We start from the raw sequence: 72,089 nt of genomic DNA, 5'->3' as shown, positions 1-72,089 counted from the left end.
CTGAGGGAAAATGTGGAGTAGTATAGAATATACTGTATTTGGTCCTTTTACTTCAATTTTCTAGGTAACACATGAACTTATGAAATAAAATCCATTCCTAAAAATCAATTCCACTAATTCCTCCGTTGACTTTCCAAGCTCTCTAGATCCCTATATTCAAATCCCCAAGTCAGAGAGTTTAAAAATCTTACACAGAGACTAAGAAAAAAGTCTATTTTCTAGGTTTTGTTAAGACATAGTTAGGTGAGGTTAAAGTCTTCTAATTAGCCATCCCACAGCTGTGTCTTCTCATTTGCAAACAAGTAGCACTCAGCTAAAAGGAGGAATTCTCCTCCTGTGAATTCTCAGAAATTATTTAGAAATTACTTAGAATCTAATTTTTATACCCAGGAAGCCTAGTAAGAGGAAGTCAGACTCATTACTGCTTATCAGAAATTACTTTTCGTCTGAAGTCCTTTTTTACCCTGAAATAGCAATTTTGATAAGAAGTGAAGATTTGCCTCAAAGAGAGGGGAAAAATCATTGCAAGAAGTGATCAATGAAGTCCAGTTAACCAAGCTTATTTAGAGTTGCTGAGAAATCTTGCCAGTGACCAAATCTTACAAAATAATAAGTACCCTAATCTAAATGTGCTTTGAAAGCACTGGAGGAAAATCATATATCTGTTGTGATTAAAACTACATCATGATGACGGGCTTCCCTGGTGGCACAGTGGTTGAGAGTCCGCCTGCCGATGCAGGGGACACGGGTTCGTGCCTCGGTCCGGGAAGATCCCACATGCCGCGGAGCGGCTGGGCCCGTGAGTCATGGCCAGTGAGCCTGCGCGTCCGGAGCCTGTGCTCCGCAACGGGAGAGGCCGCAACAGTGAGAGGCCCGCGTACCGCAAAAACAAACAAACAAACAAAAAAAACTACATCATGATGGTGTATGCTTGAAGACAGAGTATAAGAAGGAACAAAGACAACTGAAAATAGGTGATTTGTTAGTGTTACGTGATCCTTTTATGTAGATAATTTTGTGAGATGCGGATGGGGAGCACTGAAATGTATTGTAAAAATCCCATAATTTTTATTTAAGCTGAAATAGGGTCATCAAACTATGTAAACAACAAATCTCAGTTTTGGTAAATGTTATATTTTTAGTAAATGTTCAAATAAGTATCTAAAATGTTTGTTACCAATGAGTATCTTAATATACAACAGTAGATATAATAACTTAGAAATGAATTCAACTAAATTTGCCTTGATCTTATGAAATTACTATTAGTATTTGCCCTAAGAAGGCATATTGAATCCTTTCTATGGTCCACAAGGCCCCACCTGGTCTAACTCCTGCCTACTTCCTCTTCCTGCTTCTTCCCAGCACTCCCCCTCTCTCACCCTGCTTCAGCCCTGCTGATCTTCTTGCTTATCCTTGAACAAGCTCACTTCCACCCTAGGGCCTTCGTACTTGCTCTTTTCCCTACTTGGACCACTCTTCCCTTCATTCAGTTATTAATTTGAATGTGACCTTCTCAGAGAGGCCTTTGGTGACCACACCATCTAAAGTAACTGCACTCCCACTTCCACCACCCCCAACAGTCACTCACCATCTCATCACATCACCGTTATTTCCACATAGCAGATACCTCACAATCTGAATTACCTTTAGTCACTGTACCACTTGTTTATTGTCTGTCTACCCCCCAACACACATCCCCCCACACACACACACTTGAATGTAAACTCCATGAACATGCAGACCTTTTACCTTCCCCGCCACTACCATTATAACTGCAGTGCCTGAAACATTACTTAGTATAAAGAAGGCCTTCTGTAATATTTGTCAGAGAAATACTTAAGTTGAATCTGGTAGAACAAGGATCTGAGGTTTGTCTGTCAGACTTGATAATTGTATGAAAATATAATAGATGGCATGGGACCAGAATCTTTCCATCATTAAAATTAGTACTACCACTCCTAATATCTCCAAGTAAATTCTTATTGATAAAGTGAGGTGTACAGGATGTTAGGAAGAGGCTCCTTCTTGGAAATTTTATTGCTTTCTCTACTTAGATGAGTCATTCTATTTGGAATGGAAAATCTGGTCCTTCTATGTTAATTTAAGAAAGATGAACTAAGGTCAATACAAACACACAAATAGTTCCAAAGGGATAAAATCCATAAGATTAGAACTTCCACTTGCAGGACACATTTGTATAATAGGTAAAGGAAATGTATGTGTCTATTTGCATACTCATATTTATACTGTGTTAGAAGAAAAAGGCTACAGATGTGCACTGGTTCAAGTGAGTTCACAGCAGATTTGATCCTGCCGCATGAGAAACACATTCCTCGTGCATTACCAGAGTATATTGAATATTCATAAAGGTACCATTTGGTGATTCTAGATATTGATTGTGGCCTTCTATATCCATCTAGCATAATTCATTTTGAATCTTGGTACTGCCATGGAGTTTTTCCAGACCACTCCAGTATGATATGTTCTCTCTATTTCTCTGACATCCTGTAGCAATTATTGATAATTAAATGTGTCCCATCTTGTGCTATTTTTGTTGTCTTGAACTCTTATTTGAGGTTCTTTTGGTTTTGATTGTTTGGGACTGTTAAAATAATAAGACATTGTTTCTCATCTCCCCAACTAGAATTTTAGGGCAGAGATGACACTTTAAACCTTTTTTATTCCCCACATTCCCTAGCTCTGTGCCTTATGTAGCAATAAAGTGCTACTGTATGTTGCCTGACCAATAGCTCTAGAGGGTGAAAGCCACACCCCAAACGCCCCATCTCAGCCTTGTTCTTCTCAGGTGGGAAGCATATAGGTGTTTTTGCAAAAACTGAACCTGTTTCCTGCAGTACCTGTGAGTATTGATCTTAGTGACGCTGTTACTACCCTGGACATAAACATATTTCTTGCTTCTCTGCCATAGAGATTAAATCATTGGCAGTAATGAACTAGAGTTAAGACTACCAAGTTGTTTAGGTTCACAGAGAAAATGAAAAACACATTAGTTGTGGTGGCTTGTTGTTACTGTTTTTTCCTGTTTCTGTGAGCCATAGCAAATTGTGATTGTTCGTTTACAATTAATAGATAAAAGGCCTTTTTTGGTTATTAAGGTTAGGCAGGGTTATAAGTAATTTTATCTCCCATGAAGATGACTTAATTCACCATTGGTGGAGGGGGTGAAGGGCTGAAGTAAAGCTAAAACTTGTTTTTCAAGAACCCAGCATTTATGATCTGTATTTTGCTGGTCTGTCTTGTAATTCACTAAATCCCTTAGCAAAACAGATGGCACTGAAAGAGGCACATGGACAGAAAGAAAATGCCTGACCATAAAGAGATGTAGATATAAAACCAGTTCAATAATGACCTTGGATGTGGGAAGGATTATTTTTTTAAGAGAAGGATCTTCAGTAAGTAAATAAGAACACCTCAGATTCCAGAAAGGATAGTAACAATCCACTATAGAAATAACAGAAACAACCAGGATGTAAATCTAATTAATTTTTCATTTAAGCACAAGACTTTCAATTGCAAGCTGGCTTACACAGTGTACTGTGAATGGGGCTTGTAATTTTCCCCTTGAAATACTGCTCAGGCTGTTCTTCAGAGACCCCACAATGTTCTACCTGGTCCTTCACAATTATGCAATTATGTGTGTCCTTTTCCTTACAATTCAAAACCTTCTCCTTCATACAGTTTTTCCTGATAATCTCTGCCCATAACAAGTTCTCTCGTCTCAACTGCTGCAGCCTTTACTGCATATACATTTTGTTTAAATTGTAACATATACAGCAGTTTTTAGTGATTTCCAGATAGAGAGTGGTTTTGACTAAAGTAGATGGTAAGTAAGTATCTTGAAAGGCCCAAGAACCGTATGGCCACAGCATATGTTGATGGCATAAGGGAGGCATCCCAGTGGGGCCCAAAGAGACAGATTTTAAAGTCAGACAAACTTAGATCCGAAACATCTCGCTTCCTCTTGCTAGTTAATTGTGTGACTATGTATTCAGTCCTGTAGCAGTTGTTAACAAATTCTCACAGACTGGGTGGCTTAAAACAGAAATGTATTCTCTCACACACAGTTGTGGAAGCTGGAAGTCTGAAATCAAGGTGTCAGCAAAGCCTGACTCCTCTGGAGGTTTTAGGGACAATCTGTTCCTTGCCTCTTCCGGCTTCTGGTGGCTCCAGGCTTGTGACTGCATCACTCCAGTCTTCACCTCTGTGGTCACATTGCCTCCTTCTCTCCTGTGTGTCTTCTTCTCTGTGTGTCCGTTCCAAAACTCCCTCCGCCTCTCTCTTATAAGGGTACATGCAATTGCATTTAAGAGCCACCTAGGTAATTCACAATAAACTCGTCCTCTCAAGATCCTAAACTTAATCACATCTGTTGCTATATAAGGTAATATTCAGAGACTCCAGGGGTTAGGACGCGGACGTATCTTTTTAAGGGCCACCATTCAACCTATATAGTGACCCTAATAAGAGATTTCATTTTGGAGGGTTAGAATTCTTTATCAGTAAGATGAGGACAATGGGCTTTCATTGTCATTGGTGTTAAATATACTTTCCGTGTAAAACATGTTTTCCAGAGTCATATAAATAATAACTACTAAAAAGTATTAATGCAGGTAGACCACTCACTGCCCTTCTAATAAATTCAGCCCCTGTAGCATGGTGTCCCTAGAGGTGTCTCACATGTACTCATTAAGGTATGCGTTCAGTATTGTATGACATTAGACATTCCACCTCCCACCCCATCCTGCTTCAGGTGCCTTTGGTGATATACCTGTGTTCTCTGCTTCATATCAAACCACTGCTACCAATGCCCAGGTTCATGCCAAGGGCCAAGCTTCCTGATACCCCCAGATCTGCCTGCAGTATATTGTACGGCTAGGTCTGCTTTTCACTTTTCTGAGATTATTGGTTTGAGGGGCTACTGGTATGCTGCCGTGGTAGACTCTCAAGATGCCAAAGTTATATTGTATACTTTGCAGTCTTCCATATGTACAAACCACCTGCACCCTTGCCAAAATGGAAACTCTCTCTTCTGTCTCTCCCACATTTAATTTAAATACCTCTTTAATAGACAAGTGCCATATACATGGGTCCATGCACAATTAGGTCAGAACACAAAGTGACAGTCCCATGGATTGCCTTATCTCACTGATAAATGAGGTCTTGTCATGGACCAAGTGGTTTTGTCAGAATTTGCACTCACTTAAGTTCCTAAGTCCCTTGTGCAAATAGAAAACTAATTCCACAAGATATGTATGAATCCCAGTGATGAATAGAACTGAGACTCGAGCTAGAATTCTCCGTTCCTCTCTCCCATACTTCTTTTTCGTCCCTACCCCCCAACCCTCACTACTCACAAATACACAAGCAAATGCTCCTGCACAGCACATAGAATATGGTATGTGCTCAATAAACACAAGAACTTCTTCAGTTCTATATCCCCAGTGCTTTGCACATGTTAAATGATCAATAAATATGCTTTGACTAATGATATATGGATCTTTATTGTATAAAAAAATGGAAATATCCCTCATAAAGCTGTAATCACTTAAACTGGGCCTTTAACTTTAGCCTCTACCACTGTTAATTATCTGGTTATTAATAATAAGCCCCTAAATATAGATCTCTGTACATTCATGTGTGTGTAAATAATTGTCCACATGCCATTTAAAATTCTTACTTCTTAGACATTTGCTTTGCACCATTGCTAGTGGTGCTAAACTCTTTTATGAAAAGAGAAAGGAAAGGGTCTTGCCAATTTTATAGTAATATTTACTTAGTGGTTTTCTCCAGGGAGACACATACTTTTCTGACATGCTTTCTTTTGACATACTTTTCAGATACCAAAATGTTCATAATTTTAATTTTCATGGAGAAAATGTAAAGATGAGAATTTTGATCCTTGTTTTATAAATGAAAACCTGAAGACCTAGAAAATCGTGATTTGCTCACATCAGTGAGAAAGCCCTGTGTCCTCCTGATGCAAAGTTGAGATCCTTTTAGAAGTGGTGTGCCAAGTTTCCAAGCATTTATTGTAATTTATGTTTCATGGACCAGTAATCATCCCTTACCCCTGAAATCATTGTGGATTGACAGTACTCCAGGTCTGCTGGGGCCAAGGGAATTAAAGTAATTATGATGTAAACATGCTGGTATTTATGCTAATGCTTGCTAGAAAATACAACCTTGAGAAGGTGAGTTGACTCAAGGCCTTATGACCAGTGTGTTCTCATTAAACGTTTGAAGCTGGCAATGCAAGAAGGCCAGCAAATTTGAAGGAAAAAATAACTTGAAAAAGTTAGCTAAATGGTAGATTTAGAAGTAAAGGAAGGGGTGGAGGAATGTAGAAGGCTATTTAATTAGGGATAAACTTGTAAGAGTCAATCTAGATTTGTAGGAAATGGGTGGGATTGTTGCTGTACGTTATCACATTCCTTTTACATATCATGGCATTTTGCTTGGTCTGAGGGTATTGTCTCTATGCTCTCTCTAACAGGGTGCTAAGGGAAAATTGATATAGTTCTTTACCATCATGGGTTTCTGTAGGACCTAACCCAGCAGAATTGATGCCATTTAGTAGATGTGCCTGCTAGAGCAGGAAGTAGAAAGAAGACAAATTTGAACTCCATCCTCTATTAGCGATGTGATCTGCAAAAAGTTTCTCTGTTTCTGTGTGCCTTCGTTTTCTCTCATCTGTCGTATGGGAAATAATAAATCAACAGGGTTGTTTTGAGGTTCAGATGAGGCAGTTTACATAACAGTGCTTGGTGAAGCATAGACCTGTATACATGTTATGTAAATAACAGGCTTGTGCCACTGTTTGTCACTTGCTGCATTATATCTCACTGCCTTCTTGTTGGAAATAGAATACGATCAAGGCAATCAGCAATTTCAACATCCTTTAATTTAAATAATATGTGATACTATATACAGTTATATATGTATACCGACACACGTACGTATTTGTATGTGTGTGTGTATATATATATACATATATATATTCATATCTGTGTTTCTTCGTTGTTGAAAATCAGGTGCGGCTGACAGTGATTTCTGTCATTGGAGTTCTCTCATGATATCAGATTTGGCTTGAATTAACAGCATTAGTAGAAATTGAGACTGCTTCATCCATTGTGACTGAACAGGGAATAAAATGGTCTAGAGACAAATGGCTTAAACCCTGAGCACTAGCTCAGCTAGGAGGTAGGCAATGAGAAGCAAGAATCATCTGACTCATACCCTTAGTTTAAGGGAATGAATGCTGGGATCTGAGAAGGAGGACAAGTCAGCAAGGCCCACAGTCAGCTAAGGTGATAATCCTGAAAGAGGTAACACTAGATATGAAGTGAGCTACATTATGGAAAGCAATTTCAGAGCAAAGAGAGAGGTATCAAGAGCATCTGTTTCAAGACCTTCCATAAGACCATCTGCTGATCACAGCCCCTTAGTTTATATTATCACTGTTGATAGGCTGTCCAGATATTAAAGTAATACTCTTCTTTGGTTATCTTCTACAGCAATCAAGAAAGCACAGATCAATTGCCAATATCCGATATCCATGTTTGAATGGCACAGATGAAATTGTCCCCAACTGGTAATACTCAAACCAGAAGTAGTCCTGCCTCTGGGCTATATTCACTTACCTTCACAACACACTGGGAAACCATTCAGGATGATTCCTAAGACAAAGTCCTTCTACTCCACCCTGTCCAGGATCCCTTGGAATTTTCTCTATGGAAAACTTTCCCTAGATTTCTCTTACCATTGACCCTTGAACTCCTGAAGTCTCTGGGTACAGAAAATCTGTCACTGCCAGATTCCTTAGCATAATTTCTTACTTAGTTTAGGTAAATAGCCTATCTTTTCTGAAGCCAGTGGTATACCAAGTGGGGGACAATGGGAGCGATCTGCCTGGTGAGGAGAGGTATTTTATCACTGATGTGGTTGAGGATTATCAGTGGACGGTGATGATAAAAGCCAGATATGCTTTTAGGTGGATGTATTACTGCTTTTAAATTCTTTATAGCAGTGCACCCCTTATTGCCTGAACTTTGGAATGCCATCATCTAAACCCAGGAACTTTTGGAACTATTGCTCTAAGGTTGTTTTTGTTTGTTTGTTTGTTTTTGTGGGGGAGGGGAGTGGGACATCAAAATGGTGTTCAGTGTTTTTTCCTTTCTGAAGAATTTTCTTAAGACACTTAAGCCTGTTCAATTATACATTCAAGAAGGGTTCACAGAGTATTGTTAGATCAAGTACCCGTACTAGATATTAGAAATACAATACTAATAGACAAGCCCTGTTCCGTGTCCATCAGCAGCTCAGATATCTAAACATATTCCAGATTCTCCAAAAGCTATTGGTCTATTTGTTCATTTATTTTAAAAACATTTATCAAGTATCTACTGTATGCCTTGTACTGTGCTAGATATTGGAGATAAGGTTAACAAAGAAATACTTGACTCTGTCTTAATGTAGCTTCCGATCTCCCATGTATGCTTACCTCTCTTATTTATGTAAACAGTACACAAATGTAGTCGCCTGCTTATTACCTTCATGATTTTTCCCATATTGGTATATCAGAAGTACTATTATTTTCTTAAGTTTTTTTTTTAAAATTGACTCACTCTTAAACTTATAACCACCTTAAAGGGAAACACTTTATCTCTACCACACGTAGGTAAATGAAAACTCCTATGGCTTGTGAAAAATATAAATACAATACAAACAAGCATGATTAATAAATACTAGCTGAATCTTGTGGTCTGCCAAGACCTATGTTAGTTCAAAGAGAGATTAGCAAAGTGAGAGACATACTTTAATCAAAATAAGACTGTTTCCTTGAACTCAGCAGAATTAATTGAAAAGGCATTAACCTTGTCATATGTGCCTTGGTGTTATTTCATCCGTGTCCTTATTCTACTTAACACAGTCTTATTACCTATAGTAACCACATTGCATGCTTTCTAAGGCCCTGTACAAGGCTGTTGGTTCACATATTAGTTCTGTATGGAGAAATCTTTTTGGTTGAAGGCCTTGAATTGCTTAGATAAACTGGGATTATAAACCTAACTCCAATTTATTTTCTCTTCGTTTAGTAAACTTCAGGCAATGCATTTTCACTGCATTTTTAGCTATTTTAATGTCTGTTTTTCTTTTCTTTTTTTTCCTATTTCCTATAGAATGCAGAGCCTTGGATCTCTGGGCCACACATTGACAGCCTGGAATCCTGAGGAAGACCAAGACTCCTAACGGTAAGACATGGGTCTTTTGCAATTATGTCTCTTCCACATGTGTATACTGCTATTTGATTTAAGTTTGAACTTGGAAGATTTATTCTTCTTAAGGAAATATCTATCATCTAATATGGATTTGTGCTTCAGTACTAGCACTGGACTAGTGCTAAGTTGTCAGGTTGGGTTAGCTCTTCAGATTGGATTCTTGATTTAGTATAGATCAAAATTCAAGTTTTACCATGATTTTTTAAACCTGCATTGCCAACTTAGAAAGACACAAAAGGAGGAGAATAAAGATAAATAATAGAGGCACTGCTTCAGAGCACACCATTTGACTAATAATCTAGGTCAGTTTGCTGCATGCCATATACCAAACATGCCTTACAGGGGTGTTTCCAAATTTAAATCAATGTCAGGTATTTTCTTTTCACAACCAAATGTATATACTGTAACAGCCATGTCAGGCAGGCGGTTGATGGAGCAGGGCAAGTTGTGTGGTGTATACAGAGGGAAATACTCCTGATTATGACCAAGTGACACAAGAAGAAGCAATCAGGTACCAAAGAAAGACTGTTAATTGACTGGGAAATGTCACCATTTTGCCTCCTGAATATTTGAGGGAGCAGGATTAGGGCAGTAAGCCGTTCTATTCAAACAGTGACAGTGTTATAGGGTGACTAAGTGAGTATCATGGTAACTGTGAACATCTGTACAGACCCTGGGAGACACTGATAGACTGTTAATAGTGCTGGTGTTGAAACCATTGTTGACTCTTGGTACAGTTTTAAGTCTGTTAATCCCTATAAATGGGTCTCCAAGATTCTAGTATTTTTAAAGTTCCCACTCCCATGAAAAAAAGATGGGACTCAGAATATTCAGGATTCCCTTTTCTTCTAAGTAACTTTTTCTTATTTCTTGAATCAGTGCTGATATACTCCTTGCTTAAACTACAACCCATTCAGTCATGCTCTAGTTATTTCCACCCTTCACGTCCTACGCAATCTGTAATAAAGACTGCTGCTCTTGTGGACAGGACCTTTCCTAATTTTTATGTCTGCTTTGTCCATGAGGCCCTTTTCCAATGGAAAGGTTAATTCTCAGAAAAAGTCTGGCTCACCATGAGATGGCAGTAGAGAGCAGCCTGACACACAGGCCCAGATTACTTGGTTTGGGGGCCAGGTTGGGGGCTGGGCCTAGTGGGAGGAACTAGACTACCAAAGTAAGCGGCTTTTGACTTTGTTCTTTGTTTCTATCTGGGAGTGCCTCTCTGAAGTAGGTGCTCGGCACGGCTGTTAAGTAAAGTCCTGATAGTAAAATCTGAGGTTGAGAAATCAGGAGAAAGGGAGATAGTTCCTGAAATATACCAACCTCAGATGATCAGAGTTCTGCTGCACTGCCCACACACGCACACACACACACACACACCACACACACACACACACACACACACACACACGCGCACGCAAAGAAAGAGAAGGGGAGAGAAGAGTAGAGACAAGAAAAGAGAAGAGGATAAACATGTTTTATCATTGGAAAGCAAGGCTAACTGAGATCAGCAAGAAGCCAGAAGGCAATTATGACTGACGGGAGCCACTTATGACAGCTCAGCTCTGAGGCCACATGTCTTGGCATTGCCTCTTCCTTCTTTAAAGAGGCCAAAGTGCCACTATACTAGACACTAGGGTGGGTTCTAACATCCTGTGCATTCTCTTACCCCCTATTGTACAGAGAAGCCAGAAAATGTTAAAGATGGATGGCATTTTCAAAAACTGCAGCCCAGGAGGTGTCATGTCTTGACCAAGGTCACTTAGTTAACTAGTGGCAGTATTAGGTTTAGAAATTCATTTGTCCTAATTGTCAATAGCCTATCCTTTCCAAATCAGAAGAGCTGGGAAATCTGATATTTTCTCCCAAACTTAAAACACATTAAATGAGTCTGAAATTCGGTCATTTTCATTTTCCTTAATTACAGTTTTTGTCTATGGGACAAAATTTGGGCCACAAGGGAGTATGCGGTATCATCTGATTGTCTAGTAAGTTAACATGCTAATTGATTAATGTGCCATAGGATCTCTCAGAAATCTTATCCTTAGAAGTTACCTCAGTAATCATATATTGCTCTTCTAGCTGTTATTTTTTTCTAAGCAGAAAGCCTGAAATAGAAGGACAGATGGTGTATTTTTCTGTGGTCCAACTTTTCTTATCTTCAAAGAAAATCTTTTATAAAAACCCAATATGCAAAGCAGGTAAAGTAAGTTTGGAAGAGGTAATGAGAATGCTTGAATAGAGTGTTACCTGCTTCCCAATCATGCAATCCCACTCCATCCAAAATGGCTCCAGGACGGTATTGGAGGAATGTGAATGCCTAGATGTAGTAGAAGAAAAGGAGCTTTGTGGCCAAAGACACCTGCAGTCAAATCTTGCCTGCATCTTTTATAATCTGTGTGACACTGATCTTGTTACTTGATTTCTCCCTGAGCTTCATCTTCCTCATCTGAAAAATATGAGTAACATCAATATAATAAAGTTGTATTGAAGATTAAATGAGACATATATATACAGAGGAGTGCTGGGCGAAGAATGGATTTTAAATTGTTGATGCTGGAAAATGTTGATTTGATGATTGGAACTGGTTTCTGCAGTCTAAGTTAGAAGGTCATTCACTTTTAGGGTTGAATGTGCTTTTGTTCTGTCAAGAGCTACTTGCCTGGTGGCTAATACTTATGTAGACATAGGGGGCTGAGAAAACCATTTTTCTGGAGGATGAGCTTAAGAGTACATTTTTGCCTTTTCTAGAACCTACATTAGAAACTAAGTAAATGGAGTTAGACAGTGCCCTGTTCCCATAAGAATCATGGGAACTTCCTAGGAAGTACAGATTCAGACAGTACCTCTTCTTTAGGGTCAGCTTGAGAAAAAAATATTTTGCTAATACTGTTGGTGGCCTGGAAAATGGTTAGAAGAGGAGCCAGACAGTCAGTCCTCCATAGAAAGGTATGGTGGTCTCACACCGGCCACACAGCCCTGCAGTACCTGCTACTCACTAGGCCTTTCTCCTTGGCTGCCTCAAAGGTAGCTTTGGTGCCAATCTAAAACCGGCCCTGGAGAAGATTTGTGATTTGTAGAGCCCAGTGGATCCCTGATAATACCAGGCCAAGTTAGAGAATCAGCACCACTTGAGAGAGGTCTACGGCTGGGCTGGGGAAGTTCCTGGGCCAGGAAACACTAAGGCTAACCTTGGAGGAGATCTGCACCACAGGTTCAGTTCAGTAGTCATGCTTGAGTCTGTTGGCACATAGGAATGCAATCTGCAAGAACGGGTATCTCTAGCTGCTTTCTCACCAAGCCCCCAGGAAGTCTACCTCTGAAACAGAGATCTGGTACCAACATTTATGTCTCTTCATAAAGTATCAAAAATTTCTCATGCGTTAGAGAATTGGAGTTAATGCGCAAAAAGAAAGCCTCTCATAAAATAAAACTAATGAAATGTGGCTTTGAACAGATTTCAGAAATACATCTTCCAGCCTGCCTGGGGTCCCTTGGAAGGAAAAGGTTTCCTCTGCTTATCAGCAAACTATAGAAAACCATGACTGCACTGCTAGAAACTCGCCACTGTCTTTCTTTTTCTTTGACCCAGAAATTCTTTCCTTCCCTTGGTCTCTTAAAACCCCTATTAGTGACCATTTTGTGACAGTGGCTTTGTAATCTCCCAGTTCTGGCTCTTGAGTAGAAAAAAAGGGTTTATTGGCGAGCTCACAGGGTCTGGAAAGGCCGTTCCTTTCCCAGTTGGCTAGGAGAGCCGGAAGCCTGAGAAGGCTGTCTACAGGCTGTCTGGCGAGGGTAAAGGAAGAGGGGAGGAGGAGGCTTAATTCCTAGCTGGCTGGATATTGGAAGGTGGCCTCCTTTCCCTTTGGCACATGAAGGGGAATAGAAGGCCAAGAATCCTGGCTTAGTTCCTGTCAGTTTGTTGCCTTGTTTGTGGGCTTGTGGAGTGAACTGAGTCCGGAAGAAGCCTGAGGGCTGCCTGAGACAGGCTTACAACTGAGCCTAGAGGAAGGCAGACCCTCCCTGTCGCCACCGGGGTCAGAATCTCTTAGCCGGAAGCCTCCTTTCAGTTTAGAGAAGTAGATTGAGGAGTAAATGGCCTAATTAGTTGTGGAATGTTTGCTCAATACATTGGGGATCTTTTCTATTTTCCCATGAAATTACCATAAACATAAATTACAAACACTTTTATTTCTAAGCACCCCTAACTTAATTGCATGTATCAAAGGGTACCTGGCATTAAGTCTTAAACTTTTGAGTATATTTTTGCAGCAACTGTTACATGACTCCAAAGAGTCATCTTAAAATATGATTCTTCTCAAAGGGACTGTGTGACCTCAATGAGATGCTCATTTATGCAACATTACTCTAGTAGGTACTGGCTTTACTAAAACCACTCAGTATCTATGCCAAAGTGCTACAAGCAAGAGGCACTAAGTCTTAATCATTTTTGTTTCCCTAGTCTTAATATTTACAGCCTTATTGAAATATAACTGATAGGCAAAAAACTGCATATTTTTAATGTATACAGTTTGATAATTTGGGACATGAATTCAAGCACCTGTGATACTATCACCACAACCAAAGTAATACAAATATCTGTCACGTCCAAAAGTTATCTTGTGTCACTTTGATTTTATTTTCTGTTTTTGTTTCGTGGTAAGAACACTTAACAAGAAATCTACCCTCTTACATTTTTAAGTGTGCAATACTGTGCTGTTAGCAGTAGCCACTATGTGGTACAGCAGCTCTGTAGAACTTATTCACCTTGTATAACTATACATTTATACCCATTGAACAATTGCCTATTTCCTCCCCCCACCCCCTGGCAGCCACCATTCTATTTTCTTCTTCTATAAATTTGACTATGATAACTACCTCATGTAAGTGGAATCATGCAGTATCTGTCATTCTGTTACTGGCTTATTCCACTTAGCATAATCTCTTCCAGATCCATCCACAGTATTACAAATGGTAAGATTTCTTTCTTTTTAAGGGCTGAATAATATTCCAGTGTGTGAATATACCACATTCTCTATACCCATTCATCTGTTGATGAACATTTAGGTTGCTCCCATATCTTGGCTATTGTAAATAATGCTTCAGTGAACAAGGGAGTGAAATAATCTTTTTGCGATCTTGAGTTCAATTCTTTTGGTTGTATACCTAGATGTGGGATTGCTGGGTCATATCATAGTTCTATTTTTAATTTTTTGAGGAAGCTCCATAATGTTTTTCACAGCAGCTGCTCCATTTTACATTCCCACCAAAAGTGAACAAGGGTTCCAATTTCTCCAAAACCTCACCAACACCTGTTATTTATTTGTTTCTTTGTTTATTTATTTTTGATGACAACCATTCTAACAGGTGTGAAGTGATATCTCATTGTGTTTTTGATGTGCATTTCCCTGATGATTAGTAATCTTGAGCACCTTTCCATATATCGGTTGGCCATTTGTATGTCTTCTTTGGAGAAATGGCTATGCAAATCCTTTGCCCATTTTTGCTTATTTGTTTGTTTTGTTTTTTTGTTTGCTATTGAGTTGTAGGAGTTCCTTATGTATTTTGGAAATTAATCCTTTGTCAGATATATGGCTTGCAATTATTTTTTTCCTGTTCTATAGGGTGACTTTTCACTCTGTTGATTGTTACATTTGCTACATAGAAGTTTCTCAGTTTGATGTAGGTTATGTTTGTTTATTTTTGCTTTTGTTGCCTATGCTTCTGGTCATATCCAAAAAATCAATGCCAAGACCAGTGCCATGAAGCTTTTTTCCTATGTTCGTTCTAAGAGTTTTATAGTTTCGGGTCATACATTTAAGTCTTTAATCCATTTTGAGTTTATTTTTAAGTATGGTGTAATATAAGGGTCCAATTTCATTCTTTTGTATGCAGATATCCAGTTTTTCCAACACAATTTATTGATGAGACTTTTCTTTCCCCATTGTGTTTTCTTGTTTCCCTTGTCAAAAATCAGTTGACCACATATTTGTGGTTTCTTTCTGAACTCTGTTCTGTTCCATTGAATTTTTATATCTGTATTTATACAAGTACCATACTGTTTTAATTACTAAAGCTTTGTAATATATTTTGAAATCAGACGTGATACCTCCAGCTTTATTCTTTCTATTAAAATTGCTTTGGCTATTCTGGGTCTTTTGTGATTCTATATGAATTTTAGGATTGTTTTTCTTATTTATGTAAAAAGTGCCATTGGGATTTTGATAGGAATAGCATTTAATCTGTAGATTGCTTTGGGGAGTGTGGACATTTTAACAATACTTTAATAGAGTATTGAGGGAAAGACAGTAATGCTCAGCAAATATTCCCTTTGTTCCCCTATATTTCTTGATCCTTTTGCAGTTAGTCAGGGTGCTGTGACCATGAGTGGAAGTGATGAGGGTGTCACTTCCAGACTGAGGAAATGAAAGTACATATACAGTTTTTCATGATTTTATGGTATGATTTTATGGCAACCAAGGAGACATGTGTTCTAGATGATATAGCTACAGGATGATGGAGTGTCCATCAACTAGGATCCCTGAGTGACTATGTGGATAGAGTCTCTACTGACCCTACATTGGACATAAAATATGAGAAAGAAATAGGATCTGGTCATTTTAAGTCACTGAGATTTGGGGATCAGTTTGTGACTTGCATAATGGAGCTTGTCCTGACTAATACAAGTACCAAGCCAGTAGTGAGCACTTCCCTCAAGTTGTTCACAGTGATGCTGCTAAATGGTGGGGCTCTAGTGGTCTAGTGAAAGTTTGTGCAGAGCATGGTAGAACAAAGAGAATTGTTGGGGGGAAGACCTGTACCACAGAAGAGGTGACATTTATCCTAGGTCGTGAAGGGAGACCTGGGCATGTTCCAAGCAGAGGAGATAGGTAGGGCATTCTAAGCAGAGGCAGATAGAAAAAGGTTCTACGTTTGAGATCTTGACACTTTATTCATTCATTCATTTAGCTCTACTCTCAAGACGGGTGATTAGTTTAAACATAGATTTCACAGAGGAATTGGCAGAGAAATAAACTATAAAAGTTATTAAAATCAGGTTGGGAGAGGCTTTATCTCATTCCATTTACGGAGAATTCTAAATGATGTTTACAACCTTTATATATAAGCTTTTATTTGATGAAAGGAGATGGGCTTAGTTAGTATACTCATTTTATGTATGTGAGGAATCTGAGAATTTGATACACATTATTTTCTTTTTTTAAATTTTTTATTTTATTTTATTTTTGGGGGGCTCCATTGGGTCTTTGTTGCTGCGCATGGGCTTTCTCTAGTTGCGAGCAGGGGCTACCCTTCGTTACCATGTGTGGGCTTCTCGTTGCAGTGGCTTCTCTTGTTGCGGAGGGCGGCTCTAGGCACGCAGGCTTCAGTAGTTGTGGCGCACAGGCTTAGCTGCTCCGCGGCATGTGGGATCTTACCAGACCAGGTCTCGAACCTGTGTTCCCTGCATTGGCAGGCAGAGTCTTAACCACTTTGCCACCAGGGAAGTCCAATACACATTATTTTCAAGTTCAATTAAACGTAAATCAGTGGTGGAGCTTAGAAACAGTTTGAGTTAGGTACTATTTATTCCACCTATCTATTACCCTATCTACAACCTTTTCCATGCTCCTGTCTCCCCCAAAAACTAAACAAACAAAACAAAACAAAATAAAAAATCCCCCAAACCTGAAGTCATTTTAGAAACAAACTCTTGGAACAGGGATGGAGGAAGTGTGGACATAGACTAGAGCTGACGTGCTCAAGCAAACTGTCTGACCTAATTCAGTCAGTTGTTTAATTTTTTGCCCATGAACTCATCCCATTTACCCCATCCTAAGATAACTCCTGCTCCATTTCTCAGATTTTTTTCCTAACTCCAGTCGATTTATTTTCTTAGCACACTCTCACTTCCCTCCTTTACCAAGAGGCCTTGGCAGATGATTTCTTTAGGTACAAATCTATCTTTCATCCAAAAAGATGTTGGCACTCAAAGAAGGAGGAGACAGTACTACTAAGCAGTCTTGTAGAAAGATCATATTGTATGATTAAACGCTCAGGGTGTGGGAACAATGTAGATGAATCAGAAAACGGACGTTTTATAAAGTGGAATATATTTTATTTTCCCTAATTCATTTAACCAAAATTTACTGACTAGATTCACAAACTATATATGCCCCAAATTTCAGGAAAATATATCATTTTTTGGAATTAATTATAGTGTTTGGGTTTTTATTTCTGCAAAAAGATGCATGTTTTCAAATACTACATGAACTCCTGCAGGAAGCAGCATGTAAATTATGTTATCAGTCCTAATAACCTGGGTAGAGTATCCAATAAGGAACACCTGGGCGCTAATGACGCCACCTTTTTGAGTTCACCTGGATGGATAACACATTTAAATTGCTTTTCCATAGCTACAGAGAGACCACAGGCTCAGCCCTGGCCAGCCTCCTCTCAAGTGTTGCCATTAGTCTACAGCAGAGAAGGATCACGAATGACCTAGCATAACCCATTTTCACCACGAGAAAAACACTCAAATCACAAATTACAGTAATTAGGGATTAACATCATCATTTTATATTTGGAGAAGAGCATATTGCTATCATTATGAAAAAATTTAGTCTATTTAATGCTTTAATAAGCAAGCGAATTATGCTGGAAGTATGTAAACAGTCACAGAAGTCTGTATTTTTACTAATGATTTTTGTGTGTGTATGGAATGATGCAGCGAGGAGCATCTAACTAACTGTTCTCTATACATTTCATTTTTCTCAAGCTTGCAGTTGGCTTCATTGGTAAAGCTGACCAAAAGATAAAACTAGAGAAACTGTTTTTGTGCTAAATACTGTGATGTAATCTAGTAAACTGTGGGAGAGAGAATATTGTCTTAGTCTCCTCTTAGTTCAGCTCTTTCGATGTAAATGCCCAATCAGGTGCTCATAAAACTGAAATTATGACCTTCATTTTCTGTAGCTTGAAGTTAGAGCAAAAGTGTTCCATCAATAAAATCTTCAGTGGTTTTTCGATCCTCATTATATCACCCAGCAGTTCTCTCCTTGAGTTGAGATAATAGCAGCAATTAGGCAGCTTTTATTTCTCAACCCCTTTTAACTTTTGCTGTCTTATAAATGAGCACACTGCATATATATGTACCCGCTATAGAAAGAAAGCTGGCCAGTGTCAGAAGCGGGGTAAAAACAATTAGCCCATTCATGAATTATTCTTTATTTTTCACTTTAGCCCCAAAGGTTAAATGTGAATGTGCTTAGTTGCCTCGCTTTCTATTTTGACCACATGTGAAAGCTCTGATGCAGTTCTGCAGGGAGTAAGAAAAGTGAGATTTGTGAAAACTCAAACACACTTGCATTTATTAATGGTCAGTAATGGCATGTAATTAAAGTAATTACAGGAAGGCAAACAGACAATTAACTTGTTGGAAGTGTCAAGGAAGGGCAATAACAGAGTTTAAAGTTCTTGTCTGTCTGGTTCATCTTTAAGTCCCACAAATATCATAAAGAAAGAGTGATGCTAACCAGGAGGATTGGACTAATACCAGACCTCTGTGAAGCCACCATGGAGTCTGTAACGGAAAAGCCAAGGGCCAAGGGCAATATACTGGGGTAGTGTGGGATGGAAGGAAGGGAAGTAGAACCAAAACAGACTTTGTGAATGAGGGTGGCTTTATCAGAGCTTTGGCAAAGATTAACTACAGCAGATGGCAAACAAAGAATGATGAACTTTCTTCTCCATCAGTCTTTGTGCTTCAAAATCTGAAACACATCCTTCAGCCCTGATTGGTCTTGGTCAAAAGTCACCTCATGCATATATTAATTTTATATTGCCAAGTGGGTTATAAGCTCTTGGGGGACCAAACTTATTATAGGAATCTTCCTCGTGTTCTGCCATGCTCAGTACAGAGCTGAGTGTCATTTGATGAGTCGGAGTGTCCTGAATTGCCCATCCATCGTCTCCATCCCCAGCCTTTTTCTGTATGCCAAGTTAAGTGAGGGGCAGGCATGATGCTAAGAACCCTATCTCAGTTATTGAGACTGGCCTCTTATGAATCCTATATGTAGCCACTGACACAAGAACTCCGCTAACAATACTAATAAATGCGTACGTATCAGGTATCTTTTATGTACTGCACGCTTTATTCTTGTCTCATCAGAACAACTCTGTGAGGTTGTCTCACAGGAGGTGGGGGGAGTCTGATTTCTATTATGTCTGTGTAAAATAAGTTGAAATTGTAGAGTAGCAACTTGGAAACCGACCTTGGGATGAGTAAATCAGAAGCTCTTTTATTATTAACTGAATAATTGCTCTGTAGTAGATCTAGGGGCCATTTGCAGTCAGAGGAGTGCAGGGATAAGAAGACGACTCCTGCCTCCCTCAATTAACACACCCATCTAGAGACCAATGCAGTACTGCAACATTTCTTAAATTCATTATATTCTTATCATTGTTACTGCACTGACCATGTTCTTTGTTATTTCTCACCTAGGGGAAAGCAGTGCTTTCAAAGTCTATTCCTTAATTCCATCTCTTCCTATCTCCAATGTATTTGATGTACTTCTCCTGTGTAATGGGTTTCTCCTATCTAATGGGTAACTCTGATCATGTTGTTCTCCCACTCAGACACCTTCAGTGGTCCTCCGAGGTCTACATGACAAAATCCAATCACCTTATCCTGACAGTCACAATTACCCACAAGCTGGGCCCAACTTGCCTTTTGTAACTGGTCCCCTATTACTCTCCTTCAGACATCCTAAATTTCAATTTAAATAGCACTCTTCACGTGTCCTATACATTCCTTGAGCTTTCTTACCTCCATTCCCTGGCTTATGCTACCCCAAATATTTTTTCACCCTGCAATTCTGTCTTTATTTCAAGACCTACCTCATATGTCACACTAATGACACACCGTTACCTAATCCCCCACCCCCTTCTACCTCCCAAGGTTCTTATTTGTAGCATTTTAGCTTGTATTTATTTATTTCTAGATACAGCCATCTCCATAATAACACTAACATTCTCGTGGAGGACAAAGTAGACCTTTGTCCTACTTCTGATTCTGTCTTCATAATGAAAACCTAATAACCTAAATAAACACACTTCCCCCAACCCTGCTACCTTCCTCTACCTAGAGAATTTCTGCTTAATTAGGAAGACCCAGTTTGAATACACCTCTTGAAGAAAGTCCTTCTTAAACCTTCAAGGCTTGTTCAAGTGCTCTTTTGTGTTTTTTCTTTGTCTTTTATTCATATTTTCATCTTAGATCTAGATCATCAAAATGAAATTATCTAATTATAGGCCTGTCTTCACTATTAGACTCAAAATCCCCCCAAGGAATTATCTAGTATTAAATTACCTGAGCCTTGAGCATCGTAGCTACTATATTGTAGGTGCTCAGTACTTTCCAAATGACTCTTTCAGGGCTCAAATCCATGAAGCTTTCATGATAAGGCTGGAGACAGTAGATGAGGGTACTTTAGATAAGAGTAGAGAGCCCTTTTCGAGGTGAACAGCCACAAAACACTGCCAGTTTTCAGGTCCTAAAATTATGTTCAGCTTGGGATTTGTCATCTTGAACTCCACAGCCGGGCTCACTTACAGCTACAAAGTAACTCTGTGCTGAAGTACATGAAGAGGGTAAGTACCTTTGGCAGATTTGAAAAGAGTTTGGATGGATTCTAGAAAGGAGCAAGTGTTTTAAACTCAAGCTTTTTTTTTTTTAATTAATTAATTTATTTATTTTTGGCTGTGTTGGGTCTTCGTTTCTGTGTGAGGGCTTTCTCTAGTTGTGGCAAGCGGGGGCCAGTCTTCATCGCGGTGCGCGGGCCTCTATCACGGCCTCTCTTGTTGAGGAGCACAGGCTCCAGATGCGCAGGCTCAGTAGTTGTGGCTCACGGGCCTAGTTGCTCCGTGGCATGTGGGATCTTCCCAGACCAGGGCTCGAACCCATGTCCCCAGCATTAGCAGGCAGATTTCTCAACCACTGCGCCACCAGGGAAGCCCCTAAACTCAAGCTTTTTTAGACACCTGAGCTCCAGCTATTTGTACTGGGACATTTCCCATGGTTCTTTTTCTCAGCCTGGCTATGACTATTTCCAAGAATCTGAGAATGATGGATACAAGTCTCCTTTAACCCACAACCACTGTAGTTTCCAGACACCTGGCCCTGAAGTTGGGCCACTGCCAACGCCAGTCACTTCCAGCTTGCAAATCCATTGAGCTCCATTGCTGAGTATGTCTGCAGTGCTCCGAGCAAGAGGGGAAAGTGGTATGGCTTAGTCTGTAATCACTGTGGGCTGTTTCCCTCAACGCTAAACCCTGACCCTAGTGCTAGGGAGGAACCACAGGTACATGCTATGTATAGGTCAGCCCTGCCTGTTTAAGATATAGTTATGTGTTTATGTACAAAATCATGTCAAAAAAAAAAAAAAAAAGTAAAACTCAATGTAGGAGTCCCGAGGAGGGGTAGAGGTGTGACCTGTCAGGTATGGTTAATTATAGAAAACTGCCTAGAAGAAGTCATTTTTCTGAGAGATGAGGGGGAACAACCATTTTAGGTGCAGCATGCAGTATGGTGTAAGTAGACTTTGACAGTGCCAAGCAAGACATGCAAGGAAACAGGCAGATCCTATGGCTAGAGCAAGGATTCTGGGTAGGTAAATCGAAAATTATTAAATCTCTGAGAATGGGGGTTTTAGTAAATGATAAGTCTAGAATTTAATTTAAAGATATGACTTGATGACAACAGGGGACCATTATAAATTATTGATTGAGGGGACAGAAACATGGTAAAATATTTTTGGGGAAGATTGGTTTAAAACTTTTATAGTAAAGATATTACAGAGGAAAGACCTAAAACTTGGGCACTGTGAAGGAGTTTGCTACACTAAGTATATGAGCTGATGAGAGTTTAGACCAGGGATTATATGATATCATTACCTGCTCCATGACAGGCATCCATATTCCAAAGCAGAACACTTTCAGAATGGCATCAGAATCCTTCTCAACACAGCTCTCTGGGAAGCCTCTACCAAGCAATTTAAGTTGGCAAGCTAAATGACGCCTAAATGCTATTCCTGTTTTAGACTATGGTATAATATGTGGAAATGACATAACTGGGGCCATTATGTAGGAATGCTAACAGGAATATGTAGGATATGCTAACAGGATGACATGAACATAGAGGATGAGGAAAAATGAGGAACAGGAAATGAATGAAAGTGTAGTAACCTAAGGGACTACAAAGAGTTGTTCAAAGAATGTAATAGAGAAATATGGGAAGAGTTCTTATTTTGATAAGAAAAGGAGATATTTATTAATCCATGAGGTTTAGGTCTATGTGAATGTAACTAAGTAGATAAAAATGGCTTACAAAGAGGATGAGATATAATATTGAGGTTGATAACATTTATTCATTCAACACTTTTAATAAATATATTTTGAGTAATTACTCTGTACCAGGTACATTTTTGGGTGTACAGATGCATCAGTGAACAAGCCTGGGACATCAATTCCAACAATAAGGGGGGACAAACAAACTATAATAGATACAATACATAATCATGTAGTTTATAAGAAGGTGATAAATTTAGTAAAAGAAAGAAAAATGTATAGCAGCATAAGAATGGTCAGGAATTCAGAGGGTACTGAGGGAATGAGGAGCCACTCATTTAGCCTCACCATTTGTCCTACTGTCAGAATATTTGTTAGGTCAACTCCATACGACTTAAGAAATGTTAACAATTACTTTCTAACCTCTGATCATAGAGACTCACTGGCCGTAGACCTTTCAGGCTATGGAAATGTGTGCTAGGGCTTTTTAGGAGACAAGAGATTCAATATCTTGACTCATACTAATCTTGTTGCCTTCCACGAAAAGAAAGTCCAGGTAACCTCCAGTGACTGAATAGAGTGGAACATCTGGCCTGTTGCATTTTCTGTGTTGCTTTCATGGATAAATTTATGTTGCAAAGGATGGTGAGGGCAGATTGCCTGATTTTGTCCACCAGAGTCTTAACTGTAATAGTCAGATAGAGTCTGTTTAAATTTCTATCAATTGCAATACCTGGAGGAGATTTTAAACCCAGGAGTTTTTGAGGACCATGGAAGGGTTTGTTGAGGGATTAAATCTACTCTTTGGAATGGGAACTAAATGTATCTTACTATTCAGTTACCATGAGACTACCTTTACTATAGAATGACCATCAAGAACAGTGGTGTTGAGATTTCCATCTTCATGCCCTTCTCAGTAAGGATTTGTTGAAATCTCTCAACTCTCATGAAAGAGGGATGATATCTATGCTGGCTTACTTTGAACTCTTCTCCTCTTTTGTTGTTCCTGATTTTTGGAGCCTGTTTGGTTTGCTGCAAATGCCCTGCCTTGTTTCCATATACATAGATGTGGGTTTCTTATTTCAGGGTCCTTATTGATAGTTCTAGGCTTCCAATCCGCAGAAGCTTAAAGTTCACTTCACATTGAACCTTTGCAGAGATTTTTGTTTAGGTCACCAAAATGCTGGCTGCCTGCTTTACATGTTAGCCTCATAAATGACTTTGGTTTATTTGCCTGGCCCTGCAACTCTTCTCGTGTAGGAGGGCTCCCTCCTCTTTACATTCTTTTTGGCACAGTCAGCATTTTCTCTGCATTTTGGAGCACTCTAAGCACACTCTGGCAGCAGGAAGGGTATTTTCAGTCTCTTTTTGGCAGTAAGAGTCATCTTTTGCCTGGCACCAAGCTGAAAACATTCCCCATCGTGCAGAGCTTTGACATTGTCTCAGCAGTTGCAGTGCAGAGGTACTTCCTGTGTAGCACTACTAAATATCCCTTCCCCATCAACAGCCCTTCAGGGACATTTCCTGTGTGTAACAGTATTGAAATTCCTGCCCCATTAGTAGTAATGCAGGGATGCTTCTGTGGTACTTTTGGGACACATCCTATGTAACATCATTACATCCCTTCCGTCGAGAGGGGTGATGCATGGATACTTTTGGTTTTAATTAAATATTTTGTTGTAGTGGCTACTCAGGATCCTTATTGTTTATTTCATTTCTGATATCATTAGAGTTCTTCAGAAGCATATGAAATACTACTACCAGTTAGTTGATGAATCTAATATTTTATTCCCTTGTCAGAGTCATTCAAGCCATGGATGTTCAGGCATGGAAATGATGGAATCCAACCAGGTTTAAGACCCCATGTAACATATGAATTCATAATAGCATTCAAGAAGGAAGCAAAACCTATATCTATCTTATACTATTTATATTTTTTAATTCTATTCCTCATTCCTTACAGTCAACAATAAATAAAAATACAATCTAAATCCTATCATTGTCAAGAGAGTAGTCAAGGGCTTCCCTGGTGGCGCGGTGGTTGGGAGTCCGCCTGCTGATGCAGGGGACACGGGTTCGTGCCCCGGCCCGGGAGGATCCCACATGCCGCGCGGCGGCTGGGCCCGTGAGCCATGGCCTCTGAGCCTGCGCGTCCGGAGCCTGTGCTCCGCAACGGGAGAGGCCGCAGCAGTGAGAGGCCCGCGTACCGTAAAAAAAAAAAAGAGAGTAGTCAATTCAAAGAGCAGTTTCAAGTTGTACAGTTGTGGGGAAGGGAGAAGAGAATGTCATGTGATTTCCTGTGGGATAAATCCTGACTCTGATTAGAAAACTTATTTATTAAGCCTTTTCTATTTATTCCCCAAAGACTACAGGGATGGTTGTAGTATATCACACTGGATACACAAATCTTAGGATAATGTAGTTATCTATGAATACTTATGAATATTCAGCCTAGAGAACACACCAACTTGGAATTTGTATGGATATGGCTTTTATGTTATGGGAGATAGAAATTCATCATGCTCTTAGATGATATAAATGCCATATCTTTATCACCATGACTAAACTGAATGAGATTAACTATGTGGTCAAAATCTGAGTCACTCAGACCTGCAAAACGAGCACAAGAGAGATCAATATTTCTAGATCCATATTAAGGTAATGAGTCACATTGAGTGGAACCAACCAGCATTTTTTTGGGTCACATCCATGTTTCTTGTGGTATCCAGCATGGTCTAATTTTGGAGAAGTGACTAATACGTTGGAAGAAGGAATAAACACAAAATGAACACAATTAGATAAAGACATAACCATACCCCTCAAGAAAAAAAAAAAAAAACGAAGGTCACCAGGAACAAATACATAGTAAAACATTTTGTACAGAGAGTAAAATACTCTGGCTTAATTACAATTAAACCTATACCAAAGAGAGTCATACAATATTTAACCCTAAGAGAGTTTTGTCAGGCTCAATTTTATTATCTATCCAGCTTTCTAGAATGATGTCATTAAGTTGGGTTAGCTTGACCAGTGTCCAGAACTGGTGTCACATGGAGAAAAACAAAGCAGAAAACCCAAGCGGGCTAGTCTGTAAATCTGTCCTGAGAGTGGGAGATAGCACAGCACTGAGCCATAGTAACATCGCAGTCAGGTCCATATTTCATACAGCCCAGACACGTAGCACTGCTCTCTGCAGTGCACCCAATGATGAGCTCTTTCATCAGCCACAGTTAACAAAATAGGAGAAGGCAATATTGTTTTCCAAAAGGAGCCAGAAAGATTCAGTCCACAGGGCCAACAACACTGTTTATTGCAAGTCCACATTATTGGACTGTGTTTGTTTAGCTAATGAAAGAACAGGACTGCCAAAACTCTGCTTTGTAGTGAACTAAAGTAGGGCAGTAGGGCCAGGTAAGAGAGTGATGGTTAAATATCCAAAGAATCTAATAAAAGCCAAAGTCTGCTAAAGTTCATTGTTACGGCTAGTGAGAAAATGGGATTGTTGATACTTAATGACCAGGGCTAAGAACTCATTTTTAGTTAAAGCATTAAAAGCAGTATACAAGGCAGAGTTGCAAACAATATCAGGCTATGCAAAGGACAGCTGCAGTCAACGTTCCCACTAATATTTTCCATCCGTGTACTGAGTGATTTTGTAATGTGCAACTGAAGTCAAGAAAATAAACAGATGTGCACCACAGGCAAGAACAACAATGAAAGAACTTGCGTAGATTTTATGAAGATTGCACTTTTGATGTTGATTCTGCTGGCGAGACAGTAGTGTTGGAAAAGGTCTCCTATATGTAAAGTTGTGTTCTATTAAGGAAGATGAAGGTATTGATATGCCCCAACAACCCAAAATGTTTTGAGCTCTTTATAGTGGATCTGCATCCACTCTGAAACACCCTTCACACATTCCCATCATGAGCTCCAGTGCAAGTTTGCCAGACAGCAGGAAATGCATTACAATGAAGAAAACAGGCCTACCAAAGACTCACATCTGTTATCTTGGCCTCATATGCACCCTGCTGAAACCAGCTTCTCCACCTGGTCAAAGACATGGGAGAGTCTAATTATATTTTAATGAATTCTTGGCATTGCAAAACTATAACTGAGTTTGTATATTTTATAGGGAGAAGAATTTAGACCAGAAATTTAATTGATGACACCAATGCTAAACCTATACTACTGTTGACTATGAACGGCTTAAAACACCCTTCATGACTTGTGCCTATATGTTTATCTCCTTTGTTAGCCCTGCCATTTCCCAAGCATCTTGCAGTCGACTCATATATGCAATTTGACATTCCCATAACACACCATTATTTTCAATTAAATATTCTTTGAGCAACTACTAAATAGCAGTCATGGACCCTGTTTTTACAGTGGTCTTTGCCCTAAAATCTAATAGGCAAAACAATATTAAACAAATATACAAATAGATATTTAAATCAAAGTGTGACATTTTTATATAAGTAACACATTAATACCTTCTCTTTTTAGAGACAATCGAACTACACAAATATATAGAGTGAAAAGATAAGTGCCTAGATTAGCCAAGACCTGTTGGGAGTGAAAAATGCCAAATCAAATTAAGGAATTTATTGGTTACATAACTGGGAGATCCAGAGATGGGCTGACCTTAAGGTATAAGCAGTCAGTAAACAACTAGATGCAAAGACTCAAATGATCAGCCTCTTTCCCTTTTCATCTTTCCTGTCTTCTCTCATTTCCTCCTAGCTCAGGAAGGCAGAGATTGGGAACATGTCTTTAGCTAGCTGGAGGTTAATCGTGCTTATACTGGTAGTGGCCCTAGAAAAAAGAGAATGCTTTCCACTCATAAGATTTCAGGGAAGGACCCTGATCGGGTCCTCTTAAGTCCTAAGACCATCTTTACCAATCCCTGTGCAAGAGAATCTGTACTGCAATTGGCATCCCCATAAGAACCTTAGAAGAGAGGGAGAAGAATAGTTCCCTAAAGGAAAGTTGAGGAAATGATTACTGATCAGGTAAAAGCTATAGATGCTCCTCCCTCCAAACCCCACTCCTCTAAAGAGGTCACTGCTGTAAAAATTAGCTTTTGTTTTTCTAGGCCTATGTCCACGCATTTCTAATACATGTAAATATATACATTTATACACACATCTGTGCATAGACATGTACATATTTACTTATATGTATATATATGTGTACATATGCACGTACATAGATATGTCTATACATGTATGTGTATGTTTACGACTTTCTTAAAAACATAATTTGGACTATAACATATATATTGTTTTATAATTTTCTTCACTTGGCATTATATATTGGAGACTTTTCCATGTCACAAAAAAATCTTGTATATTTTTCTAGTATTTCTCATAATTTTACTTTTTGTATTTAGCTTTTTCCTTCATCTGAGTTTTGGTGACTGGTTAGAGGCAATCTATCTGCCTCCCCCGAAAGCCACCACCACAAAATTACCAGTTACTTGCCTCAGTACCATTTATTGAAGAGCTCATCCTTTCATGGCTGATTTGAGAGCCTACGTATAATAAATACTAAATCTCTGATATGTGTGCAACTGTTTCTAGCCTTTCTATTCCGTTCTACTGATCTATTTCAGTACTGAATCTATTGATTCAGTACTGAAATAGATATTTAAATCTATTTAAATCTATTGATTCTTTCAATCAATCATACTAGTTTTTTTACTTTTTTTGTTTCTGTCATTCCTATTCTTGTTACATAAGTAATACATAGTATTTCCTTTGCACATGGTTGAAGGAGTATAGAAGTATCTAGAGGAAACATGGAAGACCTTTTTTCCCCCTCTCATTACTCCCCCTGCCTTCCTCCCAACTGTCAAAAACTGGGGGATATTATTCTGGTTTCCTTATGTGTTTCCATATAAACAAGAAACTATATAGACATATCCAGTTTTGTCCTTTTTATTAATATAAATGTGATCATGCTATACATATGATTTCAACTTGCTTTTGTCACTTAACACTCTTGGAGATCTTTTCATATTAGTGCATAATCAGACATTATTTTTTTAAACAACTGCATGGGATTGCATAGTACTATGTGATATTTATCTACTCTTCTTTTTCTGAAGACACTGTTTTAATTAATGCATCTTTGCAGAACTTAATTGTATAGGGCAATAGTAGGGTACTTTTTATTTGAGGATCAGAGAAGAAGGCCTGAGATCTGAGGAAGAGACGGAGGTAACCAGAGAAAGAGTAGAAGGAAGAGCAGCCACAGCAGAAGCACCAATGTGCAAAGAGCCTGAGCTTGAAAAGCACGGCCTGGATGAAATTCTAGAAGGCCTTTGTGCGGAGCATAGTAAGTGAAGCAGGGGAGCGAATGGGGTAAAGACAGATATATAGACAGGACACATAGTAAGTGAAGCAGGGGAGCGAATGGGGTAAAGACAGATATATAGACAGGGGTCCTATACGGTATCTAAAAGAAATAACATTTTACTCTAAAGCAGTAGTCACTGAAAGATTTTCAGCATGGAAGTGATATTCTGTAGTGGGTTAAACTGTGGACCCAAAAAAGATATGTCCGTGTGCTAAGCCCAGATACCTGTGAATATGACTTTATTTGAAAGAAAGATCTGTACAGATGTAATTACATGAAGAATCTCAAGACGGGATCATCCTGGATTACTTGGGTGGGCCCTAAGTCCAATGACAAATGTTCTTATAAGAAGAAGAGAACAGGGGAGAAAGGCCATATGAAGATGGAAGCAGAGCTTGAGGTTATGCTGCCACAAGTCAAGGAAGACCTGCAGCCACCAGGAGCTGGAAGAGATGAGGAATGATTCTCTCTGGAGTCTAGTCTTTGGAGGGTGCACAATCCTGCCAACATCTTGATTGTAGACTTCTAGTCTCGAGCAGTGAGAGAAAATACTCTTTTTTTAAGCCACCAAGTTTGTGGTGCTTTGTTATGGCAGCCCCAGACACTGACATGCATTGCTTCCTTTATCTTTTTATTTATTCCCTCAGATATTCAACAAATGTCTATTGAAAGTCTTCATTATATATCAAAATTGTTCGAAGTCCCAGGCATACAACAGGGAATAGGAAACACACAAAAATGTTCCTGCATTTGTAAGCTTATATTCCTTTATAACACATTGGCTGTTAGCGTGGGACCTCGGGGGCTTGCAGTCTTTAATGCCTGTCTTTTCTTCACTCTTACCAACTGCCATGTTGGGTTTGATCTTACTTGCAGTTTCTTATGATGGGTTCTTATGTCAGTGGGCCTTTGCATATTGTTGATAAAAAATTTCTTTCCTACATTTGTTAAGTAGTAGCTTAAATATTTCCTCAGCTTCTATGAAACTTCCCTAATTGTCCTCAGTAAGTTTTTAACGTCTCTATTACAGCAGGTATAACACTGTTTTGTAATCATTTACCTGTTGGTCTTTCTCATTAGACTTTGAGATGCTTGAGGGAAAGGATTATTTTTGTTTTTATTTTTTTTATCCCCAGGGAATGTCATAACCCATGTTCACAGTGCATGCTCAGTATGCATTTAATTTATAAAATTTATTCATAAGAGAAATGTTGATAAATACAACTTTGTTAAATTAAAAACTTCTGTTCTCTAAAAGACACTTAAAAAATTGCAAAGCCACAGACTTGTGAGGTGATATTTGTAAAACATACAATTGACAAAGTATTAGTATTCAGTTTATAAAATACTTCAAGAGGCAAATAAGGAAAACAAATGAAACCAAAAATGGATTTAAAAGAACCTCAATAGGCATTTTAGAGAAGAATAAATATATTTGGTCAATAAACATATGAAGATATGCTCAATCTAATTAGTAATCAGAAATGCAAACTTGCAATACCATTTTACACCCTTCAAACTTGAAAAAAATCTGAGAAATCTGACAAAATCAAGTGCTGGAGAAGATATGGTTCAGTGAAGTCTCTTTAAAATTGCTAGTGGAAATGGAAACCAAAGCAACCACTTTGGAAATAATTGGGCATTATCTCATAAAGTTGAACATTCACATACCCTATGACTTAGCAATTATATATACATGTATACATACATAGAAGGAGTAACACATATGCACCATCAGGAGGCATATACAATAATTTTTCAGGGGTAAAATAATAAAAATTTCCTTAATCTTCCCACCATCCCCCCTTTCTCAAATAACCCCACTATTAGAAACATCCAAGATGTCTTTGGACACAAGACTCTGACAAGAGACTAGATAAATAACTTGCGATATAGTCGCACAATTGAATATTATAGGGAAATAACAAAATATAAACTAGAGTTACAGATTGCACAGCTGACTCTCAGTAACATGACATGGAATGAAAAAAGCAAGTCCCAGAAGGCTATATGATATGATACCCTTATCACAAAACTCAAAATTAGGCAAAACTACAATACAATACGACTAAGCAGTACATTATTTATGACATAGATGTGATTTTAAAACTGTATTCTTTAAAAAGTAAGGAAACTATAAACACGAACTTCAAGATATTGTTTACTTCTTAGGAGAGGAAAGGAATAAAGAGGTGCTCATTAATAGATCTCAGTGAATGATAATGTTTTTAGTTCTTGAATTGGTGGTGAGTTTATTATATTTTTAACCGAAATAAGATAAAAGAGGGCCATGCAGAAACCAATAATCTTATAAATAAACACTATAATAATCTAATTAAGCCTGTCCATTTGAGGTTTATATACATGTTTATGTATGTGTATATACACTCATATGTGTGGGTGTATACATACCTAAATACATGCGTATGTGTGATTCCATTTCAAAACGACCTTAGTTACTAATTTCTGGCAAAGAATCTCATTCTATATAATTCATCTTCTCTTTGGCCAGTGCTCTAGTTGTTCCTCATTTATGTGGCAGTGGTTTGTCCCTCCCGGGAGCAGAAAGCAGTTAAAAAAAAGTAAACCCACTGGTTGAATTAATTCATAAATTCATGCATTTGGGTTCTAATTCTTTCTATTAGAGTTAGTTATTACCTTTATAAAAGGATGGATCTTAATCATAAGTACTGAGTATTAGGCTTCAGAGTTTTAGATTCTGTCATGATATGCAAGATGTGGAAATTCAAGAACACGATAACTTTCCAATTAGTGTCTATGATTGCAGTAAAGTCAGGTCGTCTTAATGTAAGAAAACACATGAGTAACTTTGGCTACAGAAGCATTAAAGGATCCTAATTAGAAATGTCCAAATACTGTTACATGACGTTACCCAGAACGAAAGAGAAAAATCCAAATTAGACGGAAAACTAGGTAAACTAAATTTGACTGAAATTAGGATAGAGGTTAAAAAAGAAAAAAAAAAGAAGTGTTTTCTATAAGATCCCAGGGAGCCACAGTATCGAAATATAGGATTGTCTCTATAATTCCTGGCAAAGGGAGCAAAAATAAAACTGTGATTAATACTTAAAAAGTTCTCTCCCACTTCCAGTCCACGAGGGAAGGAAGTATACATTTCTGAGGCAAATGTACAAAGTGCTCACTTGTTGCAACTCTCTGAACATTTGATCTTTAGCCAGGACTTTAAAATGTGTGTATTTATTACACTGTTTTCCCTATATTTTTATACCTTTCCAAGCAGTATATAAAGATGCTTTGAAAAACTACTTGAGAACCTGAATGTGTGTTTCTTTCTTTTAAGCTTTAAAAAAACTCTGGAAATACTTTAAGTGCATTTAAAAAATATACTCAGATCTTAAGTTTGGAATATCATACTCCATGTCCACGTATATTTTTGTAGGTGGCGTTCAATGCTTGGATACTAGGGGTTTTATGATGAAAACACTGGCATAACTTTAACTGGTGTCCCTTGAGTGGGAAAACACAATGTTACAAAAAGTTTACAATGAACATTTAAAAAGAAAAAAAGAATCAATGTTTTACATATATTTTTTATGGTTGTCTTGTTCCCAACTTTGGTTTAGATATTTGCCAAGTAAGGCTCTTTGAAGAGTCCTCAGGGTATTAAATTCCATATCCATTACCAAGGTCCTTTGAGAAGGGGGAACAAGAAAAGAAGCTAAGGGCTTCCCTGGTGGCGCAGTGGTTGAGAGTCCGCCTGCCGATGCAGGGGACATGGGTTCGTGTCCCGGTCCAGGAAGATCCCACATGCCGTGGAGCAGCTAGGCCTGTGAGCCATGGCCGCTGAGCCTGTGCATCCGGAGCCTGTGCTCCGCAACGGGAGAGGCTACAACAGTGAGAGGCCCGCGTACCGCAAAAAAAAAAAAAAAAACAAGAAAAGAAGCTAAGAACTTAAGCCTGCATCCATAATGGCTGAGCTTGGAAAGAAACACACTTGGATTTCAAATCAAAAACAACTGGCTGCAGAACAGGAATTGAATTAATATAAGAATCAACCACCTCAATCAGACTCTCGAAACATCCACGGAAGCCAAATTCTCCATAAGAGTTTCCCATCCCTCATGCTTGCCATTCTGTAATGGGGGTGGTGGACACATCAACAGAAGGCACAGGTGAACAATGGCCCATTCTCAGAGTTTGGTACTTATGTGGGAAAAACTATGCTTCCTGAAAACATACCTCTGCCAGAGAAACATGCTATGTGACACTTTGTTAGCAACACAGAGAAACATGCTATGTGACACTTTGTTAGCAACACAGAGAAACATGCTATGTGACACTTTGTTAGCAACACTAACCTCTTGGTCTTTTCATCTTGTGGTCTTTTTGCTGGCAAGTAAAAGCGTCACCAGGGTCAAATGTGGAGGGTTCTCTTTAGAATTGAAAAGTCATACTAGCACAATATCTTAGCTAGAAAATTACATTATAATATATCTCAAACAGTTACCAATGCTGGGCATTGGAGCCAAACATACCCCAACATTCACAGAGACCCTTGATAGGGAATCAGTCAACAAGCTAAACAATAGTTTACAGAAATGGCCTGCATATGTATGTGAGTTCATAAGTACACTACATAACAGTTCTGAGTGTTTTCTATTTGCCAGAGACTCTATTACCTGCTTTGTGTGTATTGTTTCATTTACTCCTCAATGTATCCCTGGGAGGTAGAAAACACAATGATCCCACTTTAGAGGTGAGGAAACTGAAGCTCAGGAAATGGTGCTCAGAGAAACCAAGTAATTTATCTTAGAGCAGTTAAGATTCGATCTCAGACCACCCTCCTCTAAAGGTCATCCTCAGTCATCCCACTATTCTGCTTGTCCTAGACTTTTTGTTTGAAAGTGCATTGGCGTTCTTTGTAAAATTCATGGTAAGGTGTTGGAAATGGAGAGTAGTTTGCAAATCTTCAACTTGAATAAAATCTGCAATGGAAAATTCAGGTCTCAAACTTATGCAACATGAAGGCTTCAATAAGACAAAGAAAGTCAGCCAGAATGGTATTTCATATATTTCTGTAACATATTCTTCAAAGTCAGTTCCGTTTCAAAAAGCAGAGAATCTGCTCACTTCAAAGTATATTGAGTACCTGAGTGCCTGCTTGTTCAGGCCTATCTACAGCTGACAACATGCACCACGAGTTATTACAGTGGCCTGATAATCACCTTGGCACCATCTTCTTTACAATTCACAAATGTCCATCAAACAGCTAATAGTAGGAATTACTATAAATAGCAATGGTGCAGTTTCGTTGGCTATGGCTTTCTGTATTCTAGAAATGTAATCTTACACTCTACCTTAAAATTGGATATAGCACATGAACTCCTTCAACCATGCAAAAAGTGGAAATGTATATTATAGACATCACTGCTGTCTGTAAAACAGCTGATGAAGGGTCACAAAAGGAGTTTTAAATGCCCTGAAGAAATTTCTAGGCAGTGTTAAAGTCACATACAGGGAAAATGTCAGAAGTCTTTGTGTCCTGAAAATCAGCCTTCACAAGTTTTTATGCATCTTGGACATAATTTATTAATATATAATTTGAGGAAGTTTCAATGTATATGACCAGTGAATAGTTACTCTAACTTTACGTGATAAATAGCTGCTGAAGGATTTGGCAATATCTTCTACTATAATTAAAAAAAATACTTGGATTCTGTTCCCTTATTTTTATTCTTATCCCCAAAGTGCAATAAAGAAATCTGGAGATTATGTAAATATAATCTGTTATATATAATAGACTGATTTTATATTTTTATACTGAACGATGAATCATTCTGCACATGATAGCAGGCCATTGTTTAATTGCTAGCATTTATATTTGCATTTGACCATAAACACAGTTAGTTGTTGGAAGAGTAATACAGTTCCTTATGGAAAAAGCATTTGGCTTTGGGGTTTTGTAATAATGTTTGACTATTCCCATGCTTTGATTATCATACCAGAATCTCAGGGGAAGAAAATACAATGGACAGTCAATAAAAATACTGAATTTTTAAAAGGTCAGCTACATAAGGGACTAAGTTTCCGCTGCTTTACCATTTTTATTTTAAAAATATGCTCTAAATGGGAAATAGAAAAACTGGAAGTGATTCTTATGACGGCATGATTAAAGGAATTGTACAAGTAATAACCATTCTTGCAACTGTCCATTCAGAGAGATGGTAGTGTTGCTTACTATAAATGAATTTTTTAGAAAAGGAAAGAAAAGTAAAAGGAAGAAAAAGTCCCTGATTTTCTATTTACTGATGAGTTCTCTTCTCCCTCAAAGCCTACGTTAATGCCTTGGTTGTAAAGACTTCACAGAGTTGAGTAAACTCTGTACTGAAGCCTAAGAACTTATTTTCCTAACTGAGGATATAGAGATGGAGGGGTTAGCTATTGCATCTGAAGGGTTGATTTTAGTCCTTTCCCTACTAGATTCATTACTATTTATGCTAGAACCCTTCTTACTAGGTCTTGTTTATGAATCTGTGAATCATAAATGAGAGGATGTAGAATTTGGAAAAGGTAAAAAACAAAGAGAAGGAAGGTCCTAGGGCTCTTTTTAACTTTTCTGTTTCTATTGGTCTCTCCTTTAGCCTAGTGTGGTGTATCATTCTCTTCATGAATAATTTAAAAAATTAAACAGTTATCAAGTTATTTTAAATTCTGAGTAATCTTTAAAAAAATAAATAAGGTACAGAAAGAATGGCATATTTAAAATTCTAAATGTTAACTTTAATCTTATAAGTACCCAATTCTCATAAATTTCTGAAGTATTTAAAAGGTGCCCTTCATTGAACATAAAAGTATTACTCAGCTTGGTATAGCTTAAAGATCTACCTAATGCTCTTAAAAGGTTAATCAAATTTAATGAGACTGTTAAACTAATCAATAATTCTTTTATAGAGACATTTTTCACTTGGTCTCCAAAAGGAAATTCTCCAAAGGAGAGAGAAACAACGTTCACTAGGAAATGGAGTATTATGAAAACACTAGGGACTCACCTCCGTTTTTCCATTAAATTTCTTTTTTAGATTTCTGATTACAGATGCTAATGTATCCTAATGGAACAGTGGAGCTAATTTATTATATTTTCATATTCAATATTTTCTCTAGGTGGTCAGAGACTAAGTGTATGATTTCCATGATTGGACCTGAGCTATATTTTGTAGTATTTGTAAGTGCTGGTATTATCTTGTTAGGGGCCATCCGACCACTGATTCACTCAATAAAGGTAGGAACATTTTTTTAAATGTTTGCTCTTTGTGTATTTATAACATCTTCTCCATTATTTTATTGAAGATTCATCAGCACTTTCCCAATGTCCTCAGTGACTTCAGAACCTAACTCTTCGTGACTCTCTACTTGGAGCCCATCATCCTCCCTAAATTTAGTATTTACTCCTCTGTTTTTCAGCTTCAGAAACTCATGTTTTCATTCTACCTCAGACACCAGTGACTCAGTCAACACCTTAGATCTTATCATATTTGAAATGGTCCTAGTTCACCTCTGATAAGAAGACCCTACCCTTTACCTAAAGCTGATGTTTATCTTCCACATCCTTTCTGGTACTTGAATCCTCACTTTCCTGTTTTTTGTTTGGTTGTTTCCCCCATGTTTTCCTACTTTCTTCTTAGCGTGAATTCCCTTTCAGAAAATTCAGCATCCTAGTCAGAATGATTCAAGGGTGTCTAGCCTACTTGACCTTCTACCCTCCCACCTTGCTGGTCTCCAATCCAGAAGATCTTTGGCTGTTTTGACTTCTGGGCCACTGAAAACTACTGAGAAGGCCTTTTTGCTGTCTCTCCTCACTTGGACCATTATGTCTATATTGCAGTCCCTTTATTCACCACTAGTTGGCATCAACCAAAGTCTAGGCAATGGTTTAAACACTCTCCATTGTCTCACAATCGCAGTCTTAGTTCTTTCTCTACACTTTCAATAGATAAACTCAGATCTGATACACTTCCCTTAATTTTCTGTCCTCTGCTTCACAAGTAATCACTCATTTGTGATCTTTTCTGTCTCTGTCTGTGAAACAAAGGGTCCCTTTCATTGCCAGAATTCATCCTTTCTTCTCTGTGTCTGATTCCGTTTCTTTCTGCCTCTGTTAATCTCTTGCTCCGTAAACCATCCCTTGTTCTTGCATTTTCAACATAATTTTATACTGTCTTCTCCACACTAAAAAAAAGAAAACATTTAAAGGAAAAAAAATCTTTTCTCAAACTGGTTACTTCCCCAAGCTGATGCCTCACTTTTTTCCTCCTTCCCTTCAGTGTCAAACAAAATCTATACCCTTGGCTCCTCTTCTCTGGTCCTCTTTTATTCCAGTGATCATTTTCTTTGACCTCACGTCCTTGACACTGCTATTTGGTTCCTTTCTGAAATTTCTACTTTCCTGTCATTATTGTTTTCTGATTCTCTTCTTTGACTCCTTTTCTCCCTTAAATATACACTCTTTCCCTCAGCAAATTAATCTGTTTTCCTGGTAGCAGGTATCTCCCTAATAGATGACCCTTAAGTATATTTGTATAGTCTCGACCTCCTTACACAGCTCCAAAGCTCCGTTCCCAGTGCTTCTCGATCAATTCTGTAACAGCCTTCAGCACCTCAACCAACTGTGTAAAATCAAGCCCACTTTCCACTATAACTACTATCTTTTTTTTTTTTTTTACTACTATCTTTTAATTCTATTTACTGCAGCACCTTACTCCTGGTCAACTTCTGTTGAAGCCTTGCGATCATCCTAATCTTCCTGCTCTCATTCTCATGCTTCCTTCTTTGGCCCTCTTTGGCCTCTAGTCAGTTTCCAGTAGGTTTTACTTCTGCAGAGGTTAACTCTCTCCTTCTGATGCAAGTACTGCATCAGAACTTCAAGGCTTCCCATAGGAACCATTGTACAATAAATCTCCTCTCTGATTTTCTATCTCTTTGTGTGGTGCTGTCAGATTATTTTATTAAAGCATGACTCCAATACCACTAAAACCTTCATCTCGATTCCCCACTGCCTATCAAACTAAGACCATATTCCAATGTGGCAATCATTGTCTTCGTACTTTGGTCCATCCTATTTTAACAACCTTACCTCCTACAATACCACTTTAAGACCATGTGTTTTGACAGCAAGAGAATGATCTGATCATTACATGGATTTCTATCATGAGGTTATCATTCCAGATTCCCAAACTTAGCAGTGGAGAGGCATAGACATATACCCTATGCTTACCAAAGAAAAACCCCCTCTATTGTAAGTACTGAGAGTTACATACAAACCAGAAGAAAAATTGAAAAATAGGGAAATTTGATTTGGCACCTCTTACCCCCCTTCCTGTATCTCTCACCAATCTTGATAACTACATCAAAGTATCAAATCCCTGGCTCTTAAAAAAGGCTACTAGATAGGAAATCTTTGAATAAGAAGAGGAGGCCCTTTCTGGGATCTTATTTTAGAATGAGGAATCCCAGGAGCTTGAGTCTCTCTGGGTTATAGGTGTCCAGAGTTATTTAGAAGATAAAAATACTATCAATTAAGGCCAATAAAAGTACATTTTTGCCTCCATAATACCACAAATTATGAAAATGGATAGATGTATTTTCACCAAATTTGGAAGATATTGCTATCAAAGACCAAATCAAGTATGTATTATAAACTGTGTCAAAGATTTACTTTGGGGGGACCTGAGGAACACCTCAATGATATTTATGTTAAATTTCTAAAAAGCAACCTGATGTACAATAATCCCCCATGACTGCAGACTGGGAGAGTCATGATACGGACAGAGAATACAGTGACCTCAGATATAAGCTGACAATTAAAAGTTGTAGGGTCGATATTCTAGGTAGATTTGTAGTTGCACTGCTCTTTACACTGTCACCTGTTTGTACTAGGCACTATAGTTTGTAGCAGAAAACTTTATTTCTTGAATGATGGTTAATTATTCTCAATCAACTCAGTGAAGACCAGGTATATATAATTATATAAATTATTGTAGTTACCATTTTCTATGTACTTGCTGTGAACTTTGCTCATCACTTTCTATGCATCACTTCAATTTAGCCCTTAAAACGATTTCATGTGATTATCATCTTTTACTACTTTCAGATGAGGAGACTGAAGGTCATCATCGTCTTAGTCCATGCAGGCAGCTATAACAAAACCCTCAGACTCGGTGGTTTACAAACAACAGAAATTTACTCTCAGTTCTGGAGATTGGCAAGTCCAAGATCTAGGTGCCAGCATGGTCGGGTTCTAGTGGAGGCCCTCCTCCTGGTTCATAGCCAGCACCTACCAACTTACTTTGTCCTCACGTGGTGGGAGGGGTGAGGGATCTCTCTGGAGCCTCTTTTATAAGAACACTAATCTCATCCATGAGGGCTTTACCTTCACAATTTAAGCATCTCCCAAAGGCCCCACCCATGAATAGCCAGCACATTGGACATTAGAATTTCAACATTTGAATTTGGGGTGGGGGTGGGGGGTCACAAACATTCAGACCATAGCAGTCATAAAGATTAAGAAACTTCTTCAAGGTTGCACAGTTAGGAAATGATGGCACCAAGACCAAGGTCTAAGACTAAAGATCTCTTCTCTCTCTAAGCCTCTCATCTGTCCCCAGAAATGGTCTTTCTATCCCAGCTTTGCACCCTTCTCAGGCTCATTCACTCCAGACTTCCCCTTCCTCCCTCTTCTAGGTTCTGCATATCTTCCACTGCTTACCTGCAAAGCCAGATAAGACCAGCCACAAGATAAAACATTTGTGTCATTTGTAAAATTAAAAAATTAATTAGCAGTTTATTAATGTGTAGCTTTACCAAATTATAACTCATAGCAAACATTTGAATGGATTATTAATGTTATTGTGATATTTTGTATTTAAATATTCTGCTTCATAAAATATGATGAATAGATTATCTTTCAAGACTAATTTAAGATAATGTCAAAGCTTTTAATTACATGATTTTAAGTCACATAGTTCTCAAGACTATATCCCTTATGAAACTTGGGGTTCAACTGTGTCTATAAATTGCTTACAGTTTATTGGATGGAAACAAAAGGCTGTTTAAATAAAAGAACTATGTCTGTAAGGCTTAAAATTGCAGTTCTAAAGCTTTTGCAGGTAAATCATGTGTTTATAGCCTGTTATTTTTCCTGCATACAGCAGCAGGCTCACAGGTGGCGATATGAGTGATTGTCCCAATGGTTCAAGCTTTCTTTTTTCTCCAGTGAATAAAGGCAGTACCTATCCTACCCACAGAAGTTTTTGACATTACCATGGCTACTTGAAGGGCAGTTGCTCACGGTCTGCTCTTAACCCATCAATGATAAATCCAAACCCTTCTCCCCAGCCAGAATTCCTTTGGGTGCTGCAGTACTATCACCGTCTCTGGTTTCTTTTTTTTTTTTTTTTGCGGTACGCGGGCCTCTCACTGTTGTGGCCTCTCCCATTGCGGAGCACAGGCTCCGGACGTGCAGGCTCAGCGGCCATGGCTCACGGGCCCAGCCGCTCCGCGGCATGTGGGATCTTCCCAGACCGGGTCACGAACCCATGTCCCCTGCATCGGCAGGCGGACTCTCAACCACTGCGCCACCAGGGAAGTCATTTTCATAACTAGTCAGAAGGAACACTAGTAGAACGGCCCCTCTAATGGAAAGAGGAGATTTTGAGTGGTTAAAAACCACTCTGCCCTTAAGAAAGGTCTCTTAATAAGTACTTGGGGGTCACGCAGAACCTGATGATACTCACACGCTGAACTTCTGTCTGTAGCTGTTCAACAAATGCAACCAAATGTAATTGGGCAGCTAAATTATAAGTGGTAAAAATATAAAAACACCAGCATCTGCCAAAAATCCCTAAATTGTGTGTTTCTATGCCTAATAATTATGATTATTCCCTATATTTGTATAATTTAAAATAATTAAGGCCATGGTATAATCAGTGCATATGAATTTATTCCATGTTTATATCAAATAAGCAATTGAAACAATTTTATATGAATTTAATAAAACATATTATTCTAATTCCCTTCTTCACTGCTTTCAAATATCCCACTAGCTAGGATTACACTTTAGTAGTTATTAGAATTCATTGGAGAATTTTAGTGCCTAGGTTCTACCCACAAAGGTTCTGATGTAATCAATCTGAAGTAGAACCCAGGCGTAGGTATATACATATTTTAGTAACTTGTCACTTCTCTTCTTCTAAATCTATTCAAAGGTTTCCTTTTGCCAAGCTTTACATCTTCACATAATAGAGACAGCTGGTTAAGATTTACATTCAAAAAGGTAAATTTGCCTATATTTACATATAGGTGTTCTACAGAGGTGAGACAGTCTTGAACTATTACTAAACTTTCTTTTGCAAAAGTCAGCTTAACACTTATGCCTCAGTTTCTACACCTGTGAAACAGGTATGCTATTTTGTATAAATAATTCGGGTTGGCTTATGTTATAGAATTGCTTCCAAGCAGTAGAGGGAAGTATTGGCCTGGGTATTTCCAGAAAAGGGCGATGCAGAAAATTGAAATAACTTCTGGCACCTGGGCAAATGGGAATCCCAACAGCAACAAAATTTTTTTCCTCCTTATCTGTTCAGACAAGTTCCTTGTTTCTTTAATTTGCATTAGAAATCTAGCTTTCAGTATTGCAGGCTTGAAATTAAATAGGGACCTCTCTAAGTGTTAGGAGATATATCACTGGCTAGAGTTCTTTTCAGAGGTGGAATTTTCCCTTCCCGTCAAGTTTCTTGCTAGTTTTTCACTTCCCTTCCTTGGCTCATGTGTTACTTTGTCCTCCACTTCTTTTGCAAAGAAAATGTAAGAAATTATATCTGGAGTATACACGAGGACTGACCAGGGGAATAACTTAGAATGGACTTAGGGGAAAAGATCCTACATGGGACCAAATATAGATTTTTCTGCAACATCTTGAGAATGGGACATCATTCTGTCTTCTTACTTTACAAGTTCAGATTTAAGTTTGAGATTAGGGTCTGTTTCAGAGACTAGGTCTATATCTGCACTAGATTAATATATGGGATTAAGCTTTTCCCTTCCTCTGGGAGTTAGGAAGTTGGAGTAGTCAGCAGAGGGTGCCTGGAAATAGTTAACAGCGTTAACAAATGAGCTGGTTACCCAGGGCCAAGGAGCTGGGTATGAGTTCCTTAAAAAGCCACTATGCAGCAGAAGAAATTAAATTACATCACTTAAATTAATTCACAAAGCAATTAGCAAGCTGTACATAAAACCCAAAGTAGCCAAACATTATAAATTATGGCACCACCTACTGGCTGGAGTTGTTTTTCTGTGTTTGTTTTTGTTTTTCTTGCTATAAGCTTCGTTTATATTATTATTTCTCCAAGAGCAATCAGGCATCTGGCAGTAGACGCTTCTGTCATTGCATTACCTTCTTGGCCATCAGTTACTCTGGTTCAGAGATCAGAAGGTAATTTTGGCTTTAGCTAGCTGAACTCAGAGTGGAATAAAGAAAACATGTACCCCTCTTTCCTCAGTATTTAGTATCCACACTAACAACAATTTCAATATTTACCAAGAGACAGATGAAATAATGAGCCTAGCAAATCTGTGCCAAACACATATTTCAGCAGTGACTGTAAAAAGACATCACACTTGTCATAGTCAGCGCTGTTCCCAAAATACATTTTTTGACAGAAGACAAATTAGATCGTCACACTGCATGGTGATGGGACCGATCTCTCTAGAAGGGTTTGATTAAATGCCTTTGACCCATGTCATTGACCACAGAAAGGAGAGAGACAACATAAATAAACTCTTTGATTTAAAAGTACGCTACAGAAAGTGGGCCTCTCTGGGAATCTGGCACATTCAGCGGCTCGGTCTCTGCTCCTTTGTTTTGTCCTGCCCCCAACTGAGAGGGCTTCCTGGGATAAGGCCACGTGGAAAGAAAGAAAAATGCTACCCTCCCACCTCTGGCCTGAGGTGTGACTGGAAGAAAATTGATATGAGATAAAAAATCTAAAGGCTATGCAGTAATTAGTGAAAATCTGTGACCCATACCACTTGAAGATGACAAGGCCATGTCATATCATCTTTGAAAGATGGTCCCCTTCTACCCAAATGAATGGAATATCTTTTGCAGCAAGTTTTCAAATTCATTCAGACCATGAAAATGTTCACTGGTTCATGAAATGTCTCTTGACACTACCTCCAAGTATAAATGCTGTCCCCGCCTTCTGCCATTCCTGAGTCCTGTGACCCCCAACTGTTAGGTCAAAGACACTACCTGTGTCCATTGATTTTGAGGAATATTTTCATCAAACTGTATTCTCACCATGATTTCCCCATAAAAACTGAGCTAAATAGAGTGAAAAAGATGGTTTTACTGTGATCTCCTCCTACCCCTCCACCTAACCTCATTTTTGTTTAAAACCAGGTCTTATTTTGTGTTTTTTGCCTCGACGCATGATACAAAATATCAGTAAAATCAGTAATTATATTTATGGTTGTATTCATATGCCTTTAGAGCCGATACATTTTTTTCTGCCTTGAATGGTGTCTATTTTATTGACTATACGCTTTCTTATACTTGCTTTGTTCACGTAATATAATACAAAAATCTACACTAACCATGTATTTGGAATTCAAATTATACGTTAGATGTCTTAGGGAAATTGATGTTTAGTGATATCTTGTGATGAATTCTGAGATAAAACTCTAATATCCTTCTGCTGACACATCTGTTTAGGGGAAAAACTTTTTTTGTATGTTGATTTCCTTTGAAATGATATATACCTGATCATACTGCATCTTCATTCCAAATGTAAACTCTTCTTTTGCAAGAATGAAAAACAAAGTAAGTGGAACCACACCAGATCCCTATAAATCTGTTACTTATAGAGATTGCGAGGTTGTCAGTCTGGTGAGTCAAAAGAGGATGGGCTTTGGATTATTCCAACTGATCTGTCTCTTACCAGCTAGATGGCCTTGGGCAAGTTGGAGCTCCCATTTCTTTAAAGTGGGGATAATAATATTTGTAGACTTTTTATTAAGATAAAATAAATCATCTTTGCTCAATTCCTGCCACTTGCTAAATGCTTAATAAATGTAGTAAATGTTTGAGAAGTTAATGTTAGGATGTAAGACTTGCTTAATAAAGAGCCAGCTGTTCCTTATTTAGGGGCCCCTGGCCAAGCCAGGACACCGAGAACTATCCTAACAGTGTTACAGATGTGTTTCAGACTCAAGCTAAGTTCTGATATATGAATATCCTTTGCATTGGGAGCTGATGACATTGGGCCATATATGGTAAGTTTGAACCTCTCCTGGTTCTGCTTTTTATTTCAGAGACATGTGTGTGCTATCTTTTAACTTTTTTTTTTTTTTTTTTTTTTGCGGTACACGGGCCTCTCTCTGTTGTGGCCTCTCCCGTTGCGGAGCACAGGCTCCGGACACACAGGCTCAGTGGCCATGGCTCACGGGCCCAGCCGCTCCGTGGCATTTGGGATCTTCCCGGACCGGGGCACGAACCCGTGTCCCCTGCATCGGCAGGCGGACTCTCAACCACTGTGCCACCAGGGAAGCCCTGTGCTATCTTTTTACAAGTGTCCACAGGATAGGATAAGAAGGACAGGCCTCCTGCAGAGTAGCAGTCCTGAACGAAGAGCCTCTGGAGATGAAACCTGACCACCGGTGTTTGATTTTGTTGATCTAATGTGTTTATACTGAGCATTGCCATTGAAGGGGCACAGTTACACTAGCATCTCTGTTACTCTCTACAACACCGTGTGAGTTTGGTAGAAAAAGCATTTAGAGATGGACAAAAACAGACCCAGAGAGGCCAGGAGACTGGTTCACAGTCATGGGGCTAGTAAAGGAAGGAGCTAGGATGAGAACCCAAGTCTCCTGACCCTAAGTATTTTGGTTTCTCCAATACATGGCCCTGCCGTTCTCCAAACTGTGGCTGTTGCTGCTGCTGTCCTGTGGCAAAGCTTGACTGGTGGACAGACATGCTTTGAAAGATAGAGTTATTGTCCTTCCCTCTTGTAAGTATTATGGTCACTGAGGAGAAAGAGGCTTACACATTTGAGAATCAGTTGAGTAGTAGGTATTAGGCAAAATGTATTTCACTTCACCTTAATAGCAAGCTGAGGGATATACACCAATAGTTGCACTTTACAGATGAGGAAAATAAGTTCTAAAGAGTTTAAGTAACTTGCCCAAGTTTAAGAGGAGGAGCCACAGATTTCAGACACATTTTCTTTCATATATCACTTGCCTATATTGAAAGCCATGGGCTCACGACTATGTACTTTAAGGAGCACCTCAAGAGAGCTTTGGTCTGGGGAGATCCTGAGAGAATAGCCTACCAAGAAACAGGCAGACTCCTAGAGAAGTCTGTTGGCCAGTGAGAAGTGGACGATCAAGCAGGACGAGGGAGTCACCGCCAAGAGTCCTCTCATTCCTCTGCATGGCTGTACATATTGAGGGCAGTGGTAGCCCTGATTCTGCCCTTGAATATGCTGTAGCCAAATAACTCTAGCTCTGACTCCTAGCATCAGATCAGAGGAGTGTGAGTGTTGCTGTGGGACATGATGCTGTGCTCTGCTTTCTTTCACATGATCTTGCAGAAATCAGATCCCTCTCATCCTAGCTAGAAAGTCTGGGCTTTAAGCATAGGTTCATTTTATTTCCTTGCATCCCCTGCTAACTGCCTGTGGAAGAAAGGAACCCTGCGTCTTCAGGGACCATAAAATAAGGAATGAAATGGGAGCATCACAGGGAAAATAATACACAAAATGGCAGTCGCAAAAGAAATTGAAATTGTTCAGCATTTAACTGTGTCTGCACATTTCCATCATGTCCATATACACACACACACACATTTACACACAGTCTACGTCTATGTCTACGTCTGTGGAGCCTGTGTATGGTTTTTGCTTCTTCTAAAGACAAACTGAGAAACTAACACAACACTGTAAAGCAATTTTACTCCAATTCAATAAGAAAAGAAAAAAGTAAAGACAAACTGAAATCCCCCTTCTCCGTACGATATCAACCTTAGGAGAAATGCCACGACTAAAGTAATGCATTAATTTAGTCACAGACTACACATTTGAGGTTTCCAATCCCGTAAATTGCCACAAAATTGCTGTGCTTCCTTTGTAGTTTATCATGTATGCAAGTAAGATAGAAATGCAAGATTTCGGTCCTTTCTGTATAATTCAGAAAATTTGATGAGCAGAGGAAGAGGATAATGTTTCAAAGTTGAATTATGTCTGTCAGGGGTTCATGTATCAGATTCATTATTTTTCAACATACCTTAATAGTTCTAAATGTCCAGAAAGGCAATTTTCTAACTCTGGATTAATGCAGATATTATGTAAAATTGAGAGTTTCTGTTGGAAAATTTCCCAAGTTATTAGAACCTCAGAAGCCTCCTATGAAGACTTCCTGAGACAACCCATGTCCCTGGCATCACCAGCCCACAAACATTCACACACCAAACAATGGCAGATCCTTTCTGGTTAATTTGAAAATCTAATCCAGTCATGTTAATTATGCAGATGAGGAGCAGAGGCCCAGTAAAGCTTTTTGAATATAACAGTTTCTTGATAAAGCACCACCCTCAGCTCCAACCCACACTGTATTGAGCTTTTATTATTGCCAGGAATTCAGCTCCGTACTTTAGTCCAAATTATGACATCCTCAAACAATGGCACAAGGTAATCCTTACTGTTCTTGTATAAGTGAGGAAAATGAGACTTAAGGGAGTCAAAGAACTGATTCAACGTCACGAAGTTAATAGGTGACAGAACTGGGTCTAAAACCTCATGCCACTAACCTCCACACCCTACTGTTTCACACTCACAGGAAAGGCCATAGCGTGTCTACCCTTTTACTAGATGCTTGCCTTGTGCCATGCACTATGCTAAGTCCTGTGATCACAGGGTCTCAAAAGTTTAACTTGAGAAACCAACCCATGTATCCAGACGTGTCCAGCACACCCAGGCTGGCAGTGACTCTAGGCAGGACTGGGGGATCAGACCGGGGGACTTGGGCCATTTTGCTCCTACTCACTGGGAAGGAAAACAAGCATATGTGTGTGTGGTGGTGGAGGTGGAGGTGCTGGGAACTACTGAACTATTCAACTATTGGCAGCCATGTAGAGGTGACATGAACATTGATTTCACTATCCCTTGGGGGGAACATCAACTTCTTTGCTTGTGTCTGTGGGCGCACACACACACATACACACACACACACACACACACACACACACACTCATACATCAGACCCCTATGAGTAACAGCTCAAGGTTTACACAGCTCCACCTGTGTTTTGAATATGGCATCTTTCCCTTTCGTTTCTTCTTAGACTCAGAGACAAAGCAAATATCATTCAGCGTCATTTAAAGTCTTAGTGATGTAAGCAAAAGGCCCCAATCCTTATATTTACTGCCACTTAACCTTCATCCCACCCCCATGCCCCAACTCACAATAGGCCATTTTTCTTTGTATCTGAGGGGCATCCTTTGTTCTAGAAAGGACAGGTCCAGTCACCTCCTGGTGAAGAAGCCTGAGTGTCTCCACAGAGCCTGGTAGGAACCCCAGGGCTCAGTTCCCATAGCAAACGCATTAGCCCTTGGCAGCTGGACACAAAGCCCACTGCTTCTCCTGCTGCAGAGTCCAGCAGCCTCTCCCGCCCCAGCACCAGAGAGAGCGCTTTGCTGGCAGTATCAGCCAGATTTGCCCTTTCATCAGAGACTTAAAAATGGAGACTTTGCTGTCCATTTTCATCTTCTCCACACCTGCTTATCAGAATCATGGGCCTCTTCTCCCACCTTTTGAATTCTTCCTTGGAGTCTCCCAGCAGACCGGCAGACTGGGGCTAAGCTGAGGCTGACTGGATGCCTTTGTCCCCACTACCCCAACCCTGTTGGAGTGGCCCTGAGTTGTCCCCAGTGTCCCACAGCCCAGGCCACCCTCTGTCTCCTCCAAGAGGGAAGAGCTCAGGGCAAGCACTGTGTTTGTTCCACCCCATGGCCGGGGCGGTGGGAAACCTGAGTTGCTCTCTTGTTAATGCTCTGATACAAAAGTTGGGGATTCAGAGAGCCAGTAAATGAGACCCTTTTGCCCTCCTGAGATGGAAAACAACACGGAATTGCAGGCATCAGACAGATAAACATCAAAATAGCAGCTGTATGTTTGATGAAGCTAATTAGAGAATGTAATGGGGCTTTGATGTGCCACCCAACAGGCACCTTACTCTGCCCTCTCAATTGAACGTATCTCCCTAAGAGCATTCCTCTTCTGTTCTAAGCATCCTTCAGACAGGCACCTTAGAACAGAAGAGGAAGGGGCTGCCTGGGCGTGCTCAGCTTTGTCCTCCAGTTTTACTAGTTACTTCACAGAGGAGGGGGTCAGCTAGAGTCTCCCCATAGCTTTTCTCTTTGTGGAGAGGAGTGGAAATTCCCTGTGCTCTATGGGAAAAAAGAGGAGTGGGGAGTAAGGGCTCACTCCTATCAGGAGAAATTGTCTCATTCCTGTCATCTGAGCCTGGGAAGACACAGCGACCAGGCAGGCATGTGGATGGAGTGCAGGATTACAGTGGCTCAGAGTGGCTGTTTACATGAGAAGTGGGTGTCAGCCAGGAGTAAGAAAAGAAACCAGGGCTTGCAGAAGCTAGAGGTACGGTTGTGGGAGAGCTAAGATGAAGGGAAGAGAAAGGGCCATATGCGTGCTCTTCTGCCTGCCGATGCAGGGGACACGGCTTCGTGCCCCGGTCCGGGAAGATCCCACGTGCCGCGGAGCGGCCGGGCCCGTGAGCCATGGCCGCTGGGCCTGCGCATCCGGAGCCTGTGCTCCGCAACGGGAGAGGCCACAAGAGTGAGACGCCCGCGTACCGCAAAAAAAAAAAAAAAAAAAAAAAAAAAAAATGGTGGGACTTAACGGCAGTAGGCACATTCTGCAAAACCACTGGCCCAGACCTTCCATGAACATCGATATCATACATGAAAGACCTACAGCAGACACTGTGGGACTGTTGGGGCTATATGAAGGTGGGCTGTATATTAGCTAGTCGTAGAGTATCAAGGTTACATTTCTCAAGTGTGATGACCGTCATTGTGGTTATCTAGGTAGTATCCTTGCTCTCAGGAGATACACGTGGAAATACTTGGGAGTAAAAAGTCAGGATGTCTAACATGCAAATAGTTCAGCAACAAAAGCAAAAATATTCCATATGTTATATGTACACACACACACACACATATAAGGAAGGAGAAAAGGAAGAAGAAAGTAAATGTGGCAAGATGCAAATAATTGGTAACTCGAGGTATAGGTTTTACACCTGTTCATTGTTCATCATCTTATTCTTGCAGCTTTTCTGTGGATTTGAAATTTTTTTAGAGTTGTGGAGAGTGGGGAAGGAGCCCTAGAAAGTCTGAGGGGCTAATCAGGAGGAAAGGTGATGTGGGGATATTATTCCCAGGTGATCAAAGTCTCAAGGTGCAGAGAAGTCGGGGGTGGAGATGGCAATGGACGGGAGACTTTGATCTGTTGGGGACTATCCAGGGTCAGAGAAAAGGAGTCAGATAGGGGATCAGTAGGATTCCAGTGGGGAACTGGGGGGCATGAGAGACGAATGTTGCCCTTTTCTCACTGTTTCCTGGGGCCAGGCCTCTCTGAGGGTGTAATCCTGGGCAGCCACACAGTGTACTCTGAGCCTCAGGGGGGGAGTTTCCTGTATCAAAATTTAAATATGTACACAATGGCCAATTTTATCCCTTTGCCTCAGAATTTCTTAGCATCCCAGGCCATCAGATCCCAGAGACGTACTTTCGAATTTGTTTTGTCTTTTCCTAAATACATCAAGTAACGTGCCGTCATGTTAGATTTTAGAATCGTTTTGTGGCTGTGGTGGCACCCGAGAAACCTTTGCTAAATTTAGCCTTCTTGCTAATTAGGAACAGAGGACATGTTAAGCTTCAGGCTTAAATACAGAACTTGGCAGGATACCAAAATGTGGAATCAAATCATGATTTCAAGCTGGGGGAAAATCCAAGGCGGAATGGCCGTGGTGGCTAACCTCATATATTGTCATTTTCCTCTTCCAGGCCTCCTAAACCGTGCAGGCATCCGCACACACAAACACACACTCGCACACACAGATCATTGTTGACTATCCTGCTAACCAGAATTCCCCATGCCTCCCTTTCTAAATGAACAGGCAGTGGAGCCCAGGGAGAGAGCAGGGTTAGAGAAAGCGTGTCTATGTTGACTTTATACTGGAAGCTATTATTGTATGGAGTGCCGTGTATAATGACGTGCCATTCCCATTGAGAAGAGGCACTGACCACATTCTCAGTTATATCACTGCAAGAGTTACATTATTCCTGTTGCCATATTTACATCACTTTAGACCCAGACAGCGACTGCAGCCACAATAGCTACACTCATCCTCTAATCCAGGCATAAAGCAGGTCTTTCAAGTCAGGCTTTAGGCATCTACACAGCTGTATATAATGCTACAGTGCTGCTAGTATTTAAGGAAAAAAGGGAGCAGTGCCTGAGCTATTTGTCCCTCTAGGGTCTCTATCGTTTAACCAAAATAACTTGAAAAGGGTATTGTTCTCATCTCCTGGAGCCATGTGCATTTCCCCAGGGCGTCAGGGGGGATCTTGGAGCTGTCAGCCTCTACCCTTTCTTCCTCTTTCCTCCGACTCCACCATATTAGAATGATGATGGGAAAACTAAATAGGGAAATAGCATGGAGATGAGAAGAGAGGTTAGGCAATAGAATAAAGAGTAGAAAGAGTAATTGCAGTTATTGTCATTGTCTTGTATTCTTCTGCTCTTTGGCCCAGGCAGCTAGCTCTTCTGGGCGCTCTAGTGGGACCCTCCTTATATTTGTTGGCTGAGACCAGATGCTGCCTGGGCCCAAGACTGGCTTCTGGTCTGCAGAATTGCCATTCCAACTGGGTTTCTAAGTGCCAGAGCCAGAGCAAGAAAAAGACAGTGCGTTGAAGCCGGGCCTGACCCTCCAATGTTGTTCTCAGGTATATCTAATGGAGGAGTATTTATCATAAAGGAAGAAAACAGTAATAACCCTGTCTGTTTGTTCAACTCCAACTTGAATGATACCAAAGATTAAATCTTGGTTTCCAGTTGTTTCATGCAAAGGCTGTTATAGTTAATGTCCAAATATGTGCACCATATGTCATACTGTAGCTTGACAGTTACCTCAACAGGCAGTGTCAGACAGATGGTAAACATTACTACCAGGCATACGTACATTTAGAATTAGACGTTTAAATAAATTCAGGCCTGTCTTAAGCTTATTAAAAGGATTTGGGTCTGTAAAGCCGTTTCAAGCATCTGCACATATTAAAGTGTCTTTTGCATCCTGAAGAGATTCGGTTTGATTCAGGCACCTTCCAGCTACAGATGGCAAGTGACATGCATTCTCTTTGAGCCCTGTACCTGCTACTAGGCCAATAATGGCAATTAAGCAAAATGTAAAGAGATTTAAAGTTCAGTTCTTAGTATCGCAACCATGCATTCCTGCCATGAAATGACAGAAAATCCTCTGCAGGGAACATCACCAACCTCTTTTAAAAGCCCTGAACTTCAGAGAGAGAGATTAGAAAGCTACAAAGGTACCTGCCTCAGGACCAAGTCAAAATCTCTCTGGTTTAAACCTCGGGCTATAGCAGGCTTTTTACATGAATCTCACAAACTGCAAATAAAGGTTAGCATTCCATGAGAGAATTGAAAGAAGCCTTCAGATGAATGTGTTTCAAGATTTTTCTTCCTCATAACTATATAAAAGCCCTCTTTACACTCTCTTCTTCCAGGGGGTTTTGAATCCTATTTGGCATTGCAAAAAGGTTCAGTATGGTTTGTGATAGGAAACTAAATGAGGCTGGGGATGAGGTCCTGGAATTTTATTAAGTTGCAAGTGTAGCCAAAGCTGCACTCTGAGAGAGTTGCCCCATGGAGTGGTTTGATCTTTTGGAAGACCCTGTGTACTGGCCATGTATGTAATTCACTGCTAGAATTACTTCTCTGCTTAGAGTAGCTTCTTTGCTCAACTTTTAAAAAGCAGCATCAAACTGCCTGCATAGTGCTTGACAAACCATAGGTGTTCAGTAATTTGAAAAGAAAGAAAAAAGGGAGGAAGGGAGGACAGAAGGGAGGGAAGAAGAAATGAGAGACAAATCAAGACTTGATGTTTCAAATATGGTGTAATCTTAGGAATCTTACCCAGCTGAGAGTGCAAACTTGATGCAGTGGTTAAACACACAGATGCTGATACTTGGCCTTTCTGAGCTCACATCCTGACTCCCCCTCTTACTAGTTGTCACATTTCTAGACATTTTAGACTCTTGGTTTACTCTTCTGTAAAACAGAGATAATAGTTATCTCTTTTGTGAGGATTAAATAACATAGTATATGTATTATGTTTAGAACGCTGTTTGGTATTATGTGTTGGCTGTTATTTTTATTTTGGGAGACAGCTCAAACCTATTTTTTTTCTCTTTCAAAGAGACCTGATTAGACGGTTCAATACCATTTTCCTCCTTTTTAGCTTTACTTGGTAGATCCCGTTTTCATCCTGGACAGCTCCTGACTTGAGTAATAGATCTATCTCACCCTGTGCATTTGGTAATGCTTAGACACCCATGCATTTAGCATTGGGGCTAAATCCTAGCTTCAGAGCTACAGCCTTTTGTGGGCGTGTGAGGAAGAGTGTTCTAAATTCTGGTGTACCTGTGTGTTTCTGTGTGTGTGAAGATAAAAAAAAAGCAGAATCGCCAAACCCTGGACAATGGCCAAATGGACACCTTTGTCCCACTTACTCAGATGAGCTCCAGAAACATATGGAGTGGCTTTTGGAAGAACACCTGTCTCATTTCTATCCCCTTTAATAAAGACAGATTGGCTTAGTGGCTTAATTATCAAGCCCTCTTGTCCGTTCTTCTGTTGCCTCCTGTTGTCAGCCTCTTCTAGGAATCTGTATTCTCTTTCTTTGTTTTATTTACATTTAAAAAAATTTGGGGGGGAATTTGAATTCTCTATTGCCCAATAAGTAATCCAAGTTCCCTGGCATGGCATTGACGGCCTGCAAAATAGTGCCCCTGAATTTTGGTAGCCTTAGCTCCTCATACAGCTATTTGGCATCCCTAAACTTTGTAGGTGCTTCCATATCTCTACCCCTTTAGTCATGCTGTTTACTTGGCAATGTCCACCCCCACTGCTGAGATGCTGCTGAGATGCTTTTTATTATTTTGGGCCTATTTGTCCTTTAGCCCAGTGGTTCTCAATGTTGCCCCTGACTTAGGGATTAGTTCATCACCCAGGGACTAGTGAGAAATGCAAATGTTCAGGCCATTTCCAAACTGAATAAGAAACTCTGTAAAGTGGGGCCCAGCAAGATGTGCCCTCCAGGTGATTCCAGTGCATGCTAAAGTTTGAGATCCACAACTTGGCCTATCATTTGAAATGAATTGCTCTCCTCTGATTGCAAAACATTTTATTCTTTTTTTCTTTTCGTGACCTTCATGTCTTAGTGATTACTTGTGGACAGAACTCTCTTTTCTTTCCCTTGATAAATATTTAAGACAGAGATTTTCTAAGCCATTGTTGTATCTCCCAACCTGGCCCATAGTAGACTCTCACAAGTCTATGAAGTTAATTCCTTTCAAATCGTGTTCTTGAACATTAAACACATGTCAGCCTCCAGTGTCAGGTCCTTGAAGAGATAACAGAACAATTCATCATGGGATCTTGGTCTGAAGGAGTTTACAATCTAATTGGAATGTCAAGACTTGCATATATGCAATGATTAGAGAGAAACAAACAAAGTGGTCAGAATGCAGAGCCGCATCGTGAGGTGCAGGTGCGAAGAGCCGCAGAAAACCAGCAAGAGGAGAGACTGCAGGCGGGCTTGATGGGGGCCGTTCACGGAGCAATGGAACTCAAGCTCAGCCTAAAGAGTGTCAGTGGACCGAGATGAATAAGGATGCGTTTCTTGAATGGGAGCGGCGAGAACTGTGTACTAACCTCACACCATCCTCCGACACCATTTTCCATATGGCACTTGGTTCTTAGAGGGCGGAATCAGATCCAAAAATACTTTATTTTTATGACTCAGATTAATGTGATATTATTACCTTGCTAGACTTAACCAAGTACATTAGAATCTAATTTATGAAAGGAAAATCGGGGTTTATAATAAATATTCCCAATACCACCTTCTGAATGAATGCTAACGTGTACCGCTTCTAATTTCCTTAGGTTTTAAAGGGTGCCTGTGAGACCACCTCTTCAATTATATGTGGCTGTTGTGTGAGTGCCTATTTTGTTATGAAGCATTCATCTTCCTTCAGAGCTGTCCTGGGGCAAATGGTGGGGGAGGTGGCGTTGGTTTGGGGCATTTCTCCACCCTTGTTGGGAATTTCTTTAGCATCAGTTTAGTCTGTATCCCCGTGCTGTCCAAAGATCACCACTGTGGGACTACACGCCAAAAACGCTTCAACTTCCAGATTTATAGTCTGCAATTTCAGTGACGGAAAATACCTTAGAAGTCATCACACCAACCTCCTTCATCTTTACAGTTGAAAAAGCAGATGCCCACAGATATAGCATGATTTCACCAAAGCTGCACAGTTGGTGAGTAGTCTAACCTCTCCTGGATCCCACATCTCCTGCCTCTCAGATCAATTTCCACTCCCCCACCAAATACATTAGGTTGCCCCTATATCTTGACATTCCTTCCACCCACCTGGCCTGTGACATCTCGCTTCAGAAACTTACATATGAGCCATTAAGTCAATAATGCTGACTTGTGTTAAGATAAATACCTAATTCGGTTTCCAAGATAAAGTTTTTTGGAGGAGGTTAGAGGGGAAAATGAGAGAGTTGAGTAGGGCTGCAATTCAACTAATCCAAAAACCTGATGTTGATGTTGAGGAGGTATGCTCTATGGCAGGTGGGAGGAGGAGATGACTGAAAACGAGAATGCCTTTGGCACACCTCAGGCCACACGTGGGCTCTGAGTACCATTGCATCTGAAATATGTATTGTATCATTTAGGATTAAGCCACCTCTCCTGGGCAAGGAGCCTCAATCCTGAAATTTTTAATTCTTATCTTCTGTTAAATTGTTTAACATTACCAAATGTTTGAGATTAAGCATACTGCCTCACTTTTTTCCTTTGAATCTGACCCTGTTATTAGGCTATAACTAACATTTATGTGGCTTTGAGTCAGCATTCCCAAACTTAAATGCTGATGATATGTTAAATACTGATGCATATGCTGATAACCACTTAACTTGCTATAAGCGCAATCACTTAGTTGTATCCCCTGGGTATCAGGCAGTGGTTAGCATCAGGGTCGCTGCACAGTACATCTCCAGGGGGTGCCATTGACGCCGTGATGTGCTGTACCTTTCAGACATTGCGTGTGGTGCCCTCTGCGATTAAGCAGTGTGTAATCTGCACAGCAGTCAGCAGTGGCTCAGGTTAGTATTCTTTACTTCTCTTGCACGTGTGCACGTGGTAGAGCAAGTACAATCCATGCATCACTCCCCACGTCCACACAGTTAAACCATCAACGACAGGTGGGTCCAGCAGGCAGTGAGAGTGGAAGGTCAGATGCCAAACACTGTGCAGTCCTGACAGGTGAGCAGAGAACAGAAATGTGGGATCATGAGTCAGGCAGACATGTGAACAGGCAGCATCGGGAGACACTGGCAATTCCAGGTTCAGGTGGAAGGATTCCCATCACTCAGGCAGAGGCACTGGGGTAAAAAGACAGGAAATATTCCTAGAAGGCTGAGAGTACTGGGAAAGTTACCAAGTTGGGGACTTTGATACAAAGGAGCAACACAAAGATAATGCTGCCAGAACTAGGGTAAATGTGGGAAGCTGATCTCAGGAACAAGACAGAAGCTCATTTATAGAACTGGGTCATGTGGCCTAACAGAACTAGCAGCTATGGTGATTTGATTCTGAGTCACCTGAATGTGGAAGGAGAACTCTTTAAATCATTGTGATTAAAGATAGGATTAGTCAGTCCTAGGGCCTGAGACAGGGCTAAGTCTATAGGTGGGAGGAATGTGTCCCCTGCAGTAGGAGGAGGCAGGCTGTGGGAGCAGGAACCAAAGCAGGCCTTGACAGTTTTCTTCTCCATTGTCATTTTCCAGTGATGCATAAAATGCTATGTCATTACCCCCAGGAGGTGGTACATTCTAAAATGTCAATAGCTTCAGGAAAGGTATAGATAAATTCATGGATGAGAGACCCAGAGTGTGGGTTATCAATAGAAACCAAGAAGTTTTAAGGCATACACTTAAACTTTGGGTGGATATCAGGGAATGACAATCTCCTCCCTCTGAAAAAAAAAAAAAAAAATGGTGCCATAGTCTGAGATGGAACACAAGGGAGAATGTACCAAATGGCCATAAGTTACATCGTAATGCTAATCTCTGTTACTATTACACCATAATTTTCTTAAGAGTACCTAATTGTCTCCAGTCTTGAATGAGCAGAAGGCCTACAGCTTCACCTTCCCTGGGTCTTGGGAACTGCATCTGACCTTAGGCCTGGGTAGAACTGAGCCAAATATACAATCCAGGAAAACAGATGAACCTAAAATTCCATTAGCAAGGTGGCAGGTAAAGGAAAGTAGTGTAGTAAAGGGATAAATCTGCAACAGAAGCTTGGCCAGATGGAATGAGCAGGTTTGAGAAGTAGATCCAAGATAGATTCCCGGGGGCGATGCGCGCGCACGTGTGTGCGTGTGTGTGTGTGTAGTTTGTGTAGTTTGTTCTTGAAGCATGTCAAGCCAAGCTCAGCTGTTAAGGGTACTGCAACAACTAGATAGGGAATTCATAGGTGATGTTCTCTGTAGGTTCGATTTTGTTTAGGTCAGTACTCATGCATTGTGTTGCTCACTCTTTGTTGTTGAATGGATAAATAAATATTTGTGCTGCTACCTCAAATGGCTGTTTGTTCTTCACCTGTTTCGACACACTGTGTTAGAGACTCCAAGATGTTGACCGTCCGAATGGTAATTCATGCTGATGGATGTGGCTTCATCGTAGAAACTGAGATTGTAGAGGGTGGGAAAGTACACTTTTTCAGCCTCTCTGCATTTGTTCATGAGTCATTCCTAAAGGCCTCATCACCTGCATGACTGAGCTGTGGGAGCCTTGGGAGGAGTCTCCAGACACTCAGGTCACAGGGGCTACTTCCTGGGAACCCTGAGAGAGAATTGTCTTTCCAGGCTTCCTCTGTGTTGTCTCCTGTGGGGCAGGAGATCCCTGACAGAACTCCAGGAGATGAGTGCTACAAAGCTGTTACTGGTCTATTCTTTTCTATCTACACTCGCTCTCTGGGTGATCTCATCTAGTGTTATGGCTTTATATAGCTTCTGTCAGCCACTCCCACATTCATCTGCAATGCAGCCCTCTCTTCCAAGTTCCAGACTCTGTATCTTGAACATCGCCAAAATGAATTATGTGCAAACTGAACTCCTAACCCAACTCCTAAAACATGTTCCATTTGCAGCATTCCCCATTTCAAGTGGATGGTCACTCCATTTCCCAGTTGCTCAGGTCAAACCCTTCAGTATCAACTTGGTTCCTCTCTCACATACACACACAACTTCTAATCCATGAGAAAATTATTATAGCTCTACCTTCAAAACATGTCCAGAATCTAACTGCTTCCACTGAGACCTCCTTGATCCAATCATCATTATCTCTTGCCTGTGTTACTCTTATAGCCTCCTAACTGTTCTCCCTTCTCTCCTTTTCTTCCACAGTCTCTTCTCAATAGTTTCAGAATCTTTCAGTGGATCCCCATTTTACTCAAAGTCATTTGACAACAGTAAAAAGTTCTGCTACTTGAAGTGTGGGCCATTCAGCAGCAGCACCAGAGGCAACTGGGAACTTGTGTGAGATGCAGCATCTCAGGCCCTACCCTACACCAAGTAGATATGGCTCTTCACTTTCACAAGATCCTAGGTGATTAATATGCACTTGCAAGTTTGATAAGCACTGCTTTATGAGATCCCACATGGTCTGGGCTCCTATTACTCTTTGGCCTCATCTCCTATCCCTCATTCATCCCTCTGCAATCGTACTAGAAGGGTCCACACGTTCTCTTAGACTTTCTCAAACATAGCAATGTGCTCCTGACTTAATGGCTTTCTCACTGAGCATTCCCTCTGCCTGAAATGATCTTCCTCCAGACATCAATATCACTAACTCCCTCACCTCCTTCAAGCCTTTGCCCAAACATTACCTTCTCAAAGAGGCCTACAGACTACCTATTCTAAAATCAATAAGTGCCCCTCTCCCAAAATTCTTAGTCACCCTTATCTGGCTTCTGTCTTCTATTTCCTTAACCCTTATCACCTACTAACACATGCCATAGTTTACTTATTATGTCTGTTTTTATTATCTGTCTCCCCACTGCCCTCTGCTCTGAATGTCAGCTTCACTGATATATCAGGGACCTAAAATTATCCCTGACACATAGCAGGCTCTCAATAAATACTTGCTTCATAAATTAATGGATGTACTAGAGATATTCTGCTGCTTGCCAATTTGGAGATGGATATAAATTTCTGCAACAATCCTCCTGTAATGGTAGGGATTTATCCCCAGATAGAGTACAAAGGTCTGAGTGTGGAAAGAAGTAGATAGGATCCCTCCTAGAGGCAGCCCCAGCAGAAGTAGAGTTTGCCCAGAAAGTTTTCCTTTCCTCTTGGAGAATCCCTGAGGAGTTGGAGCAAAGCTATCATCTTCCTAGAACATGGTCCGCAATAGGCTATTGGGAGCATATGTCTTCAGTTAGTGAAAGGCATGAGCCATGCATAGGACAAGTTTTCAATGAGGCTGTCTTGTGTCATTTTGATGTATTTTGACTCTGTGGACTAGACTTGGAGCAGAACTAGCAAACAGTGCAATTACCTATCAAAAATACCTTTTTCACTATGCAGTCATTCTTCCAACCCTTCTTCACAGCCAGAGCTGTAATTTGGGTGGCTCTGAGAAGGAAAAGGGAGGTAGAAATTTACTTCTGGAAAGCAGAAAACCACACCTCAAATTGTGGGCAACAGGTTGGGCGCAGAAGGGAACCTTAGACTTGTGAGCTACAGTATTGGATTCTACCTGCACAGTGACCTCCATTGAGCCACGTGGAGTGGTTGGTTTTTGTACAGGAACAGCACCATCATTTAGAGTGACTTCACAGACCCTGATTTCGGGAGTGCCAGATTCATTTCCTAATGCTGTAAGTGGTATTGGCACCCAGTTACCTTCATGTAAACTTAGCTCATTATCACGCTGAGCCACCTGGTACTTCAGTTCAATGCCACAATATGAGTAGTCAGGCCTCACGACAAACTGAAATGAAATTACAAAAGGATCTTCTGGAATGAAATGGTGTGCATTGTCTGCTTGCTCTCAGATGATCACAGCAGCCACGGGCATATCAAAGTGACCGTCAACTTACTTTTCAAATGCTATTGATGTTCTCGTTTTGAATTTAACCATTACTGTCAAACTGAGTCGATTTAACAAAAAACCTAATTTACTGTCTCATCCATTTGTTGTACCTTCCCAGGGAATAGGAGGAAGACTAGAATACTAACTGTTCAGAGCTCCTCCCCACTGCTCTTTTAAGGACAGACAGATCAGGGACAGGAAGGTCCCGTCTGCCTGATAGGGATGCTGTGAATTAGTATGTGTCCTAGAAGTGTGCCCTGGGCTACAGCTCTACCAAGCCAACAAGTGAGGTGCCTCGCCTCACTTCTTTAAAGAAATTAGAAGAAGACATCATTACAGTGATAAGTATTGATGAGTCATAATACTTGCTCATGCAAAATAATTGCCAAGTGCCAAAATATTCTCCTAGCAGCTGATCCTGAGTATTGGGTCTTCAGTGAGGCAAGGAGTCCACACACAGAGGTAGCTGTTCTGAATAATGCATTTTGTTTAATTTCTTTAAAGAAGAAACAGTTTTTTAAAATAAACTTTAAGTGCCTAAGAAGAATGTAGGTTTGTCAAGAGCTGTGCTGGACTGAAGCGGTCTCCTTGGGTGCACAGCAATGCTTTCTAGAAAACCAGTCTTTTCAAAAGCCAGTGCTACTCTCTAATTTTGTAGCTTTCAGCTGCACTTCTGGGAAAAGTAATATCTTGGTCCATAGAGTTTTCAGGTTTTTAACTTTATAATGAATGAGGAATGAACTATTGTCTGTTATCCATATATATTCAGAGGAAAGACACTGTCCTAGGTAGTTGTATGGCTGCCCCTGATTCCCTGGCTGCCTGATTTTTCCATTGTGATCACATTGTCTGTTATTGCTTACCAGGAGCTTTCAAAGTGGGTGTGTTGGAAATTAGATTATAGACTCTCAGATTGGAAGGCAGATGTCTTCCAGGTCAGAGAGTCTCACTCTGAAATCCACCTACTTGAAGGACTCGGGCATGACAGCTGCATTGTTTTTTTTTTATAGGAAAAACCTATTTGCTCCCTTCCATGCTTTCATTACACACCTATATTGTGGTCCAAGGAATGCAGTGAATTCTGTTTCGAGCTTTCCTTTTTCTTTTTCAGAGGGACCGCAGGACACTGAGAGTAGGAGCAAAATATAGCCTAAAATAACATAAGATGGAGAGGTTTTATGTGTCTGCTACTCTTGTTGTTGTGTATTTGTTTCCTTCTCTCGCCCCCCGTCCCCAACAAACTCTCACCAGGAAATTTTTATCTGGGAGGAGATTCTTCTCCTGACCTTGGAATGACCCTTAGCTCTTGTATTTCATGTCACTTCTTTTTTTTTTTTTAAAAGAAGAGTGACCTACATCCAATGCCTCTGGGGCCTCACCCAAACCTTCTTTAACCCCTCATCGACTGACCTCTACCCTAACAACTAATAAAACTTCTTTTTTCAGCGTCAACAAGTTGGGGAGCTGTCTTCTCAATCTTCCAGAAATGTCTTGAAGCCTTCTCCTCCTTAGGCTTCCTGCTTATTTTCCTCACTGAGCCCACCCTGACCTTCTGCTTGTTTTCCAAGCTGGGCAATACCAACTCATTTCCAGAAGCAGTTGCCTGAGGAAAGGACTTTGGCTTGCTTCAGCTCTCTCCTGCACTTCAGAGGGCCCATTACATGTTGATAACAGTAGTGAGATGGAGAAAATTGCAACGGTCAGGGGTATGGCTATTTATTTATCTTTTAAACTGGAATTACATGTGCATTTGAAGGGTATGATTTAGAGCACAGAAGAGGAGTTTAATTTTTAATAATAAGGGGAAATTAATGAAAACTTAGAGGGGCAGAGGGAGTGAGAGGACAAAGTAGAGAAGGAGTTATTTAGGCTAGAACAGCCCTGGGAGAAGGCTTTGTTTTCTTATTTTTGAAAAGGTAATGACTAAGCCTAAGAAGCTCTTTCACTCAATCTTTTTAGATAAAAAGAACCCAAGAACAAGAACTCAGATGACAATCAGGAAGTGAATGATAAGTAGTTGTTTACACAGATGCCAATCAGAGGGTTAAGGGAAAATCCAATAATCACTAGTTTGTGGAAACCAGGTTTTATGCAGTAAAAAAAACAAAAAACAAAACAAACAAAAAAACCATCAGGATGGCAAAAATGACTTTCAAAATATGAGACCAGACAGGCCTGAATCAGTGATAAATGGTTGTCCAAAGCGCCATTTCTAAAAATCAGGTGCGCTGACTTGTCTGGAGACCTCCAAGGGGATGTAGCTTCTGTCCTGAGACTGGACCCAGCCCCCTCCCTGCCTTTCACTGTAGCTGCTGTTTTGTTACAAGGGGCAACAATTTATAAGGCTCTAGCTCACTGTGATGCCTCAGTCTGCTACTGCCATTTATATCATATTAGTGCCTGCCCTTTTCCTGCCTTATGGGGAGGTGGCAAGAATGATCGATGCGAAGCCTGTGAAATTCTTTGAGCTTCTTTGGAGAAATACAACAGTTGTCATTATTATCGTCATCACAAATGTTTTCACACTGTGCTTCATGCTAGGACAGACCCTGTTTCAGTACTGGATTCTCAGCCTATGTTAATCCTTCTTCATGCTCCCTACCTTCCAAGATCTTCCCTAAAGGAGCTTAGAAAAGAGGGAGAAGAGTGTCCTCATTAAACAAGAGCTTTGGGAAAATGTAAACAGGATTGCCACATCTTCCTGCGCCTGTTCACGTGGGATTCTGTGTCTCCATGAAACCTGGGCAGTTCTTACTAGGTAGGGCAATAGAGAAACCAGTGGATGATACAAAATCAGTTTTCCTTGGGTTTTAAAATATAGTTTACATTTTACTTTAGAGAATAATGCTCTGGGAATTTATTTCACACATAACAAATCCTAATAGTTAAAGAGTGCTGTAAGGAACTTGAGACCCAAAGAAGCTAAAGCCCTGGGGCCTCGGCCAGGGGTAGAGTAAGGAGTGGAAACCAGGTCTTCTGGGACACAAACCAGTGCTCCTTTCTTTCTCATTATATCACATGTTCTCAACCTGAGAGGACATAAGATGGACATAACGTGCTTTAACACCTTTTTACTCACATCTTCGGCAAGACCTATACAATAGAATTTGAGCTACCAGAAGGCTGACTCTAAAAATTTTCCCTCCAATTCCACCTGTCAGAATACAGTACAAAAAATAGCCAGGAGAAGAGATATGCATTTTGTGTTGGTTTCAGACAATTCTTGAAGATAGTTATTTCTGAGACGTATCCCATGAACACCTGTGATCTCAACCATAAACAGGGCCTTGAGGGGATGGTGTGAAATAGAGGAGTTGAGGTTGAGGGGTTCAAAGGTCAAATAATGGGATATTACAGTGGAGAATCTAGTATCAAGTACCAGGCTTTTTTTTTTTTTTTGCTTTGGGGACTAAAGCAAAGGGAGATGGAAGGTACCAGAAAGAAGCCAGCATCTAGCAAAGGCAGATGTGCTTGCTGTCTATGCTGGCTGTGGTTTTGAGGCAGAAAAGAGTCTCCAAGGACTGAAGAGAAAACTTGGATTTTGTGTTTCTTGAGCTTTAATTATCCTGCTTCAGGCAGGGTGAGTGAGGTCAGAATCAGGGTTGGGACAGTGGAAGAGCTGCCTTTTTTCTGTTGCCGTACCAGCAGAGAACCACCTCCTCTGGCAGGTTTTGGCTCACAGGTGCCCCACTGACAAGAGCAACTTTGTGCTATTCACAGGGCCACCTTGAGAGTACACGGGTCAATGTGGGCTCATTCAGTTTTGCATTAATGCACGTAGCCTGGCTGGACAGAGGTCGCAGTGCTTTGAGGGCACTTGGAAGAGGAAGAGATGTCAGGAGTGAGGTGCTGGGGGGCAGTTGTGGTGGGGTTACTCTGGGCTCTACAGAAGCTTCAGGCTTCCCCAGATCCTTGTAGAGGAGACCTTTGCCCCCACCTGCTATTGCTCAGGGCCCAGGGCAGTTGCCTTTCTGAGGATTCATTCTTCTCCTGCCCTGACATTCTAGGAAGTCTCCTCAACTAAAATGTAAAATCTTCAAGGACCTGCTTGCTTTGTATCTACCTTTACCTCGCCTGTGCCTTTGGCAGAGCTGGCACATAGCAAGCATCCAACAAATGTTGGTTGAGTAAATGGATGACTCCTTCCACAATCATTGCTTGATACCAGTGTGTTTATTTATTTATCTTTGTCTGTGTTGGCTCTTCATTGCTGCTCATGGGCTTTCTCTAGTTGTGGCGAGCAGGGGCTACTCTTCGTTGCAGTGCGCAGGCTTCTCATTGCGGTGGCTTTTCTTGTTGCAGAGCATGGGCTCTAGGCACACAGGCTTCAGTAGTTGTGGCTCGCGGGCTCTAGAGCACAAGCTCAGTAGTTGTGGCGAATGGGCTCAGTAGTTGTGGCGCATGGGCTTAGTTGCTCCACGGCATGTGAGATCTTCCTGGACCAGGGCTCAAACCCATGTCCCCTGCGTTGGCAGGTGGATTCTTAACCACTGCACCACCAGGGAAGTCCTGATACCAGTTTAGGGAGAGTCTCCTTTGCTTTGCATATACCATCACTCCAGATTACAATCTCTTTAGAACACTGGGCAATAATAAATTATTTTGATTTGAAAAAAAATCCTTCCTCAGGCCTAGAGAACAAATGTATCACAAAGATTCATTATTGGGAATGTGCTTTAGTGGGACTATATCCCTTTATCTACCAGTAATCTGACTACATTTGTCCAACTCAGCTCCAAACCACAGGTGGCGCCGGCACAGTTCTGTGGGCACCTGGTAGACTGTACACAGCATGTCCTATGTAGCTGATGTGAAACCAGGTAAAGCCGTAAACTTGGAGTTTAGAGGGAGTTTCAGAATATTGTGTGCTTTTGAAGAACAGTGCAAAATGTTTATAATTATATTTCAAAATCAAGGTATTAGATTTTTTAAAATACAGAAGCCCATACAGGAAATAGTTTCATCTATGAACTTTATGATATGCTCAGAGATCTCCTGACACTATGCATTTTTCCCTTGCACCATTTTCCACAATTGTAAATTATATGTCTTGTTGTTATCTGATTTCCCCTATCGGTCTATAAGCTCCATGTGGTCAGGGGCCTTGCCTGTTTTGTTCACGCTCTATCTCAAGGGGCAAGCATGGAACTTCAATGCATGTTTGTTAAATGATGAATAAAGTGGATCAGAGCCTGGAGGGATCCACTCTTGGAGAGGAAGCAAAAGGGGTCTTTATATGGTATGAGTAGTGACTCCAGCAAGTGGTGGTGAAGTTCCCCCACCAGTGACTTTGTGTGGTCTCCTTTGTTCACCACGGGCAGAATTAGGGAAGGAAAGCACATCCATCAGGGTCCCGGCAGGAAACGGATGACAGCTCTCAAACCAGGTAATTAGGGAGAATATAATGAACCCTTATTAAGGTATGCACAAGTTAAGAGAAACCTCTAAGAGATGATGAGGCCATCTATGCCTAGCAAAGAGAGGAGTCATGGAGCCACAGTGCTGTAGGGAAAGACTGTAAAAAGGATATGGCCTTCCAATAGAGGGAAAGAGCAAACCCACCAAAAGGGAGTGGGGATTTGGTATGGGGGGGGTGAATATCCCCATCTCACTCCCATCTTCCATCTTCTAATGGTGCCCTTCATTGGCTGAATCCAACTGAAAGCCAGAGGGCACAGGTGCCTGGGAGCCAGAGAGGTCAGTTTCCTAGGACATGGAACAAGGTGCAGAAAAGTAGAGAGTAGATCTTGAAGGGCAAATGGAATATCCCATAGAGGGCCATGGCAAAGACCACAGGTCTTCTGGAGAGAACTTGTAACTATCTTTCTGGGCTTAAAGAGGAAAACTCAAGATAATGAACTTCAACAACAAAGCAAAGCCCCATAGTTTGGATTCTGTCTTTCAGTACTCTTTCAGTAAACACTGATTGAGCATCTTCTCTATACTAGGAGTGTGGGAGCAGCTGTGGACAGAGGAATGAATGGATAAAGCACAGTGCCTACCTTCAGGGGGCTTCCAGTCTAGTAGACAGAACTGTGCTTTAAGAGGACCCAGGTGATCTGTTTGCTGAAAAAGGACTCTCCCAATTCCAGGCTTCTTCAGTGAGCACTTCCCAATGGGGGCCAACATGAAGCTGTGACTCAGGGCTGGGAAGGGGTCAGGATGGAGCAGGAGAAGACAAGAGGAGTGGCTGGGAAGGAAGGCAGCTTTCCAGGTGGAGGAAATGGAAGGTGCAAAGTCAGGAAGTAAAAGAGAACATGATCCTTTGTGGAACTCTTGAAGTGATGCCCAGACCTAAACAGGACGGCTTGATGATTCTCAGTGTTGGATATTTCCTCCACAGCCTGCTCCCAGTTTGCTCTTAGGAGGGAGGTAAAGAAGACTTGATGGGTTCACCACACGTTTAGAAAAGCCTGATTTGTGTGAGCATTCCCTTTTGTGGATCAACCAGAACGGTCCCAGAGACCCCTTTGGTGATGACTGTCATCTCCTCTCTGTATAAAAGGAGCCAGGATTTCTGCCTGTTATTTTCAGATTGCTTCCTCTGCAGGAAATTGTGTCAATTTATTTGGACATTTGTGGTTTCACTGTACTCCCCAAGCCATTACGTCACGATGTGGTAACTCAGAACTCCAGTGGCACATCATCCGAGCCGACTATTTCTGGAAGCCAGGAGATAACAAACACAGCGTCTTCGTTTGGCCTATAAGCGTGTTAAACACCCTCAGCAGAGGACAGCAGAATACAAATATGCCTTCCTCCTGACTTTTATCAAGGAAAGGCGAGAGATGTGGGATAGATATAAATTATGTGCTTTTCACAGCACAGGATCTATCATAAAATCTATTGCCAGTGATACAAACTGGCTTCAGCGTATAATTTAGTGACAGTTTTGTGCATTATGTCTCCTCGCTGACAAGACTGCTGCACAGTGAAATGTTGCCGTATCGAGGTGTGGATGGGACTGCCTAAAGATTTAAGCCATTTTCTTCCATCCTGAATTAACATGCTCAGCCTAACCTTCATCTCCCCGGGAGACTGCAAATTGTGCAGGAGGACGGGCAGAGTTTTCACGCAGGTGGCTGGGGCCTGTGTTTCCACCTGCCTGCATACCATTCCCCCTTGTGAGGCTGCTGATGGAAACTTACTCGAAGATTACCTTGGTAATAATTTGAGCCTTATTGGGGAAAAAAACACAACAAATGAATGAGGCTTCTGCCGATAAAAGAAATATAAAGGGCTGACTTTCCTAAAGATGCCTGATAACCATGGATAAATCATAGACAAATAGAAAGCTTGCTGTAGTTTATGCCTAATTATAAATGACTTAATATCAAGTCAGACCCAAAAGATTCAGGGGTGTGATCATTCTGAAACCTAATTAGTTAGAGGGAGACAGTACTACAGTATGAAGATTTTCATTAATGCAAGGAAGTCTCTTCTCCACTCATATCTAGCATTACCCCCGTGGCAAATAAGGAAATTTATCTTCCTGAGTAGATGAATTGGGCTCACTCTACTGAAAGGTATTGCTTAATAATTGCTTTCTTGGAGTAGGCCAAGGTGGCAAATGTTAGGGCCTTTCCTGGGACCAGTGATACCAGAAGCTGTCTTAGTCATTTCAGGCTGCGATAAGAGAATACCATAGCCTGGGTGGCTTAAACAACAGACATGTATTTTTCACAGTTCTGGAGGCTGGAAATCCAAGATCAGGATGCCAGCACGGTCAGATTATCAGTAAAAGCTCTCTTCCTGGTTTGCTCGAGGCTGTCTTCTTGTTGTGTCCTCACCTAGTGGAGAGAAAGAGAGCTCAAGTCTCTTTCTCTTCTAATTCCATCATGGAGGCTCCCCCTTTATGATCTCATCCAAATCTAATTACCTCCCTAAGGCCCCACCTCCTTATATCCCATTGGTGTTAGGGTTGCTAAGATGACCTTTGGGGAAGATAAACATGCAGTCTATCACAGAAGGCAAGTATGTCTACCAAGAACCAGGTAGAACATGAGCGTGATAATGAGATGACAGTTATTTGCTCATGGCAATGTTAATGGACCAAATTTAGTAACAGTCATGGTAACCTGAGCGTCTCTCCAGGCTGTTCTCTTTGTAGAGTGGGGCTGGCTGTGTAAGAAATGGGCTCCCTTTTGCTTCTCTCTTCATGGTCACAGAGTGTCCCTCCCTCTGCTCACTACAGTGTCTTCACCTGTCATCTTTCCATGTGGCTTTACCTCCAGCCACTAGTTCTCTCTCTGCCCTTCCCCACTTAGGTGATAGGATTGGTGAGAATGGTTGATTTAAGGAGATAGAGAAGATAAAAAATGATTGCCTCTAAGATAGCAGAAATAAGAGATTTATACTTGTCTGAGCATAGCCTCAAGTCACCATGGGTCTTTTATGTAAACATAGCTGTGGTCCTCATGTTTTTGCAAACAACTGCTTCATAAATGAGATTTTTAAAGGTGCTACAAAGCTTTCAGGTCAAACCAGGGAGGGACCTCAGCTACATAGCTGGTTACCTGAAGAAAGTCTTCAGAGCTGTTTGGACTTTGCAAATTCTTCTGCCACCTGAGTAAGTAACCCTTCCATTTCCTTGCTTTATCAGTGTCTTCATGCTCTCCCCTTTCTCTTTTATCAATTCTTGCTTTTCAGAGTGGATTTTAAAAACTCATCCAAAAAGAGGGGTCAGAAGTTGAAAATAAGTATTATCATTTTAACAGGGAGGCTCACTTCCAAAATAATTGCTTTCTACTACTCCTCTGCTAGAGGAGGTTAAGAAAGGGCCTTGACTTAGCTGGAGCCTGATTTAATGCACTGTCAGACCTCTGACCCCACTGAAAAATCCTGTAATTCCCCCTGTACAGTTTCAGCTTCCAACAGGGTAGTAGAGGCAAAAGAGCCTCACAGAGGTCTCTGAAATCAGATAGGCAGCTTCCTCTGTCATCTACTCTTATAGTCATTTAAACGTCTTTAAAAGACAAACAACAACAACAAAATAGTCCAGTGAGGTGGAAGAGGGGAGGAAGCAGACCACCTACTATAGAAGTTCTCTGCATTTATGGGGGGAAAAGCCTCTCAGATAAAACACCCACCTTTTCTTTGTTGTGCTGTAGAATTTCAGCAAGCAATGCAGTAAGAAAGAGAAATTTTGTGCTTTCAAACTACAGTTTGGGCTCTTCACCAAAGTCAGTCTTTGGCATCTTTTTACCTCCAATATCTGTACCTTAATTCTTTATTTCCATTCTTGTTGCTTCCCTCTCTGCTACCAGCTGGCAGCCCATTCCTACAGGACTTTGCCCTCAACCAGCTGCCACATACATTTTCCTCATTCTGAACTACTGAGGGCCTATGACCATCCTTCTTAAAACTGTTTGCCTTTTATTAGGGAACTTGAAAAAGACCTCAAAACTTTCAATCATGTAATATAATTGAGAAAAAGGATGCTGAAGGGGGGAACTTTTTGAGGGCCAGAAGTCCAGAGCAACATCTCTAAAAATGTTCCATGTAAGCGAATATCTATTCATAAAAGACTGGCTTTGAGGTAGGCCGTGGCTAGAGGAGCACTGCTGGGGACCTGACTGTTATTAATAATCCTCCTCAAGGACCGTCCTTATTCACATGAAAGTGTCTAGCCAATCCTTTGGAGACATGGCCAGTATTCAGCAATGAATATTGCTGAATAGAATTAGAATGTGATGAACATTTTAATTTCGAACCCATAATCAGTACATAGTATTATGATTATGGCAGTGGGCAACCAGCTGTCCTGGCCTGCTACAATTGTTTCTTGTTTGTTTGTTTGGGGTTTGGGTTTTGGTGGTGGTCATGGTGTTTGGCACCAAAATGGAGCTAGCGATTCTTAAGTGGACTGTCCATTTACTCAGTGTTGCTCAGGACTTTGCTTAAGGCTGGCTTCTGACAGGAATTATCTCCAAGAGAGGAATGTTTGCCAAGTACTTTAAGGTCCTGTCAGATTGAGTGGGTGCAAACGGGGCCTGAACTGTGATGATTGGGCTTTTCTAATAAAATACCAGAAACAGATGAAATGGTCTGCTCCCCAAAAATAATGCTCTAATTTTCAAACTGGCAAGTGACATACTGAATATATACATTTGCTAAGAAGAAATTTTGAGAAGAATAAATGTTTTGTTTATATTATACAAGTGTTTTTAAAATGTATGAATGGGATTTCCTTGGTGGTCCAGTGCTTAGGACTCGGCCCTTTCACTGGTGTGGCCCCAGGTTCAACCCCTGGTCGAGGAACTAATATCCCACAAGCCACTCAGTGTGGCAAAAAAAAAAAAAAAAAAATGTATGAGTATCTTGGATACATATTTTGGCAAAAGGGTATTCTGACCAATAATTGTATGGAAATGCCAAAAAAAAATTGTGATACCACATGTAGATTGTTCTGGAGTTTGTTATAGATCTAGTTCCAAAGGAGAACAAGAAAACCAACCTCTCAAAGGTTTTCTTTGAAAGTAATTGATGAAAGGTGTTCTTGTATAGGTGTGTTTTTGTGTTGGGTTTCTTTTCCTAGAGAAAATAAAATGTTTTATTGAGTTCACAGCACAAAATAAGGAAGGCAGTTTTGTATGCCAGTCTTATAAAACTCATAGCCTTACTTTATTTCCCCATGACGTTTGTTCCCTTTAGGCATTCTGAACGGTGAGAGAAAAAAAAGAAAGAAACTAAATATATATTCCTCTTTAGATACTTCCTAAAGAAACGGAAAAAATAAACTGGAAAGTGCATGTGGATTTATTTCATGAAAATTTCTGTAAAATAATCCACTGTTGAAACTGGTAACAGCTGTTTTTTCACACTCTATAACCCCCAGCAGGTAGGAAAATCCCCTGAAGATTTCAGGAGATTGCATGTCAATGTAGTAAAGCACAATTCTTTATTATGATTTCTTTAAGACCAGATTTCCAGTATCCCTTCAACAGGAAAAGTTCCTGTGCTGTGTAACTGTTTCCTAGTAGACAAAGGTAGCATCATTTTATTGCCAGCCAGACTCTGGGTGGGAGGATCAGCCCTTCAGCTCTCATGCTTGACTGCCCCTAAAACCAAGCCGAGAAAAGTGGAAGGCATCTGGTTGATGTAATCCTGAGTCTCTGTTTTAAACTTTAATGTGGACACTGCATTCATCTTCAACTGAGTAAGGGCAATGCATCTTCAGCTCTCCCCACACTCTTTCACTATATTAAAGATTAGACGTGTAACCAATGTCCATGTATTTTTAGTTTTGTTTTTACTTAGGTAATAACTAAGGAGAGAATTCCCAAGAAGAAAGTCCCCCATATCTAGATCTTTCTCATCACTCCATGCCTTATAAGGTTAGGTTGTCCAGTCCTTCTCTTAAGGTAACTTAAGAGTACACTCCTCAAACTTGAGTAAAAGGAGTGCAACTTGGAGAATGCTGGAAAATCGAAAAGGTTGTCTGTGGAACCATTTAACTGTGTCTTACCTTTATCATTTAATTCCCCTCCATCCCTCTCAGTTGGACAGCATTTTAGGAGACATTTGATTTTAAACCTCATCCATAACTGTGGGATGAAGGAATATTTTGCTCTCTAGGGTGTAGCTCTTACATGCATGATCTAAGAAGACCAGCCACCATGTAGCAGGATGGAGGATGGGAAAAACTCCTCCTCTAAGGTTGCACTACAGGGATTTGAGGTACCATTTCCTCTCTTATCCCATTGGCCGGACCTAGGCAACATCTAGCTGCAAGGGAGGCTGGGAAATGTAGTCTATATACTGGGTGTCTATGTGCCCAGCTAATAATTCTATTTTATGCAATAAGGAAAAGGAGATGTTGGTTAACAAGACTTGAATTGGCAGGGGAGACTTGGAGGTGGAAGGGTAGGAGAAGGTAGGCTTCAAAATAGGCTGTCATCTACTTACCTAAGGCTAACTCGTTTGCATTCAGAAAAGAGGTTCCTATTCTCCTGGATCTTTCCCTATTTTAGCCCTAAGTCTCTCTAGCACTAAAAAAAAAAAAAAGGTCAGCCTTACTTTGAGGCATATTTTTTCCTTTTCGTAACGTATTTTCTCAATCTTTAACTAATGATGTCTTCAGTAGCCTTATTTGGCAAGAGGTTTTTGTTCCGCAAATGAGACTTACTGGTATAAGCCTTTTGGAAATGGTAGGGTTTGGGGAAGAATATCATATTTATTTTTCAAAGCCCATGTTTTTCTTAATCTTTATTTTACCTTATGTGTAAAATAAATACTTTACTTTATTGCTCCATCGATTTGCTGTGAGTTTGGAAGACCATGTTCCAGGAAGATATTTTAAAGCTTCACATATTTTGTCTTCATTCTTTGGGTGATAGTCTGAAATGCAGCTTCCACTACAAGTGGTGAATTGATTGCAAGCTTACAAAGCTCCGTAGGGAGGAGGAGAGAGCTTCCACAGCCCTGCTAGGCTGTCAGGACAGAAGCAAAGGGAGCACATATCTTGATTTTTTCCCATGTGTTTGGACCAAGAAGATGCCCCTTGGTTGATCCTCTCAGGCCCTGAATCACGTGGCAAAATAGGAGAAGCTGTCTGCCGTGACAG

This window comes from Phocoena sinus, chromosome 2 (genome assembly GCF_008692025.1).
Source record: "Phocoena sinus isolate mPhoSin1 chromosome 2, mPhoSin1.pri, whole genome shotgun sequence".
Classification (NCBI taxonomy): Eukaryota; Metazoa; Chordata; class Mammalia; order Artiodactyla; family Phocoenidae; genus Phocoena; species Phocoena sinus.
This window is presented reverse-complemented; position numbering follows the sequence as displayed.